A 68,407-nucleotide genomic window follows, 5' to 3' on the forward strand; every position below is an offset into this window, starting at 1 on the left:
GAGTTCAATGAAGCATCTGTTGCAACTCTCAGAGTTTACAATTTAGGAGAGGAGATGAGACAGAGTCTGCTTATATGAGGCAGGGTGGGATTGGGGCCATCTGAGATGTTGATAGAAGGAATAGGTGTGGTTGGAGAAGATAAGAAGACATTGTAGGACCGGGGAGAGGGCCACCCGGAGACCTGTGCTGGTGAGGCCCTGGTCCTTTTGTCTGCACCCCCTATGGAACTAAAACTCCCTTTTCTAGAGAATATTTGGAATTTGGTCATTTCACTTTTGTATTACTTAAAAAACAGGTACTGACCGGCCTCCCTGTCCCAGAAAGAAACTCCTAATGATACTGTTGGTTTCTAGGGCGAGAGCAAGGATCTGCTCTTTATCCTGACGGCCAAGTATAATGCCTGCATCCTTGAGTACAAGCAGAGTGGCGAGAGCATTGACATCATCACCCGAGCTCATGGCAACGTCCAGGTGAGAGGAAGAAGCCACAGGAGGCTGGGTGTGTGCGTAGAATCGTGCTCTTTATCTGTTCATGAAGAACTTACACTGGGTCATTAAAACTGAACTAGAGGGAGTTGATTGGACTTTGAAAGAAAAGTAAAAAATTATTATTATTATTATCATAAATATATATACTAGGTATATAATAGGCAATAGAGAGAGTTCCTCTGTACTAAAGACCTACACTTGTTTTTTTTTTTTTAAGCCCTTACCTTCCGTCTTGGAGTCAATACTGTGTATTGGCTCCAAGGCAGAAGAGTGGTAAGGGCTAGGCAATGGGGGTCAAGTGACTTGCCCAGGGTCACACAGCTGGGAAGTGTCTGAGGCCAGATTTGAACCTGGGACCTCCCATCTCTAGGGCTGGCTCTCAATCCACTGAGCTACCCAGCTGCCCCCTAGACCTACACTTGTTACAGAAAAGATTCTGCCTTCCTTCATTTCCTTCCTGGGTCCTTGGGAGTCTGAAGAATGGGGAACGCATTTCAGCAAACTTAAGTTCTTGTGCTGAAGAGTTGAGTGGTTGCTAGAACCAGACCTAGGTAATAGCTCATTCAGCCTCCGGACCTATTCTGATCAGTAGATAGCCTCAATTTCTCATTTTCCTGCCCAGAGTTTTGGATCTCGAGATGCCGTAGAAACTAGAAAATGGTGCCCAGTGCCCTCTGCTGAGACCCTTCACTCATTCTTCCTTTTAGGATCGGATCGGTCGTCCTTCTGAGACTGGGATTATTGGCATCATTGACCCTGAGTGCCGGATGATTGGCTTGCGCCTTTATGACGGTCTCTTTAAGGTCATCCCTTTGGACAGGGATAATAAAGAATTGAAAGCCTTCAACATTCGCCTGGAGGAGCTCCAAGTCATTGATGTCAAGTTCCTGTATGGTTGTCAAGCCCCTACCATCTGCTTTGTGTACCAGGTAATGACTGGGGAGAGCAACTCGGTCCTGCTCTGTGAGGGGTTGCTTATGAATAGGCCGCTGTCTGGCTTTCATAGAGAGATTCTGTGTCTAGAACATTGGTGCCTCCCTGGAAAGCTGATCGTGGCAGAGACGAGAAGGGCTCTGGGGGAGTGCTTCCTTGGTCCTGCTGCTGCACTCTGGTAGTAGCTCTTTGGAAAGGACATATGAGGTGGCCTGGTCCTGGCTTTATTCCCCGAAGGTCTTCACTGCAGTATGTTTGCAGCTCATTAAGGCTTGACGATAGCCAGTTGATCTGGAGATTCCTCTGCAGCTGGCATCGGCTGGGAAGAACCCATCCACCTCATTACTCGCCTTCTGTGAGATGTCACTGACAGATCCTGGTCCATATCTCAGCTCTGTCCTGTGGGTTGTGCCAGGTGGGGGTAGGGAATGGCAGCCGCAGGTGGCCATCGGGGGGGCCAGCAAACCACTCTGAGTTCTGTGAAGCACAGGGGAGCACAGTGTGGAGTCATTTCGGGAGAACATAGTGAACCTTCTGGCCCTGGTGGCTGCTTGGGTGGATCATCCGTGGCTCTCGGGATGATGGTGGTGTGCGCTGAGAGCCCTTCTCTCATTTTATTGCCAGCAGAGTCAGGGTCTCTGTGGACTTGGTATCTGGCTGTGAAATAAAGTCGAAACGGGGCAGGAAAACTTGTCTGTACATTCTGGATATGTAGAAGCTCAGGGCAGCCACCCTTCTTCCTCCACCGTTATGAGAGGCAGCTTTGGATATTCTTGGGAGGTACTTATTAGCCCTCCCTAGAACTGGACCTCGAAGTCCCAGACACACACATCCAGGACAAGCATGAGCCTTTGGAAAGAGCCCTGCTTGCTGTGTCCTGTGTCGGTCATAGATGATCTCCACGATCGAGCCCCCTTCTTGTTGAAGTACAAGGGGAGTTTGTCCTCAAATTCATAGGATTAGGGAGACCTCAGACCCAGGCCATCTCGCCCCTTTTTAAAAGCTGCCGCATCTCGTATTGGCCTCGGAGGGGGAGCTCGCCTCGGTCCACATTGGCAGCTGCCTTAAGGACCCGGAGGTCAGAGACGTGGTCCCATTCAGCCACTTCTTGGAGTCCCTGCTCCTCCCAAGGCTGGCTGGCTGAGTAAGCCAGAGGTGGGCTGGGCTTGACGCGGCATGATGGGCTTTGGGATTCAGTTCTGTTTGCTGTGAGCTCCAACTTTGCTGTAGTCTTTGCCTTGGGGTGGATGCTAGCTTTATCCCTCAAACGTCCCAATAAAGAGGGGAATGAGCCAAATTTTTAAAAAAGGCACCAACAGAACGTTCTCTAGAAATTGTCACGTTCCTGCCATCACTGTGGTGTTATTCTTGAGGACAGGCTGGGAGTTTATACTCAGAGTCACTTCCAGCGGGCCTCTGTGTGAAAGCTCTGGGTGAGGGTTAGAGGCGCTGGGGTGCCGGGGACAGAGCCTGAGGCAGAAGGGCCGTCCTTGATTCGCCCGGCTGCCTCTCCCTGTGACCCTGATGGCCTGGCTGGCTTTGAATGACCCTCACTCTAGTCTTTGGCTGCTGCTGGTGCTCCATTTCGTACTGCTGACCAGCCCTGAGGCCCCTCCTTTCCGGTGCTTAACAATTCCACCTTTTCCCGAGACCAGGACCCCCAGGGACGGCACGTCAAGACCTACGAAGTGTCTCTTCGGGAGAAGGAATTCAATAAAGGCCCCTGGAAGCAGGAAAATGTGGAGGCAGAAGCTTCAATGGTGATCGCAGGTGGGTTCATTTTGGGGTTGTAAGGAAATCCACCTTCTCCCGTCCTTTCCGTCATTTTGCTGGCTCTTCTCCTTTGTCTGTCTTTGCCCTTTACACAATTAGAAGGGGCAGATGTGTGTTATAGCACTGCCGTTCCCCACCTGTTGTCAGTCCTCCTTGCCAGGTGTAGAGGAAAGCTGTGTGACCCAAGGCAAATCACTGAGCCTCTCTGATCAATAAAGCCCCGGCCTCCCTGGGTTTTGTGGGTAAAGTATTCTCGAAGCTTTGGGTTATTGTAGAGGCACCGTGGCAGAGGGAACAGAAGACACTCGTGCTGACCCACTGCCTCAGAGACTGGCAAGCCATTGAATGTCACACCAGTCAGTGTGACTTACGGTGGGGGAGAGGGCCCCCCCCCCCGGGCTCCCCACTCGGATGAAGCCGTGGGGCTGGGCAGGCCCCCCAAATGACGGTCTTTTATTTGTAGATACTTTCTTAGAGTCTCGTCTTCCCATCTTCCTCTCTGGTGTGGGGGGCTGGTTTTCCAGGAAATTACTGGAAAAGTGAGGTGCCGCCAGCTTTGAGAACTAGCAGGGAGCTGCCGTCTCCCATTCTTGGGCCAGAGAGGTGCAGGTGGTCTGGATCCTGGCCGGACCAAGGGCAGCTTTGGCATTCTCCCGTGGCCTTGCCACATTTTGCCCCGGCATCGTAATAACTACACGCAAGCCTGGTAAAGCCCGGGAGTCCCGCTGTAACAGTGTTTGCAGGCTGCACTTAGGTGGTTTGTATGTAACCCTCTCGTGTAACTTTGTTTCACCGGCTACCTTGCTGTGCTAGAAACATTCCTCTGTGGGGCGAGCTGTTTGCCTGCTCCAGGCCCTGCCGCCTCCCGTGGAGTTCAGAGCTGGAAGGAGCCTCGGCGTCCCCCTAGTGGCACCCCCTGGGCCGCTGCCCTCATTTCACGGCACATTAGACCTGCCATGTGTTGGCTCTGATTCTGGATAAGGAAAAACTGAGCCACGATTGAAGGAAGATGAGGAGAATCCTGGAGAAAGGCAGAACTAGAGACAAGGGGTTAAGGAGTCATTGTTGGGGACAGAACAGTGGGAAGATGCAGATGGAGAGTGTCGAAGTGGAACTCACTCCTGAACGCCTCTGAAGCCAGGAGGGGGGCAGCTGGGTGGCTCCGTGGATAGAGAGCCAGGCCTGGAGACAGGAGGTCCTGGATTCAAATGTGGCTTCCTCCACACTGCCTAGCTGTACGACCCTGGGCACGTTGCTTAGCCCCAGTTGCCTAGTCCTTGCCCCTCTTCTGCCTTGGAAGGGATACTTTGTTTCAATTTTAAGATGGAAAGTGAGGGGGGGTTTGTGTTAAATAAAAATAAAAACCTGAAGAAGCAGGAGGGAAGAAAGATCTCCATGCTGAGGTGTTGTCGGGTCTGAGGACGTCACCTCCGGAAGACCCTCTCTGTTCTTTCCCTCTTAAATGGGGTGGGTGCGAATGCTCAAGTGTGAAAAGCCGGACTTCCTCTGACGCTGCTTCCTTGTCCTTTGGCAGTCCCCGAGCCTTTCGGAGGTGCGATCATTATTGGCCAGGAGTCCATCACCTACCACAACGGCGATAAGTACCTGGCCATTGCCCCTCCCATCATCAAGGTGAGCCGCCCCTGCCCGCTTCCTACCCCTCGCCTCCCTCCTGCTGCTGCGGCGGGTCGCCATTGCATGGGCACGGGGCCTTGCTTTCCTGGGGCTTAGGTTGAGAAACCGACCGAGACTTCTCTTTAGTTTTTCAAATCAAGAGCAATCCTCGTTCATTATGGAAGGGAAAATGGCCTGGTTGTCCTCCTTTTTGGTGGATGCAGATAGAGTATGAACGTTCTCTCATAGCATTCACCCTCCCATGACTACGCAGAGCTCCCTTCAGCTGTAGCCGGCCATTCTCCCCGTGTCCCCGAAGACACAGGGCTCTCCACACGTAACGCTTCTCATCTCTCGTTCCTTTATCTCGTGTGCATTCCAGGCACCCAGGCCTCTATGTTGTCAACCAATTGCGTCCTGGGGCTTTCTTGGTTCCTTCTGATAAAATGGTGAGGCCTACCTCATAAAGGCAGCAGCCTCCTGGGGCTTACTCCCTGGCGTGGACAGAGGCCTCTTCCCTAATTCCTTTTTCTTCTCTGGGGACAGCAAAGCACGATTGTGTGCCACAATCGAGTGGATCCAAATGGATCTCGATACCTGCTGGGAGACATGGAAGGCCGCCTCTTCATGCTTCTCCTAGAGAAAGAGGAGCAGATGGACGGCACCGTGACCCTCAAGGATCTCCGTGTGGAGCTTCTTGGAGAGGTGAGGCTTCTCCCCAGCTCTTTGGGCTACCCGAGATTGGATCGCTGTCTTCGTAGCCTCCCTGCCCACTAGCAACAACCCTTTGGTTCCAGTGAAAAGAGAATTTGGGCTTTTAGGAAACTCCCCATCAGGTGCATCAAAATAAGGGGTGAGCAAGTAATGGCATGTGTGTGGAAAACCCAAGGGAAGTCCCCAGGTCCTAGCACGGGGCCAAGGTTCCTGGAAGTGGGACATTCAAGAGAAGAGTGGTCTATCCCAGTGGGGAAGGGGACTGGGGAAGAGGGGGGCTCCTGTGGAGGGTCCTGGCTCTTGTAGATGGGGGATCAGAGCAGCTGGAAAGGAGTTTGCTGGTGGCCCCCAGAAGAGCGCTTGTAGACTAGGGGTGGATGCGTATGAGTGGGGTGTCAGAATTCAGAAATGTTGGTGCCCCGGCTTAGAGGCCCTAAAACCCAACAAAATGGGAAAAGCAAGTTTTGCTCTTGTTTACTTTGACTGGGACTTGTAGCCTGAGGCATCTCCCGCAAATTGTGTTTCCTTATAGACCTCCATTGCCGAATGCTTGACGTACCTCGACAACGGGGTTGTGTTCGTTGGCTCTCGCCTTGGCGACTCTCAGCTCGTAAAAGTAAGACGTCCCATCTTCCTTCTGCCTGGCCTCTTGTTCATCGTCCGCTTCCCTTCTCTGGGTCCTGGGCGGCAGAGTCTCCTTGCCTGCTTCCCATAAAGGGCAGCTGGGCCAGAGGACTACTGTGGCCTTGCTTAAGTTCTGAGTCATAGAGATGAATAACTAGGCAACAGAGTTTCCAGTTAGGTGATCCTCCTCTCGGTATTCCTGACACTAAACGTCTCGATGATGCCAGGCTGCAGGCAGAGTCGGCAGATGCCAAGGCTAGAAGAGCTTCTGAGGTTTGTTGATGGTTTTAAGTAATCAAGCCCTTCGTTTATTTTCAGCTCAATGTGGACAGCAATGAGCAAGGCTCCTATGTTGTGGCCATGGAGACCTTTACCAATCTAGGCCCCATCGTGGACATGTGTGTGGTGGACCTGGAGAGGCAGGGCCAAGGGCAGGTGAGGGTGACGACTCGGGCCGGGCCTGGCCACTCGGCCTGGCTGCTTTGGGTTTTGTTTGTTGGCTGGGAGGAGAGGGAGAGGAATGATAGGAATCTCTAGAATTGTTTTTTCTTCCAAAAAAGGAGGTTCTTGTTATCTTTTGTGGCTACATTGACTAGGTTCTTTCTGGCTCCTCTTAGGGAACCACCCCTTATAACAGACTTCAAATGGAGAAAAAGAAAAAACTGAGTGAAACCAAGCAGACTTTGTTTACCTACAGTGTGGCCTCCCTCTAGACCCCCATCTCTGCAGAGGACTAGGGGCAGGAGGAGGTGTCTTCTCATTTTTCTTTGAGGGCAAGCTTGCTCTTTATAATTTCTCAACATGCAGCTACAGGGGCAGCTAGGTAGTAGGATATAGGCAGATAGCAGAGGTAGAATAGAGCGCCAACCCTGGAGGTCCTCGGTTGAAATCTGGCCTCAGAGACATCCTAGCTGTGTGACCCTGGGCAAGTTACTGGCCCTGATTGCCTGGCCCTTGCTGCTCTTCTCTTTAGAACTGATACTGGAACAGAAGGTAAGGGCTTGAAAACAAAAACAAACCAGCTTCAGCTATGGTTCTTTTATTGTTCTTTCCTTGGATCCCATTAAAGTCATGGGGGGGGGGGGGGGGGAGGTTCCCGCCTCTGCTTGCTGCACTTTCCATCAGTTCATAGACATCTCTCTTCTTGCACTTTTCTGTTGTTTCTCACGGTCACTGTTTCTTATGGCCTAGCGATATTCCATGGCGACGATGTGCCAAGATTTGTTTAGCCATCCCCTCATCTCTCCTCTGCTTCCTGTTGTTTGCTATCCCATGAAGTATCACTTCTTTTGATCTATGGAAGCTTTCTTTTCTGCAAATCCCTTTCACAGTTGCTTTGAAGTCCTCACTTAACACCCGAAGGTCCTAAATATGCCTGTGACGTATCTATTTGCCTGTGTCTAGAGGCACTGCTGTTTCCTTGCTAGGGTATGACAGCGTTGCCTTTGGTGTCAGACCATCTCCAGGAAACTGAGTGTTTTCTGCCAGGCTCGAATTCTGGTTAAACAGGAGAGTCCCTCAGTTCAGGGGCAGCCGTCATCCTCTTTATATTTGGGTGTCAGTGAAATGGTCTCACTCAGGGCGGGGAGATCAGGACTTTGTCCCAGGACACCAGAATTTGGAAGGTGAAAAAAAAATTTAAGTGATTTTTAGATATTGCAGAATTTTTAAATGAGTTACATATGTGATTGATATCATTTTCATGACTTAAGCACCTCCGAGTTAGGGTGAGGGCTGGCTAAATAAGCAAGTGCTTCCCCTTTACCTTCTTCCACTTCTGGCCCTTGGCTACACAGCTGGTGCTATTAGCTCGTACAGGTTGTCTCAAAGCTTCTTCTAGAATAATCGGAGGGCACTTATCGCTGCTGGCTGTGACTTTGATCTTCCTTCTTGAGGGCATCAGCCACGATCTCTCTCTGTCTACAGCTGGTCACATGTTCAGGGGCTTTTAAGGAAGGCTCTTTGCGGATCATCCGGAACGGGATTGGGATCCACGAACATGCCAGCATTGACCTGCCAGGCATCAAAGGTACGGCATCCTGGGCCGCGGTGGAGGGAGAGCGTCCAGAGGAAGGCAGGCACTAGAGTAGTGAGGAGCCAGCATTGGAAGAGAGACTGTTCTGGTTTGCTTGATCCACAGTGGGTAGAACTAGGAGGAGGCCAATTTAGTCTGTGCATCTGGAGAACATCCTGCCAGTTGGAGCTATCCCCAAGTGGCAGAGAATGTCCCCAAAGATAGGCCTCCTCCTTGGAGGGACACCAGTGAGAGAGAGGCTGGGAGAGAAGGCCCTTTTCAGCTCTGACGCTGTTCTGAGGACAGCATGAAGCCTACTTGGTCTGCTTTCTGCCTGGGAGGGCTCTAAGACCATAATGGGGGGAGTCCGGGAGCTCCCTAGGGGGCAGCTTCCCGACGTCACCATCTTGGTCTTCATTCTAGGCTTATGGCCTCTGAGGTCCGACTCCGGCCGAGAAACGGATGACACGTTGGTGCTGTCCTTTGTGGGCCAGACGAGGTAAGGATGATGGAGGCCCGGGAGGCAGGGGGCCCAAGCCCTCAGGGAGCCTCCAGTTGATGTGGGCTCTCCCTGTGTTGGCAGAGTTCTGATGCTGAACGGAGAAGAAGTGGAGGAGACCGAGCTGACGGGCTTCGTGGATGATCAGCAGACTTTTTTCTGTGGGAATGTGGCTCACCAGCAGCTGATCCAGGTAACTAGACCAGAGCTCCTGCCCACCCATCCTTTCTGCTATTCTCCACCTTGGCCAGAACACAAAGTCAATGTGTCGTTCTTGGCTGTAACCCTTGACCACCTGGATAGCCATGCCTAGCCTCCAGCTCACTTCCAGTGGCTGGCTGTATAGGATTCATTAGAATTTACTTTAGAGGCAGCTGGGCCTCGAGTCAGGAAGATCTGAGTTCCTATCTTGTCTGAGACACTTCCTAACTGTGGGACAGGGCAAGTCACTTAAGCCCTGTCTGCCTCCGTTTCCTCAGTTATAAACTGAGAATAACAATAGCACTTCCCTTCCACAATTGTAAAGACAAACTCAGTAAGAACACCACGTTAAGCACTTTGTAGCTTGTTTTATTACTTATTTAACTGGAGCTGTGCTGCCTAGGAAGGCTGTGGAACCCAGCCTTGGTCGCCATCCGCCATGGGCCATCTTTCTGCCCTGTGGCCTGCTGCCATCGCCCTTCAGCACAGGCTGTGTCCTGGGTGGGTGCCACATGGAGCGATGGTCTGCCTTCCACTCTCCTTACTTCACTGTATTGAAGAACTAGCGCGTCTGTAGCTGGGCTCTGACCATTCCGAGGGGGACTCAGAAGTCACAGCTGGGGGAACGTGTTACTAGGTTGGAGAAGATGTGACAGGGATTCCTTAGACTTCGTTCCAAGTGCCTCCTGGGGAGGGCAGGCAGTCAGGCCCTGGAGTCCGCTGGAAAGCCTGCTGGCTCAGTCCCTGGGACCCTGGGAGGAGGAGATTGGAGTAAGGAGGCCACCGAGGCCTTTTCAGTGCCCAGGATTGCCTACCCCGTGAGCTACGGGAGGCATTACAAACATCACAAGTGAGATGGGCTGCTTCTTTGGTAATTGCTTGTCGCTGGGGCCCTTGTGGGGCCCTTGTTGTGCCCTAGAGCTGCCCAGCTCTTCAGACACTGTCCCATTCGCAGTGGGGCTAATTCGGTGGCCAGGGATTATTTCTGATGCTGTGGGGTAGGATGTGTCTCCCTCCCACACTCTTTCCGCTTCAGGAGATGGGCCCGTTCCCTTCTATTTAGCTATGGGGAAACCAGATTTGAATCGTTCTCCCCCCCAGTCTGCCATCATGGCCTCCCCAGGACTGCTGAGAAAGGCACAACCGAGCTGGTTGTCATGGAAGAGGACCCCTGGTCTGGGATTTTCAGGACTCGTTTATGGTGACTCTTGCCTCTGCCCCCAGCCAAGCCTGGGCTGCTTCTCAGGGGTCTCCCTGTGCTTCTGCGCAGATCACCTCGGCCTCTGTGCGCCTGGTTGGCCAGGACCCAAAAGCGTTAGTGAGTGAATGGAAGGAACCCCAGGGCAAGAACATCAGCGTGGCCTCGTGTAACAGCAGCCAGGTGGTGGTGGCTGTGGGCAGGGCCCTCTACTATCTGCAGATTCACCCTCAGGAGCTCCGGCAGATCAGGTACCCGCTTGGCTTTCTTCCCTCCCCTGGCCTGGGGCCTTGTCGGAGGCCTGGCCTCCTCATCCCCGGGCTTCCTCCTTGATTTAGCCACACGGAGATGGAGCATGAGGTGGCGTGCTTGGACATCACCCCTCTGGGGGACAGCAACGGGATGTCTCCTCTCTGTGCGATTGGCCTCTGGACCGACATCTCAGCCCGCATTTTGAAGCTTCCCTCTTTCGAGCTCCTGCACAAGGAGATGCTTGGGGGAGGTAGGTGGTAGTTGCTGCTGCTGCTCGGGGGCTTGGGCTTTGGTGGCTGCCCAGCGCCGAGTGACCCCCTGCTGTTGGCCCTTCTGTACGGCAGAGATCATCCCTCGATCCATCCTGATGACCACCTTCGAGAGCAGCCACTACCTGCTCTGCGCCTTGGGAGATGGCGCCCTCTTCTACTTCGGGCTCAGCATCGAGACGGGTGAGTGTGGGCCGTGGGCTTGGGTTTCTCCCTGCCACTGCTTAGTGTCTATTGAATGGGAGCCAGCCTTTGGGGGTCCCTTTGCTCGCCCGTCCTTCCTTCTCTCCCCTTTCTGTGGGGTTCTGGAGGGCCCCTTGGAGATCAGCTCTGAGGCCGCCCTTCCGCAGAGCCTGGGGCTGATGCTGTTCTGCCCTCCAGGCTTGTTGAGCGACCGCAAGAAGGTGACTCTGGGGACTCAGCCCACAGTCCTGAGAACGTTCCGCTCCCTCTCCACCACCAATGTCTTTGCTTGTTCTGACCGCCCCACTGTCATCTACAGCAGCAACCACAAGTTAGTCTTCTCCAATGTCAACCTCAAGGAGGTCAACTACATGTGTCCCCTCAACTCAGATGGCTATCCTGACAGGTGAGCCCGGCCGGCCCTCGACCTCGGGGCGAGGCCACGGCGTGGAGCCACAGCGAGCAGTGGGGGAGCTCGGGGGAGACGGCTTGTCTTGGGTGGGGGGCTCTCTTTGATGGCGACGCGGTCCCTCGAGCTGGGATCGTTTCCGTTGCCTTGAAGTGTTCGTACTAAGCCGAGCTCCTTCTCTCCAGCCTGGCCTTGGCCAACAATAGCACCCTCACCATCGGCACCATTGACGAGATCCAGAAGCTGCACATCCGTACGGTTCCTCTCTACGAGTCCCCCAGGTGAGCCCATAGTGGGAGGAGGGAGCTGCCTCCGGTGCCCGGAGCAGCCTCTCGCTTCCTCCTCCTTGCTGGCCATCTTTGCCAGGTGTTTGTTTTGTTCTCTCCTTTAAAAAACCTCCACACAGAAAGATTTGCTACCAGGAAATGTCGCAGTGCTTTGGGGTTCTCTCCAGTCGGATCGAGGTGCAGGACGCCAGCGGAGGGACGACAGCCCTGAGGCCCAGTGCCAGCACCCAGGTCAGTTCGTTGGGGCAAGGCCAGCCCCAGGCCTCCTCTGCCTCCCCCTGCTGGGGCCGTGGAACAGGCTGAGCTGCCTTAGCTCAGTTTCCGCCCTTACCTTGAATGAATTCTCCCCTTCACAGTGGCTCCCTGAAGCATTTCTCGCTTTCATGGCTTCTCTTCTGTGGCCTTGATTCTCCCCTTTGGTGGCTTCTTGACTGGGCTCCCCTCGCCCAGGGGCAGGGTGGGCACTGGGGGGAGGGCGAGGGGCCTAACGCCCGTGGCCTTGGCCCACAGGCCTTGTCCAGCAGCGTCAGTTCCAGCAAGCTGTTCTCCAGCAGCACAGCCCCTCACGAGACGTCCTTCGGAGAGGAGGTCGAGGTGCACAACCTTCTCATCATCGACCAGCACACCTTTGAAGGTGGGGCTGTGCATCAGGCTGGGTTGGGCATCCCCGGGTGGGTAGGGGATGCAGGGATGGAGCAGGCCCACCCATCCATCCGGGGTCAGACTGACGCAGAAACAAGGGAAGACGGGGCCGGGGAAGCTGGAGATCAAAGTCCCGGCTCCTTTGCACGGGGTCCATGCATGCATTCACTGCCCACCCTCGTCCTTTCCTTCCCTCGGCGGCTCCTGCTCTCTCCTGGTCCCGAGCCTCCTCCCAGGCCATCAAGCTGCTGCCTGATGAGGAGGCCCAGGAGGGAGAGGTGGGCGCAGCCCTTCCTCCCTATCAGCTCGGCCCCAGCACCAGGCCGTGGGCCTGTTGGCCACAGATAGGCTGGTGGTAAGAGGGATGACCTCTTTTTGCCTAGTGCTTCATGCCCACCAGTTCCTACAGAACGAATATGCCCTCAGCCTGGTCTCCTGCAAGCTTGGCAAAGATGCCAACACCTACTTCGTTGTGGGCACTGCCATGGTGTATCCTGAAGAGGCAGAGCCCAAACAGGGGCGAATCGTCGTTTTCCAGTACTCTGACGGTGAGTATCGTGGCTGCTCCTGGGAGAAGCGGGTCTGGAAATGTTGCTTTGGGTTTCAGAAAGGCAGGAGTGAGCCTGGATCTGGGCCTGAGGCCCAGGGGGCAGATCTCTGTGTCTCAGAGCCAGGGGCCTTCGGATGGGGTCAGGTAAGCGGGCAGAACAGGATGTGACCTCTCTCTTCCTTGCTCTAACTTTTGTTTCTAGTCTTTCCCTTTCAGAAGTTGGGGGTTTTATTGGGAGGAGCAGGGAGAGAGTGGGAGTCAGATGGAAAGGCAGAGGAAGGAAGAGACGTGGGAAAGACGTGGAAACTGGGGAACTTGGGCAGTTGTTCCCTGAGGATGGCGTTTCCCCAGTTTTGTTCCAAACATCCGTTTCCGTTTACCATCACTATCCCTCCGTTTTCACCAGATATAAAATGGGGACAGAGTTTGTCCCTGGTGGCAAAGATTGCTCTAAAGATGAATTTTGAAACTGAGTGGTCCCTTAGAGGGCGAATAGTCCAGCTTGGAGCGGCCTCATCAGGTCGGGCAGGAGGTCCTGGGTGCTGTTCTTGTTTCCTCGTGCCTAGAGCACCCACCCTTTCTGCCGGGTCTCTCAGAGGGGCTGGAGAGAATCGTGAGGACGAGCCTTGCTCGGTCAGGCGGCTAGGCCTCGCCAAACGGCCGTGCCGCCCGCATAAAGAACTCGGGAGGAGGTGGATATGAGAGAACTGCTCTGGGGTTTGGTTCCTGTGCCGGGACGAGGCCGGCTTCGACCCTGGTGCTGATGCAGGCCTCGGGCTCCCCAGCCAGGATTCCTTTTGCATCCTGCATTGCAGCAAGCTGGGTGGTTGATTCAGAGAGGACCCATGCACTAGTCAGCAACGAGCCCTCGTAGCTCCCCGGCATTTGCCCTCCTGGTTGGTGGTCTGGTTGGGTGTGCGGTGTGTCCCGTGCCGGATGGGAAGCGCCGGGAGGGCAGCGACTGCCTCCTCTAGTCTTTAGATCTCCCACCGTGCCCAGCGGGGAGCCTCGTCCCTCATGTTTCTCCCAAATGGCTCTGTGAATGAATGGAGAGGCCTCCTACCCCGGGGACCTCCTCGCTGCTGGGAGTTGTGGCGTGGGCTAGGCTGGAAGAGAGCGGGACAGTGTCCGGAGCCGAGGAGTGGGCTTAGGGGGACGGGACATGAAGACATGGGTCTGTGGGGACAGAAGGATTTCTCTCTTGCCCAGGCAAACTGCAGACTGTAGCGGAGAAGGAAGTCAAAGGTGCTGTGTATTCCATGGTGGAATTCAATGGGAAGCTCCTGGCCAGCATCAACAGCACGGTAAGAGCTTGCCTGGCGGGAGGGGTGTGGCTTACTCTCTAATAAGTAAAATTCCTGGGCTTGTGAGTCTGGGCCTCTATTGAAGGGCCACCTTTGCAGTTAGAGCATGAATTCTGAAAGCCAGGCTTCTCGGAGCAGGGCGAAGGCACTGGGGAAGAAGATGGTGTGGGCTCCCGTCAGAATCGTGGCAGGGCAGAATTCATTCAGGTTTCTCCGGCCGTTATTGTCAGCCGAGCTTTGTGTGTTAGCCCCGTCTCCAGGCTCCTAGGCCAGGAGAGGGCATTTTTAAGAGAAGGCAGTTGACACAGGACAGTGATGCCTCTCCAGGGAGACTTCCTGGGATGGCTCGTGAGGAGAGTCTTCTTTCTGCCTCAGGCCCACAGACATACGTTTGTCTTTCCCAGGTGCGACTCTACGAGTGGACCGCAGAGAAAGAACTTCGCACAGAGTGCAATCACTACAACAACATCATGGCCTTGTACCTGAAGACAAAGGGGGATTTCATTCTGGTTGGCGACTTGATGCGTTCAGTGCTGCTTCTCGCCTACAAGCCCATGGAGGGCAACTTTGAGGAGGTGGGGCAATGGTTCCTGACAAGTCATTATTGCGATGGGAGACTGTGGCAAGGAAGTCATCCAAAACCCCTGGAAGTTGGGGGGAAGTGGTGGCTGTGCAGAGCCACTCTTTCTGGGGTTTTAGACCCGGACTGAATTCATCTAAAAGCCCCTGGATCTTAGGTACTACAACTTGAGTATAGGGGAAGTGGGGGCTGCTTTGTGTAATTTCTAGCCTCCTGCATTTTGTAGAGTCCCCTTAGCGGAGTCAGCTTGTAGTCTTGGGATAGACGGTCTTGGGGTGACAATGCTTTAGGAGGACAATTCAGCTCCGGGCTTAACTTCCTTTTTCAGGATACAAATTGGGGGTTGGAATGGGGTTATTATCGGAGCCACCTTTGTATAGGATGCTTCGCCTTCTGGCCAAGACTAAGGCAGTCACTGGATTGCATTCAATGGAACTTGCTGATTCTTCTCATTTTCCTCTTTTTTCAAGATTGCTCGGGACTTTAACCCCAACTGGATGAGTGCTGTAGAAATCTTGGATGATGACAATTTTCTGGGGGCTGAGAATGCTTTTAACTTGTTTGTGTGTCAGAAGGATAGGTGAGTAACCTTTGATTGAGAATGGTGGAGAAGGAGAGCTTAGACATGGCATTCTTAGCCCCTCTGTGACAGCAGAAAGGAATTGGTTTAGGCAGTCGAGGTGACCTCTCTAGCTGTCCAAACAGCGATTGGCTTTAGAGGTTTGCCGGGGCTCAGGTCACGTTAGGCTTCACTGTCAGATGGGAATCCTGACTGATAGAATTCAGCAATCACACATTCTTGCCCCATCGGGGTCACTTTCTTGTCACCTTGTCCAGTGGTCTCTGCAGGTCACATCTGAGGTCAGACTCTGCCGGCCAGACCTCTGTTTTGGAGGGTTAGGCCTTCTGGTCTCTCAATGCCCTGAGCAGCCCTTGCATTTTCCATTCTACTGGCCAGCCCAGCCTCATGGAGGACAAACAGTGCTGTGCCCGCTTGGTGTCGCTGCCAAGCCCCCGCCCCTTCCCTGGCCAGGGCTGAGATCTCAGAAATGGGGGGCACGTGGGAGTTAAGGGGTAGTGAGTGCCAGGACCCTTGTACCTTTCAGTGCTGCCACCACTGATGAGGAGCGACAGCATCTGCAGGAGGTGGGGCTCTTCCACTTGGGGGAATTTATCAACGTATTCTGCCACGGCTCACTGGTGATGCAGAACCTGGGGGAGACGTCCACCCCGACGCAAGGCTCTGTGCTCTTTGGCACTGTCAACGGCATGATCGGTAAGGCCGGCTTTCCGGGGGGCGTCCTCCCCACCCACATCTTTGCCTTCATTCACTCTCACCTTTCGGATTCAGGGACTCCAGTTCTGAGAGCCCAAAGAGAGCGAAAACACATTAATCCCAGAAGTCCTGGGGCTCCTGGCACTGCTGATCTGAGGCTTTGAGCTGCCCTTCCAGGGCTACCCTAGGGCGAGGGGCAGTACCCTGGGGGGTTCTGGGCCTCTGCCAGGGACTTCCTGTTACTGCTCTTTTGCCAGGCTTGGTGACTTCCCTGTCAGAAAGCTGGTACAACCTCCTTTTGGACATGCAGAACCGACTCAACAAAGTCATCAAAAGCGTCGGCAAGATCGAGCACTCCTTATATCCTTGTCAGAGTTCTGGTTACCCTCAAGTCCTCTTGAACCCATTGGTCGCCTGCTCTGCCCCAGTTCTCCAGGAGGGTGATGCTGGGCCAGTTGGACAAAGTTGTCTTCCCTTGGACGAAGGGGAAGCTCTCAACGGGCATCGATTGTCCTGGGGATGGGGAGACTGTCCCAGGCATGTGGTGGAGGCAGAGCAGAGCCCGGCTGCTGCGCTTTCTTGGGGCTTCGTGGTGCTGTCAGCCAGGCAGCACAAAGGTTTGGGTTGGGATGTAGGAGCTGGTCTTTGAAGGGGTTTAGAGGATTTGAGGAAACCTGGAGTTTTCCAGGAGAATGGGGATTGCCAGGGCCTGAGACAGAGCACCAGCTTCTGTGGGGAGAGTGTCCCAAGGGGATCCCGGCGCCATGCTAGTGTAGAGTCAGACGGTAGAGAACGCCCCCGTTTCTCCTCAGGCTCCTCCTGTCTGCTCATGGGAGCTAGAAAACCTTCCAGGCAGAGATGGAGAGGACGTGGCCTGGCCCAGTGCTGGGAAAGACGCCAATGGGGGCGGCTCTGATTGTGGCCTTGGGCAGGTCCTCTCTAGCTGAGGCCGGGGTTTGAAGTTCCCCTGGAGCTGGGCTCCCGGGTCTGGGGGCCCGTAAGTGTGGGGGAGGTCATTGCCAAGTGATCCCACAGTCCTTGACTCACCCTCGTACCTGGAGATCGTTCCATACCGAGCGCAAGACGGAGCCAGCCACAGGTTTCATTGACGGGGACCTGATCGAAAGTTTCCTGGATATCAGCCGCCCCAAGATGCAAGAAGTTGTGGCCAACTTACAGGTGAGCCTTGGGGTTCCCCGACGGTGTGGGGGCACCTTCCTCTCTGTGCTGACTTTGGGGAGCTCGGGGCCTTGGTGAGCTGCTCCCTTCGCATCCTTCCATCCCCCCAGCTTAGCTGTAAGGGAAGGCAGAAACTCTGCCCCAGCCTGTGGCCTGCTGAGCAGCCTTCACCCTCTCCTCGTCCCTGCACCGTAGGCTTCTGTGAGGCCGCTTCTCGGCCTCTTTGACTCTGGCACCCGGCACTGTGTTCTCTCTCCCGGGGAGAAGGTGGTGCCTCGTTCCTCTTGGACTGACCTTGTTCCCCAACCCGGCTTCCTTGTTACAGTATGATGACGGCAGCGGTATGAAGCGAGAGGCCACCGCAGATGACCTCATCAAAGTTGTGGAGGAGCTGACTCGGATCCATTAGCCCCATGGCCGGGATCCAACCTTCCTAGAACCTCCCTCCATGTTTTGAGCCTGGAGTCTTCCCCCACCCCCTTCTTTCTTTAGTAGAGGGGGGGGAACCCTTTCCCCAAGCCAGCTGTCCAACGGCCCCAAAAGCCACAGTTTGCCCTGTGTGGAAATGGGGTCATTCTTGGAGCTGAAGCCAGCTCACTAGGGAGATTGGAAATGGGCTGGGGGTGACAATACTTTCACGCCTGGGTTTTCACCTGTCCCACAGTTCAACTGTCACCGGGGACCACCAAGCCTTGGTCTTGGCCAATTCTCCTCTTTCCAGGGAGGGAATTCCTAGCTCTTCGGCTGAGGGGAAGAACCGTGACTCTCGCTCATTCACTGTTCTCTAGGATCTTTTGGGGGGGTGGGCGGGGTTCATTGTCTTTGAAGCCAGGGCCTCCTTTTGCCTTCCCACTGCTGCCTCTGAGAGCTTCACTTGTTCAGCCCTTGACCGGTAGGCAGGGGGGTGACCGAGATCTTGGGTTATCCCAAGCTGAAGACAGGGCTCCCTTGGGGAGCTGCTGCCTTCAGGGACAAAGGAGAGTGGGGGAAGCAAATGGGTTGTTGGCTTCTGAGTTTTACCAAATAAAGTAGAATCCAAGAGGAAAGAGCCCGTTGTTTCTGCTTCTCTTCCCCCTCGGCCTGGCCTGGCCTGGCTGGATTCAGCTGGCTGGGCCCAGTGGTGAAAGGGCTCTCGGCTCTCCTCCCCACCTTCCTGTGTGGGGCAGCATCTCCTCCTCTGTCTTTGTGTTGGTCGATATTGTCCCGTGGCTCTCGGGCCGCACCCCTCCTCTCCTGCTATTGCCCCAGCCAGGGAGACGTGTGGGGATTGGAAGAACTGGCCTTCCTTTGCCTCTGCCGCCCCGTCTTCCTGGGCTCTCGTGACTTGGGTGTTTGTGAGAATCTCTGGGTTTCCTCTGGGAGGTCACCGTCGCCTCCATTTCTCCTGGACTCCACCTTCCTTCCACGTCTCTGGCCAGCGGTCAGGCTGTGGAGAGGCTCGATTTCCCCGACGTTCCTCCCCAGCCAGGCTCACGGGCCACAAAAGGAAGGAGATGGACTCCGCGGGCTGGGTGGCCAGCCTCCCGATGCCTCAGTTATTCTCCTCGGGGTGGCCTGGCCAGCTCAAGTAAGCACGCGATGTGGGTCTGTCTGGTAGTTCGCTGTGACCCAGTTCAGAGAACGCGGAGTCGGAAGCGTGTCTCGGCGTGGAGGGGAGGCGCAGTGGCCCACCTCTTCCCCCGGCAGCGGGCCTTCGGGCCGTGGTGAGAGCAGGGGTTAGGGGTGGGAGCCGGCAGACTGAGCACGCCTCAAGGCTGGCCCGGAGTCACTGCTTTGGAGAGGATCCAAGCGTCACCTGAGAGCACTGGGGCGGGAGGGGGTAGCCGGAGGCAGCAGGGATCCAGGCAGTCCCCCCCCAGGCCTCCTCTCAGCGAGGCATCGATTGTCTCGGGGACGGGAAGTCTGTCCTAGGCTTGTTGTGGAGGTCGAGCAGAGCAGAGCAGACGTGGCCAGGCGAATGGCGCGGCCAGCGTGTGGAGGGTTGTGAAGTCGGGCTGAGAAGGCGAGGTTGGAGCCAGGTGGCGCCAAGAATCTAGACCCCGAGTCCTACAGGCAGGCCAGAGCTCTGGGGCCTGCAGGTGCCTGGCAGGATGTGGAGATGGTCCTCCCACTGGTCAGGGGCCTCCATCGAAAAAGGTTGGGCCAGCGGGGCTTCCTTCCCTGCGGTTTTCCTCCCTGGCTTCTGGAGAGGAGCCAAGTGATTTCTCTGAGACCTCCTGAGGTCCTCTCCTGAAGACACGCTTTGGTTTTGAGAGCTGAGAGGCAGCACTGGATTGTTGGCACGTGGGGTTCAGATTGGATGAGGCTTGCTGCCCTTTGCGGGGCCCCCGCGGGCTTGGCTGAGTTGTCTTGAGGGACTGCGTGTTGGGGGCAGGATGGCTGGCACGTGGGCTCCGAACGGGTCTGGAGACGAGATCGGAAACGGTCCCCTTCCGCAGCCGAAATTGAGGCACCAAAGAGCAAAGCCCAGAGCCAGATCGAGGTTCGTAAGTGATCGCGGATGAAATCGAGGTTTCATCCCAAAAGCGCTTGAGAAGATGGTCTTTTTGCCAGATTATTATGTGGATAGAACCTTGTGTGTGAAAGGAACTGAGTTCAAGTAGAGGCACTTGCAGGAGCTGTGGGCCCGTGGACGAGAGCCTCTTTCTGGGCCTCCATTTTTCACCCCTGAAATAGAGAGGTTGGACGACATGCCCTCCATGACCCTGTGACCTCTGGGGGAAACATTCGATTGGCAACAAGTCGGTCATCCAAAAAGTGGCCCACGTGAGAAGCTCCCAAGATCTGGCACCATTAATCCCGTCCCATCCAACGAAGACACTCGTGTCTTCGGGGTACCCCCTTGGCTAGAAGACACTCTTGTCTACGGGGTACCCCCTTGGCTAGAAGACACTCGTGTCTTCGGGGTACCCCCTTGGCTAGAAGACACTCTTGTCTTCAGGGTACCCCCTTGGCTAGAAGACACTTGTATCTACGGGGTACCCCCTTGGCTAGAAGACACTCGTGTCTTCGGGGTACCCCCTTGGCTAGAAGACACTCTTGTCTTCAGGGTACCCCCTTGGCTAGAAGACACTCGTGTCTACGGGGTACCCCCTTGGCTAGAAGACACTCGTGTCTACGGGGTACCCCCTTGGCTAGGGGGCCTGCCCCCCACTAGAGCCGGGGTAGTTGTCCAGGTTCTAGCACCGCCTGAACAGAACATTCCTCAGCGCCATCTACCGCCCTCGGCTCCATGCCTCGCTCTTGAGGTGGCCTCCTCATGACTAGGCTTTGTTTTCTCCCCTCAAGTCTTGAGAAAGGGGGGTTCTGGGTCCCGGACTTGAATCTCTTGATCACTGGGAAGATCTATCCCTTATTCCCCTCCCCCAACCCCACTGTAAATTAATAAACTGGTTTTCAAGTGGACGCATCGGTCTCTTGTGCGCTTGGTGTTCTTCCGTGGTGCAGAGCCTCTGGGTGAATGGGAAAAGTGGACTTCCTGAGCCTCCCCCGCTGAGGAGCCCGGGGCCCGGAGGTAGGACTCCGCGGAGCTCCTGCTCTCCCGGGCGGCCTCGGCTGCGGCCGTGCTGTCCCAGGAACACCGGGCCGCGGCCAGGAGACCCATGTTCTAGCCCTGGCCCAGCCGCTGCAGGGCAGGAGGGGCAGCCTCAGGGTCCCTGACAGGCGACGGGCCCTATTCCCGCTCCGGCACGGCTTGAGCCTGCCCTGGGCCTCCGTGGCCTCCTCCTCAGCTGGGGGCCCAGAACGTGGCCCTTTTGTTCCTTGGGGGCCGCGCTGGGGGGCTCCGTGAGTCATCCCTGAGGCGAGGGGCCGGCGGAAGACCCGACTCCAGCCAGCTGGAGGGGCCCCTCTCCACGAAGCGTCCGATGAGCTAACCTCCCGGCAGGCCTCCGCACGAGCTGACCTTCGGGAAAATCAGAGGCGGCCTGACTCATCCCTGCGTCGGCAGCCAGCGCTCCGTAGAGATGGGGCAAGAAAAGAACGGGCCGTCTGGGGGAGGGGCGCAAGGGGGGAGGCTCCTGTGCCGGGGCGCCTCCTAAGCATCCAGGACAAAACCTAACGAGCACAAGAGCCGGTGTGTCAGCTCGGGCCGGCCCCTGGGCGACGTACTGAAGCTTCCCGGACAGAATGATCCCGGCCGGGGAGCTCATCGGCCACAAGGACAGACTGAAAAACAACCGAAAAGTCGCCTTCCAACCTAGAATCCATAGTGTGTCTCGCTTCTGAGGCAGACGTGCAGAAGGGCTGGGCCCAGTCACACAGCTAGGAAGTGTCTGAGGCCAGACTTGAACTCAGGACCTCCCGTCCCTCGGCCTGGCTCTCCATCCAGGGAGCCCTCAATCCATTGCCTGAGGGACAACATTTAAACGGTAAATCTAAGGAAGAGAGGAGGCGAGGTGGGCTCGAGCTGAAGAAAGGAAGGCTTCCCAGGGGGTTGGGCACCCAAACTGGGTCAAGGGATGGCGGGTTGCCACAGTCTGTCTGCAGAGAGTTTACGTCTGACATCATTTGTGGTCCTTGTGGCCCACTAGGTACAAAGGAAAAGGCAAAGAGCCTGGATTTGTGCCAGGTTCTTGCCAGAGAAAAGGAGGGGCTTCCATTGCATGGAGCAGACCCAGGCCCCAGGCTCATCTTCTATTCCAAACCCCTCCCCAGGTTAGATGGCTCGAGGTCGGGCTAGAGCACTTAGAGCTGAAAGTGGCCACGACGGACCCCGTGGATCCAGTGCCTGACTCGGACGCCCCTGTTAGGGCTAAGGAACAAGAAGGTGCAGGGTGGAGTGGAGAGAGCAGGGCCGGAGGCAGCGGGGGAGGGAAAGGGCCACCAATACAGGGAAGGTCCAGGAACGGGTTCAGGGAATCTGGAAGAGAGAGCATCGCTCAGAGTGCCTCCGACCAAGGCTGGTGGGGTCGAAGGCAGACCGTCAGAGCTTGGGACAAGCCACTTCCTGGGTCTGAGCCTCAGATTCCTCACCTGTCAATGGAAGGAAGTCATCGGACGATCCATTCAAGTGTCTTCATTTCTCCTTCGCTTCCACCTCCGCATCAGGCCTGGGCATGGCTTCCCGGGCAGAAATGCAGTAAGGGTTCGGCAGGCCCAGCCTTAAGGAGCTGCCCAGCTGCCCCTGGCTGGGGCCTCTTCTAGCCAAATCCTTTCATTCTAAACCCAATCTGAGCCTCCCCCGGCACACTAGTCAGACAGCATTTGGAATATTGGACTTCGTTTGGAGGTGGTCCATTGAAAACTTTTCTCTAATGGGGTCCTGGGTTCAAATGTGACCTCAGACGCTTTCCAGCTGTGTGACCCTGGGCAAGTCACTTCACCCCCATTGCCTAGCCCTTACCACTCTTCTACCTTGAAGCCAATACACAGTATTGGGGTTAAAAAATAAAATCACCAAAAGATTTTCAACTGAACTGGAGAGTGTTACGCTAGGCAAGGCGGAATGCCTTCTGGAGGGAAGGGACTCTTGAGTCAGTAAAGACTTTCCTTGCATCTGCTTGCAAAGGACAATATTTGCAGTCGAGTCTGAGGGAATTAAAGGGAAGAAAGAGGCTTCTACTTCTAAGCTAAGGGTGGTGGTTCTAGCTGGAAGGACAATGTAGCATTTCTCCTAAAGAGTGCTGCCAAGCCAGTAGCAGCTTTGTGAGGAACACATGTTGCTGTGACTTGCCCAGTGTGTAATTAGCAATCTTGAACCCTTGAACTACATTACCCAGGACAACACTCTCGTGTCATTACATACTGACGTAGGCAGGATATAAATTCTCCCTTTTTCTGCCTAGCTTCCTCTTATCTTCCCTGTTGCAGCTTTGGTGGAGCAGGCCTTTTGAGCAGGTAGATTATCTTAGCCGTGTGGTTTTATTTTGTTAGAAAATTACCTTTTTATTCCTTTACTTCTAGTGATTATTAATAAATCTTTTTTTTTTTAACCCTTACCTTCCATCTTGGACTCAATACTGTGTATTGGCTCCAAGGCAGAAGAGTGGTAAGGGCTAGGCAATGGGGGTCAAGTGACTTGCCCAGGGTCACCCAGCTGGGAAGTGTCTGAGGCCAGATTTGAACCTAGGACCTCCCGTCTCTAGGGCTAACTCTCAATCCACTGAGCTACCCAGCTGCCCCCTTAATAAATCTTTTAAAATATATTATTATATATCCATTTTATATATAATAATTATAATAATATATAATAACATTAATTTTAATTTTTACACTGATACTATGAGGACACTCTTCTCCCAAGTTGGGAGAAATGTTTTTAACCAGAATTCTTACTCACCATTTGAGTAAACAAATGCATTTGTCAAAGAACTAATTGGATTGATGGTTGGTTTTTAAGGGGGGGAAGTACACTGGAGGGGGTTCCTGAAGAGACCAGCCACCATGAGGGTTACATTTTGAGCCCTGAAAGTAGTAGTGATCAGCTTTGAGGAGTGGTGTTACACAGGAGTAGAGATGATCATCTCCTGGTACCTAAAGCATTGGCTTTGCTTCTGGGCACCCTCATTTCAAAAGGACAGTGGTGAACTGGAGAGGGTGCAGAGGAGGACGATCAGAATGGTGAAGGTTCTGGAGTCTATGGCCTAGGAGGAGGAGTAACAAGAGCTGAGCGGATCTAACCTGGAGAAGCCTGAGGGAAGAGGACAGCCAACTTCAAGTTTTGACAGACTTTCCTTTGGAATTGGAATCAGCCGTCTGTCCTGTTTGGTCTGAAAGGACACAACTAGGAGCTCTGGATGTAAGTTGCACGGAAACAACTGGAGGCTGGATGTCAGGAAAAACGTCAGACTGATTAGAGCGACCCAAAAAGGACGGGGGTTGATTCTCTGCAACTTGTGCTGATTTTGACCTGATGACACCGAGAAAACGGAGGTTCTCCATCACAGATGTGGATCCATCCCCTGCAGTAGATGGAGAAATTCCCAATGCTTGTTGGTGGAGTTGTGAACTGATCTAACCATTCTGGGAGGCAATTTGAAGCTATGCCCAAAGGGCTTTAAAACGATTCATAATCTGATCCAGCCATGCCGCTTCTGGGGCTGTTTCCCCAGAGATTAAGGAAAGGGCCAAGGGAAAGGACCCCGTTGTACCCAACTATTTCTTGCAGCTCCTTGTGTGATGACAAAGAACTGGAAATGGAGGGGTGTCTATCCATCGGGGAATGGCCGAACAAATTGTGGCACATGATGGTGATGGAATACTGTTGTGCTGTAAGAAACGATAAGCAGGCTGATTTCAGAAAGAGCTCCATGAACGGATGCAGAGCGAAATAAGCAGAACCAGGAGAGCCTGTGCACAGGAACAGCCATATTGCATGATGATCCACTGTGAAAACTTGGCTCCTCGCAGCAATCCGGAACGACGTGATGGGGAATGCTCTCCCCCTCCAGAGAAAGAACCGTGGGAGTGGATGGAGGCGGATTAAAATTACTGTTTTAATTGGCGGTCTGGGCTTTGTATGAGCGTGCTCTTACAGCAATGACCGGAATGGAAGTGTGTTTTGCCTGATGATACATCTATGGCCCACGTCAAATTGTCTACCACCTGGGTGGCAAGAGAGAAAAGGAGGAGGGAGATGGTTTAGACCTACAATTCTGGACTGTCTGTGTTGGAAATCGTTATTACATATAATTGGGGAAACAGAATCTCTGGAAAAACAAGTGTTTTTTAAAAAGGAATTTTGGCAGTTCACCTTCCAGGGATGTCTACGCAGGTGCGTACCATGCATCAAGGGCTGAGGGAGAAGAGGTATTGGGCTGCCTACCAGACCGAAGGTCTACAAAGCCATTTTCCAGCCCTCCCCGTGTGCCTGCCAAACCTGGACGCTCTACCCATAGCACCAAGCCAGGAAGCTCAATCGCTTCCACTTCAATTGTCTTGGGAAGATTCTAGGGATCCCCTAGGAAGTAGGAGAGCAGACACGGAGGTCCTCTCTCAAGCGGCACTGCCAGGCATTCCAACTCTAGTGCCAAGAGCGCAACTGGTGGGCTGGCCATGTTGTTTGAACTCCAAGCCTACATTTACCTAGAAGACTTTTATGGAGAACTCACCGGAGGCAAATGCTCAGCGGCAGGTCAGAAGAAGCCACCCCCGGACACGGCGAAGGTCTCTCTGAAGACCTTTGGCATCGAGCTCAAGACTTGGCAGACCCGGGTTCAGGCCAAGCTCAGCCTGGTCTCAGCAGCCAGCAGCGGACACACAGACTCCCACGTAACGGACCGTTTGCTCCTCTGAGTAGGAAGGACAACAAGCAGCCAACCAGCACCCAACAGAGGAAGGAAAGTGCTGCCATGAGAGGCGGGTTCTCCCTGCTTAGCTGCCTTTGAGCCTCCTTGCTTGGAGTGGGTGCCAGGACTAGGGGCCCCTCCATTGCTGTGACTCTGGGCCTCCATGATCTCGGGGGTTTTCTCCAGCTTTAGCTAGTGGTCCTCGGTTTACCTGGGAAAGAGCAAAGACCCTACTGGGAGGGTAGGCATGTGGAAGAAGGGGTTCGAGGTTCCTTCGTTCCTTCAGTGAACAGAGAAGCAATATAGGGTCCCCTTAAGCAGTGCGTTGGGCCTGGAGTCAAAGGACCCGGTTTCAAATTGCAGCTCTCCTACTTCCTTTCTTTGGGACCTTGGTCCGGCTCGTCCCAGGCACCCAGTCAGTCGTGTCCAACTCTTTGGGACCCCATTTGGGGGTTTCTTGGTTTACTGGAGTGGTTTGTGGTTTCCTTCTCCAGCTCATTTTACAGATGGAGACACTGAGGCGAATAGGGTGAAGTGACTTGCCCAGGGTCACATAACTAGTACAGATTTGCACCCGGGAAGGTAGCCGGGGTACCTCGGAGCTGCCCATAGGGAAAGCACCAGGGAAAGCACCTTGGACATCGTCTAGTTCAACTTCCTTGTTTATCAGACGCTCCAAGAGACTGAATAAAAGTCGCATAGAAACAATCATCAGCAGGGTCAGCATTTGAACCCAGGTCCCACCTCCAATCCTGGGCTCCTTCCACTCCATCAACAGCTGAGCCTCCGTTTCTTCCTCTCTACAAGGAAATTCAACTAAAATGCCCCCCTGACGTCCCTCCGGCCTTATTCCATGAAGTCCGCAGCGCTGTTAAAGCAGAACTTTGTTATCAGTCGGTGCTTGTGCAGTTGGCGCGACAGTGAGCTCCCCGTCAGCGGGAGGGTCCAAACATTGAATTCGGGCTCTTAGGCCGGGCAGACGGGCACTGGATAACCTGCTGCACGGCCCTGCGGGCATCGCTTCTACCCTCCGCCCCCGTCTCTCGGCCGGCGCCCTGGCGGGGGGGCACCTGGCCTCTGCGGCTCCCCTGTGGCCCGGGAGCTTCCGCCCAACCGCCCGCCTGCCTCTCCGAGCTCTCCCCCTCCCCGCTGGTTTCACCTTAAGGGACAAAAGAACTAGCGGCCCGAGAGGGGGAGGGCGGGGTTTGGGCCCACGAGGGCGGGGATGGCAAAGGGCAGCCCCGCTCCCTCTCGGGGGCCCCGGATTCCCCAGGGCCGGCCCCCTGCCCGTGCCCCTGGCCCGGGGGAAGCCGGAGGTCAGCCTTGCCCGGGGCGTAGCCCGCCGCCCTTCCGCCGGCGGGGGCCGAGGGGTCGCCGCTCTGCCCCTGTCCTCCGGCCCCCTCGCCGCCAGCCAGCGCGCCCTGTTTGGCTCGGGCCGCCTCATCCCCTCGCCTTCGCTGTCGCCCGGCAGCGAGCGGCCGCCCTTTGTGCTCGGTGGCGCCCTGCGGGGGCCCGAGAGGCGCCCCCTCCCTGGCTGGATCCTCCCCCTGGGCCTGCGCCAGCCCCCCGCGCCCCCGGGCCCCCAGCACGCGGCCCCCGGGCCCCGAGGCGCGCGGGGCGGGCAGGAGGAGGGGCCAGGGGCTGGCCGGCCAGGCAGCGCCCCCCCGCTGGCTGCCGGCTCCCCCCTGCAGCGGAGCGAGGAAGGGGCGAAGGGAGGGAGCGGCAGGCTGTCCAGCCCCGAGCCCAGGCGAGCCATGTGGGCTGGGCTGCTCCTGCGAGCCGCCGCCGCCGCCGCCGCCGCCTGCCTCGCGCTCTCCCTCCCCGCCCGAGGCTACCCGGGGGGCCGAAAGAAGCCCGCTCCCTTCGCGGCCGAGAGGTAAGCGCAGCCCTCGGCCGGGCCAGGGAGGGAGGAGGGCACTGAGATCGCCCGGCACGGAGGGGCGACGCGGAGCGGGTGGCCGCCTGACCGCTCCGGCACACCTCGCGGGCGCTGTCCGCCCAGGCCGGGGGGCGGGGGGGGGGGCGGCCCGAGGCAGCCCGGAGTCCTCTTTCCCCACCTGGCCGGGCCGGACGCGCCTGTGCCCGAGCCCTGCCTTCCCGGTGCGCGCGCTCCCCCTCCAAGAGCAGCCTTGACCCGGCCAGCCGGCCAGCCGTCCGGGAGGACGAACTGCTGGGAGCCAACCTCGGGGCCTGGGTGGGTCTAGCCCGGTCTCTGTCCCTGCCTGGGCCACGTTGCACTGCTGGCTCAGGTATGCCCTTCCCCGCCACTCGTCCTTGGTGACCCGATCCTCTCGTGCCGGCACAGCCCGGGGAGCGCCAGGTAGCAGAGGGAGGAGAAATGGATTCGCAGTCCCAGGTCCTGGGTTCCAAACCCGCCTTTGCCACTTACTGTTGTGGTGACCCTGGACAAGTCACTTCCCTCACCCAATCTGCAAGCATTTATCAGTTGCCTCCTTTGGGGCAAGGCACTGTACCAGGCCCTGGGAAAAGAAAGGCAAAGGGCAAAGCCTTGTGGGAGTTTATCAGGGTGGGTATGTGGGTGAGTGTGTATAGAGGCAGGAAACAACCTTCTGAAAACCTACTGAGTGTCCGGGAACTATTAGCTCAACCAGCGGAGCCACATAACCCCAGGAGGGAGGTACTCTTCTGCTCTCCATTTTACAGCTGAGGAAACTGAGGCAAACAGGTTAAGTGACTTGCAGAGGGGCACAGCTAGTGAATGTCTGAGCCCCTGCACTCCACACACTTGATGTAGACTGAGATCTTTGGGAGTGAAAAGGCTCAGGCAGCTTGGGGCAGGGCCAGACCAGGAAAGGCAGCCCAGCTCTCCTCTCTGCCCTGGCCCAGCCTGGAATTCATTTGGGCTTCACCTCAGCCTCTTAGAACCCAGCCTTTCCTCCAGGCTCATCTCTAGGGCACACAGCAGGAGCCCCGGGAGGGTGGATGGAGTGGCAGCTGGCAGTGCCCTTTGCTGAAGTCCTGGGAGCAAGTCCTCACTTGGGTCACTCACTGGGTGGACTGCAGACAAGTTCTTTAACAGCTTTGGACCTCAGTGTCTGCCTCTGTCAAAAGGGACAGTTCGAGAGGTTAGAGAGAGTGTCCTTCTGTCCCCTCCAATCCTCCACAGGGAAGGAACGATTTCGTTCTTTGCCTTCCCCTCCCCTCCCCTCCCCACCCCCCACTCAGTGCCCAGCACAGTGCCAGGCACTTAATGGGGCTATTTTAATAGATGTTAATAACGGAGTACTTTTCTTTCTTTCTTTCTTTCTTTCTTTCTTTCTTTCTTTCTTTCTTTCTTTCTTTCTTTCTTTCTTTCTTCCTTCCTTCCTTCCTTCCTTCCTTCCTTCCTTCCTTCCTTCCTTCCTTCCTTCCTTCCTTTCTTTCTTTCTTTCTTTCTTTCTTTCTTTCTTTCTTTCTTTCTTTCTTTCTTTCTTTCTTTCTTTCTTTCTTTCTTTCTTTCTTTCTTTCCTTTCTCTCTGTCTTTCTTTTCTCTTTCTTTCTTTCCTCTCTCTCTCTTTCTTTCCTTTCTCTCTTTTCTCTCTCATTCTTTCTCCCTTCCTCTCTTTTTCTTTCCTTTCTCTTGCTTTCTCTCTTTTCTCTCTCTTTCTTTCCTCTTTCTCTCTTTTCCTTTCTCTCTCTCTTTTTTCTCTCTTGTTCTTTCTCCCTTACTCTCTTTTCTCTCCCCCTTACTCTCTCTCTCTCTTTCTTTTCCTTTCTCTCTTTTTCTTTCTCTATCTCTCTCTCATTCTTTCTCCCGCTCTTTCTCTCTTCCTTTCTCCCTTCCTCTTTCTTTCTCTCTTTCTCTCTCTCTCTCTCTCTCTCTCTCTCTCTCTCTCTCTCTCTCTCTCTTTCTTTCTTTCTTTCTTTCCTTTCTGTCTTTCTCTTTCTTTCTCTTTCTTTCTCTCTCTTTTTCCCTTCCTCTTTCTTTCTTTCTTTCCTTTCTGTCTGTCTGTCTGTCTCTCTCTCTCTCTCTCTCTGGATCAATCTATGCATTGATTCCAAGGCAAAAGAGCAATAATGACTAGGAAATGGGAGCGTGACTTATGTGTGGGGGGGGTGCACAGCTAGGAAGTGTTGGAGGCCTGATTTGAACCCAGGACCTCTCATCTCTAGGCCTGGCTCTATCCACTAAGCCACCCAGCTGCCTCTTTGGACTTAATCCTGCAGAGAAATGGGGGTCCATTTTTTATGAGCAAAGCCCTCCAGTGTGATAAATCATGATTCCTTTGGGGAAAGTCCTCTTGAAGGCGTCCTGGCCCATTGAGGCCTGGCTTGGGGTTGGCTTCCTGGGGATTTCTTTTTCTTTTTGTCTTCTCTTCTTTATCTCTTGGGCGGAAGGTTGCCTCTTCCGTTGGCCTTGTCTTAACTTGCCCCGCTGTGAAGGGCGGCTCCTGCTGCTCCCTGTGTGCGTGTGTGTGCTGCTTGCTGTGTGAGAACACTGTGTCAAGCTGGGGTTTCTGGCGGGGGGCCAGGCTCCCTCTCCTGGCGCATCTGGGGGTCCTTGCCCCCTCCCCGCTGCCTCGGGCTCCCTTGGCCTCAGTTCAGGGCCTGCCGTCCACCTGTCAGCTCCTCTCCCTGGGGATTTTCCACTCCATGGTGCCCACCTGCCCGCCAGGACTCGATGGGACAGATGTTTGCTGGAGCTTCACCTCCTCCTCCTCAGGGCGTCTATCAGCTCTTCTGGCTGGTGGGCCACACTCAGATGAGTCCTGAGTCTCTGGCTGGAAGCGCTTGCTCCCTGGCTTCCTGATTAGGTGCCCCCTCCTCTCCACATCACCTTGGCACTTGGTATTGGGGAGAAAAGTGTTGCCGAGATCCCCTTGGGAAATGTGGGAACTTCTGTTCTCTGCCCAGTGGGAGAGAGGAGAATCATCTGAATCCCCAGGGATGCTTGTCCCCAGGCCCCATAGAGAAAAGGGTGCTGGGTTTGGGGTCTTAGGACTCGGGTTCAGGTCTTGCTATTGAATTACCTGAATGACCTTAGACAAGTCACTTCACAGACAATCCTAGACTGGGATCAGGAAGAGACTTCTGATTTCTTCCCCTCCCTTCTCTCCTCCTTACTTTGTCCTCTTCCTCCTCAGTCAGGGCCTCCCCTCCCTTAGCAACCCAGCTTAGCCTGTCCTGAGTAACCACTTCCAAGTCTGTTAGAACCCGAAACTGAGGAGAGAAAGTATTCTGGACAGGAATGGTGAGAGCAGCCAGCTGGGTGGCTTAGTGGATTGAGAGCCAGACCTGGAGAGAGGGAGGTCCTGGGTTCAAATTTGACCTCAGATACTTCCTGACTGTGTGATCCTGGGCAAGTCACTTAACCCCCTTTGCTGCTCTTCTGCCTTGGAATCTATACACAATACTGATTCCAAGATGGAAGATAAGGTGTTGTTTGTTTTTTAAAGGCATGGCGGCTCAGTGGATTGAGAGCCAAGCTTAGAAACAGGAGGTCCTGGGTTCAAATCTGGATTCAGGCACTTTCTAGCTATGTGACCCTGGGCAAGTCACTTACTCCAATTGCCGCTCTTCTGCCTTGGAACCAATACACAGTTGATTCTAAGATGGAAGGGAAGGGTTTAAAAAACAAGAGTCATGGTGAGGGGGAGATGAAGGAACGGTCCCTGGATCAGACAGTTTATCGAAGGAAGAAAAAAGTAAGAAAACTGAGAAGGTAGGAAGGGGCCAGGTTGTAAAGGGCTTTAAATGCCAGAGGATGCTGCATTTGATCCTGGAGGTAATAGGGAGCCACTGTAGTTTATTGAGCAAAGGAATAACATGGATAATCACTTTGGCATCTGAGGGGAGGATAAATTGAAGTGAGGAGAGATCGGAGGCAATTAGGAGTGACCAGATGAGAAGTAATGAGAGCCTGAACTGAGGGCTTGGGGAGGGGTGGTTGGAGAGACAGGGATGTCTAGGGGAGATCTTCTCCGTCCCCAAATTACCTTGGAATTGCTTCGTATTGGTATGGCGTATCCCTTCTATGGAATGTAAAGTCCTTGAGGGCAGGGATGGCCTCTCTGTCTCTGAATCCTCTGCCCCTGGCACATAGTAGGAGCTTAAAGATGTTGAATTAAACTACGGATGTGACTTAGCTTGGCTCAAGGGGCTGCCAGCGGCCGCCTGGTCTGACTGATTTCCGTGGCCCAGCTGCCTCGTTCTCCCTCCGTGTGGGGAATCCAAAACAATCTCTCTCTTTTCAAGACGCCGCCTGGGACCCCATGTTTGCCTCTCGGGGTTTGGAAGCGGATGCTGCCCTGGCTGGGTGCCCTCCCTGGGCAGTGGACAGTGCACCCTCCGTAAGTCTCAGCAACCATTCAAGCTGGTCTCTGCTTAAGGGCACTCTCTGCCCTTGTGGGGTGTGGGGAAACGGAATTAGGAAAGATCCACTGGAGGGTGTTCCGTCCCAGAAGGGGCCGCCTCCTGCCTCATTCTCCCCTTTGTCTCTCCACCCAGCCCTGTGCACCTTTGGCTGTGGTAGTGGTTACTGCATTGCTCCTAACGTCTGCTCCTGTCGGGATGGAGAGCAAGGCATCACCTGTCCAGGTAACTGCAACCAGGGGCCCTGGGTTCGGATCCCGACTCTGCTGTGATCTAGCTCTAGGAGCCAGGCTGAATCCCTTCTCAGTGAAATGAAACCGTTAGATTCGATTATATTTTTTGGCTCTAATAGAGCAAACAGCACACTATGGCTGCGCTCCTTAAAAAGTTTTCTTTTGCGTAGAATTTTTTTTTAATTTTTCTCAATTCGTTTAGAAATATTTTTAATGCTCATTTTTTATTTTTCACTTTTCTGTTTTTGTTCTTTCTGTTTTGTTTATTATGTTTCTGTTTTATGTTATTGTTATGCTGTGTTCGTGTAACATTCGCTTTATGTTTTTGTTGTTGTTAAACCCTTTTGTTGTAGCATCGATACTAAGTTTCAGTTCCAAGGCAAAAAAAGCAGTAAGGGCTAGGCAGTTGAGGTTAAATGACTTGACCAGGGTCACGCAGCTAAGCATTCATTTTTTAAAATTTTGAGTTCCAAATTGTCTCCCCTCTTCTTCCCTTCCTTAAGAGGACATGCATTTCCTTTGTATGTGGAAGTGCTTGTTTTATTTGGTTTAGTGAAATTTGGAATGAAAAATTTGCTGTCAATTATACGTGTACAGTCATGAAAAACGTTTTCTGGGATGTGGTTGGGGACCAGGGATGGGAGGTGAGGCCAGGGGCCTGATGGCCTTCACTGAGGGGATGTGCACAGAAGGGATCAGAAGACCTGGGGCCATCACCTGAAGCGGGGAGAAGACTTGGGCAAGTCCAGCTATCCTTTTAACCCTCACCTTCCACCTTAGAATCAGTGCTATATATTCAAGTATTTCCAAGGCAGAAGAGGAGTAAGGGCAAGGCAATGGAGGTTAAGTGACTTATCCAGGGTCACCCAGCTAGGAAGTGTCTGAGGCCAGATTTGAACCCAGGACCTCCTGTCCCTAGGCCTGGAAGTCAAGCTACCTTTCTGAGCTTCGGTTTCCTCCTTTGTAGAATGGAATAATAATTTTTGCATTCCCAGGAGTGCTACGAGAAAGGTACTCAGCTAAAAGTCAAGCATTACTTAAATATGAGCTATTGCCATAGTTGTAATGAAGGCTGGTCCATCTGGGCTTTGCCCCATGGCAGGAAATTCAGAGAGGCTACCCAGGGGTGTGCTGCCTTTCCTGCCTAGCCTCACCTTCTGAATCAGCCTCCTTTAGCAATACAATTATTTCCCCTTCAGGTACATAGAAACTTGAGGGTGTCCCGGAGCTCGCCTTCTCGCATAGCATCCCCAGCCCTTTTCTTATCCTCTGGGAGTGTCCAGTCTTTTAGCATCCTAGAAACTCATGGTCCTCTGGGCTGGATTTCCTCTGGGTCACGGCTACGTGGCAGGCCCTGGCATCTGAGGGGCTTGGCATGGAGCAAAGACTGCCCCACGGCTATCGTTACCGTGCTCACGTTACCGTTGTTTTCATTTCAGAAGCCCCTGGACCCTGTGGGGAATATGGCTGTGACTTGGCTTGTAACCATGGCGGCTGCCAAGAGGTAGCCCGAGTCTGCCCTGTGGGGTTCTCCATGATAGAAACAGCCATTGGCATCAAGTGTACAGGTGAGAGCCCCGGGGCAGTGCCCTTCCAGGAGGCACGGGCATCTCTGTCTGGGGGACAAGAGTATTGGGTCTCCAGGCAGAGGCTCTGGGTTCTAATCCTAGCAGAATTCCTCACTGTCTGCATGATTTGGGGCAAATACTTCTGTTTTATGGGACAAGGTTGGAGGAGCTCAATCCTATGGTCTGTCTGAGCTCTTTGTCCTAGGACCCATGACTCCCTATCACCAGCGGCCCAGAAGAGACTTCGAAGAGGATGTGAAGAAGGGACAGGGTTGTGGGTTCAGTCCCCTCCTGGATGCCTTTCCTCTCTTAGTTATCAGAGACTTAGAGCTCTGGCTCTGGCAGACGTCTTAGAGGTCCTCTAGTGTAACTGCTTCATTTTACAGACAAGTAAACTGAGAGCTGGAAAGGCAATGTGTCTCAGTCTCTGAGAATCATAGTTCTGGAGCTGGGAGGAATCTTAGAGGCCGTCTAGGTCAAGCTCCTCATTTTGTACCTGTGGAAAGAGTCCCAGAGAGGTGGAGGGACTCACTCAGCTTCCCTGAACTCTGACTCTCGGTGCTTTTTTCGATGGACCCTGCTAGTCATCACACCTCATCAGCAATGCGATCGCAGACCTGCATTTTGATTGGCTCCAATCTTATGAGTGGAAGGAACATAATAATGGAAGCAGTTTTTCACACATCCATTTATTTATCTAAAGAGCTTGTCTTTCTGTGCTAGGCAGCTAGCAGTCCTCCCACACCGAGCCAGGCACTCGATGGCTCTCAGCTAGCTGGCTACCTCTTTCCTCTTGTCCCACTTCTTTCATGGGTAAGAACATTAAAGCTCATCTTGTTAGTCTAGGGGCTTCCCCGTCTGGATTTTATCTACTTAATATATTGGCTCAGCCCACACCCACCTGGAAAATGTCACTGTCTTCTGTTGCAGCTTTATATTAAGAAGTCAAAGGGACAGCTGGGTGGCTCAGTGGATAGAGAGCCAGGTTTAGATACAGGAGGTCTTGGGATCATATCTGGCCTCAGACACTTCCTAGCTGCGTGACCCTGGACGAGTCACTTAATCCCCATTGCTTAGCCCTTACCTCTCTTCTGCCTTGGAACTCTTGCTTAGTTTTGATTCCAAAATGGAAGGTAAGTGTAAAAAAAAAGTCATAGGGGCAACTAGGTGGCTTAGTTTATAGAGAGCTAGGTCTAGAGACAAGAAATCTTGGGTTCAAATCTGGCCTCAGATATTTCCTAGCTATATGAGTCTGGGCAAGTCACAACTCCAGTTGCCTAGCCCTTACCTCTCTCTTATCTTGGAACTGATGCTTAGTTTCAATTCCAAGATGGAAGGTAAGGGCTAAAAAAAAAAGAGATAGAGAAGTCATGCTAGTATAACATAATAGTTAATCACACAGGTATGGTTTAAATGTCAACCATTCTCTACTCATAGAAGGGGAAGGGAAATCTTAACATCAAAACCAACAGTGTCATGAGCTTTGGGGGAAATCTGGGCCTCAGTTTCCTTTTCTGTAAAGGGAAGGGGGTAGAGGAGATGATCTCTGAGCTCCCCCACAGCTCCGACATTTCATGACCAAAGTTAATCCTCCCTTAAAACTCCATTTCTGTGGATCAGTTCTCTTGTGTCTTGACTTGGTTACACGATTCCTGTAGTTTTATGAGAAGCAAGTGTGTGACTTTCCATTTGAGTCTGTCCCTGACCTTGCATGAGCTTATTTTATTGGTGGGTGGGTGTTTTTCTTCGACTGCCTGCCGTGTGGCTGGCTGTGTGGGCGGAGGAATGTCTGGGGGTTTGTTTCCGTGATGTAGTGGAAAGAGTTATTGGATTGGCAGCCAGAGGGATTGTGGTCAAATCCCAGCCCTGCCACATATTACCTGGGTGACCCTGGCGCAGTGACTTCACCTCCTCTTGCAGATGAAGAGGTAGAGAGGGCTTTCATAGAGCTGCAGAGATCCAGACTTGGAGGGGACCCCCAGGGGCCATCTGGGCCACCCCGACCTGCTCAACGAGGGGCCACCAGCCTTTGATGGAGACCTCCAAGAGAAGGACCTCCTGCCTCTCCCTAGGGGCGGCGCTATGGGTTCAGAAGCTGCCTTTTGGCACCTTCCAGATCTTTTTTGTTCTGTAGGACAGCCCTTCAGCTACTTAGAAACAGTTATCCTGTTCCCCTTCCATGCCCCCGAGTCTTCTTCTCCAGCCTTGGTATTTATCAGGTCCTTCAAGCGATCTTTAGGTGTATTTCTTTTTCTAAACCCTCACCTTCTGTCTTGGAATCAGTACTCTGTATTGGTTGTAAGGCAGAAGAGCGGTAAGGGCTAGGCCATGGGGGTCAAGTGACTTGCCCAGGGTCACACAGCTAGGAAGAAGTATCTGAGGCCAGATTTGAACCCAGGACCTCCCATCTTTAGGCCTGGTCTCAAACCCCCAAGCCACCCCGTTGCCCCTTATGTCATTGTTCTCCCTGGTCGGAATATTTTCCCAATGGCCACACGCTGCCCGTGTTGTTTCTCCTTCCCAGACATCGATGAGTGCTTGAGCTCCTCCTGTGAGGGCCTCTGCGTGAACACGGAAGGAGGCTTTGTGTGTGAGTGTGGGCCAGGGATGCAGCTTTCTGCTGACCGTCACAGCTGCCAAGGTAAGTGCCCCCAAGAAGAGGCTCGGCCACTGAGTCACTGCCCGAGACAGAGCAGAGGCTGGGAGGAGAGTCAGCCTGAAAGGGGAGGGGAAGAGGGCTGGGGGACCTCTGGGAAGGGAGACGGGGGCTTGAAAGAGCACCTGGAGGTGAAAGGAGCCCACAGCTTACCTTCCGTTTTAGAATCAATACTGTGTATTTGTTCTAAGGCAGACCAGCGGTAAGGGCAAGGCTATGGGGGTTAAGGGACTTGCCCAGGGTCACACAGCTAGGAAATGTTTGATGCCCGATTTGAACTCAAGACCTTCCATCTCTAGGCCTGGCTCTCCATCCACTGAGCCTCCTACCTGCCCCAAGAAAGGACATTTTAGGCCAGAGAAACAGCCCTAGGGAATGCCTAGAGCCAAGAGATGGAGGGTCTTGTTCATGGAATAGCTAGGAGGTCAATGACACCGAACTGAAGAGTCCATGTTGGGGAGTGAAGGTACAAGATGGCGTTGGAGCCACTGGAGTTTGTTGAGTAGGGGCTGGCGTGATCAGAGCTGCGCTTTAGGAGAGTGGCTGAATGGAGGGTGGGTTGGGGCCAGGAGAGGCCCGAGGCAGGCATGCCCACTGTGGCTATGGCAATAGTCCAGGTGCGAGGTGATGAGGGCCTGCCCCAGAGCGAGAGAAGGAGGTGTACTCAAGAGCTGGCGCCATGATGGAGGGACAGGCTTTGGCAGCAGAGTAGACCTTGGGGGAGAGAGGGAGGGTCCGGGATGACTCCTGCAGGCCTGGGGGACGAGGAGATGCTGTTGCCCTGACAGTAACAGGGAAACTCATTTGGGGGATGATCACGCATTCTGTTTGGGCATGCTGAGCTCAAGATGTCTGTTGGACGTCCAGTTGGAGATGGGAGCCTGGAAGGCAGCAGAGAAACTGAGGCAGGAAAGGTAGACTTTGGACATAAAGAGAATTAAATTAAATTCACGGGGGCGGATGAGATCGCCAGAGAAGTCGCAGAGAGGGAGAAAGGAAGAGGGTCCCTGTGGTTAGAGGAGGATCCGGCAAAGGAGGTCCAAAAGCCCCAATCAGAGAGGTAGGAGGAGAACCAGGAGAGCCCAGAAGTGTCCTGAAACTAGAGAGGAGGCTTTAAAGGGGGCGACAGTGACCACAGGGGCAGAGGCTGGAAAGAAGGGAGAGAACGATGAGGTCGGGAGCCAGATTGTAAGGGGCGAATTCCCAGAACAACGCTCCCAAGAAATGGTCCAGGCGCCTTTCCTGGAAGATCTCTGGTAAGGGGAAACTCATTCCTTCTGAAGGAGCCTCTGTCGCTCCGGGACAAAAAGGGGAGCGATGGAGAATGGGGCTGGAGAGACAGGTTGGGGCTAAGTTGAGAAGAATTTTTGGTTTTTAAATCCTTCCCTTTCTTCTTAGAATCCATACTGTGCATCAGTTCCAAAGCAGAACAGTAAGGGCTAGGCAGGGGGGGTTAAGTGACTCATCCAGGGTCACTCAGCTAGGAAGTGTCTGAGGCCAGATTTGAGCCCAGGACCTCCTGTCTCCCGGCCTGATGCTCTGTCCACTGACCACCCAATGGCCCTGAGAAGAGTTTTAAAGACCAACCAAGGGAATGTTTATTGGATGCTGACGCTGCAGGGAGCCACTGAGATTTACGAGTGGGAGAATAACATGGCCGATCCTGTGTTTAAGGAGAATTTCTTTAGCATCTCTGTGGAGGCTAGACCAGAGTGTGGAGTGGTGAGGATGGCCTGAATTGGTGTGGGCTTTGGGAGGAAGATGAGAAATAGAATGTAAGCACCTCAAGGACAGGGACTGGGGTCCATTTTTGTCTTCCCATCTCCCAAGGCAGAGGGGTAGCCAGGAATTTTTTAACCTTGGACAAAAATAGTAGCAGGGGGAATAGGTGGAGGGGGGGCACTGCTGGCTTCTGTTCTTTCTCCTTGAACCTCTGTAAAGCCCGGTTGCCCTCCCAGGACACCTTCCTCGTCCCTGCATGGGCTGGCAAAGGATGGAAAAGTTGGAAGCCCAGGCGCATGGGTGCCCTCAGAGGAAGGCTGCCCCCTTTGGATATCTGCACCTTGGACAGAGCCTTGGCTGCCCTCCCTGGTCCTTTCTCTGCAGATAGGCAACCAGAGGATCACCAAGTGCCTTTGCCTTTCAGACACTGATGAGTGCTTGGGGATCCCTTGTCAGCAGAGCTGCAAAAACAGCATCGGCAGCTACAGGTGCTCCTGCCGAGCGGGCTTCTACCTCCACGGTAACCGGCACTCCTGTGTAGGTGAGGCTTGGCGGGGCTGGGGACCGAGGCTGGTCAGATCGCTCTTCAGGAGGGCGAAAGGGCTGAGTCCTGGGGACAGGCAAGAATCAGCTCTCGCGATGGGCTGGGCACCCTACTAATAACCAGCCTCTCTCTGGGGATACAGAGAAAGGCAAAGCACCCTCCCTGCTCTTACGGTGCTCCCATTCTGATGCAGGAGACCTATGCAAACCACTGAGCATAAAAGAGTGCTGGTGGAAAGGGGGGAGTCCTCTGTCCCCCTTGATAAGAAAAGAACAGAAGATTAGAAGGAATCACAGATAGCAGGACACCATTTAAGATTAAGGGGATAACTAGGAGGCTCAGTAGATTGAGAGCCAGGCTTAGACACAGGAGATCCTGGGTTCAAATATGACCTTAGCCACTTCTTTAGCTCTGTGACCCTGGGCAAGTCACCTAACTGCTGTCTGCCTCAGTTTCTGTATCTGTAAAATGAAGGTAATAATAGCTCCCTCCTCACAGAATAATTTTAAGAATCCAGTAAGTGCTTTGCAAATCTTAAAGTGCTCTGTAAATGTTATTGTTATTATTATTTTGTGACTTGCCCGTCACACCAACAATAAGGGTCAGAGCTGGAATTTCCCCTCAGGTTCTAGCTCCCCAGGCTCAGTGACCTTTCTGGAGAACTCTGCTGCCTTTTCTAATGTACATCTCATCATGTTAGGAGAAAAGTATCATTTCGAGGGTCCTGGTTTGGTGCCCCAAGCAGGCCTGCGAATCACTACTTAGGGTCCTCAGGGCCTCAGTTTTCCCCTTTGTAAAATGATGGGCTTGGATCTGATGGCCTGGATGAGTCTGTCCAGCTCTAAATCTTTGAGCCCAGGTGAAATCTCAGAAATGCAGGAGACTGTGGGCAAATTTGGGGAGGAGGTGGCTTTGGTAGCCTTTCTTTTTGTTTCACGCCTTATGTATACTAGATACTTAAAAGCTAATAATGATAGTCACATTGATTCTTAGTCTTCTTAAAGAATATTTTCTTTTTTCCCCAATTACATAATAGGTAACATTTATATAGGATTTCCCATGTGCCAGGCACTGAGATAAGTGCTTTATAATTCTCTCCTTTGATTCTCATAACTTGAGGAGGTAGGTATTATCATTGTTCCCATTTTACAGAGAAGGAAACTGAGGCAAACAGGTGCAATGTCTTGCTTAGGGTTATATAGTAAGTGTCGGAAGCTGAATTTGAACTCAGGTCTTTCTGACTCCAGGCCCTCCCTTCCTTCCTTCCTTCTTTCCTTCCTTCCTTCCTTCCTTCTTTCCTTCCTTCCTTCCTTCCTTCCTTCCTTCCTTCCTTCCTTCCTTCCTTCCTTCCTTCCTTCCTTCCTTCCTTCCTTTCCTCCTTCTTTCCTTCCTTCCTTCTTGTCTTCCTTCCTTTCCTTCCTTCCTTCTTGTCTTCCTTCCTTTCTTCCTCCTTCCTTCCTTCTTATCTTCCTTCTTCCTTCCTTCCTTCCTTCTTATCTTCCTTCCTTCCTTCCTTCCTTCCTTCCTTCCTTCCTTCCTTCCTTCCTTCCTTCCTTCCTTCTTATCTTCCTTCCTTCCTTCCTTCCTTCCTTCCTTCCTTCCTTCCTTCCTTCCTTCCTTCCTTCCTTCCTTCCTTCCTTCCTTCCTTCCTTCCTTCCTTCCTTCCTTCCTTCCTTCTTTCCTTCCTTCCTTCCTTCCTTCCTTCCTTCCTTCCTTCCTTCCTTCCTTCCTTCCTTCCTTCCTTCCTTCCTTCCTTCTTTCCTTCCTTCCTTCCTTCCTTCCTTCCTTCCTTCCCTCCTCTATCCATTGCACCATTCTCTTCTCCTTTAGGGATGTGGTCACTGATATAGGAGTGGTAACATAGCAACACTGGTGTAGCTTGATGAGCACCATTGAGGGCCAGCCCAGCACCAGCCATGTGAGACAGAGAAGGCCGCTAGCACCAGGGCCCTCTATCTCTCCTGTTCCATGTTGGGAGAGGACGAAAGGTCCCTGAGTGGTGGGGAGCAGAGTGTGTGGTGCTGTTGGAGAGGGCCAAACTTGAAGGGTCTGGGCAAGGGGCCCAGGAGCATGTGTGTGTGGGTCTTCCACAGATGTGAATGAGTGTCGCCGCCCCCCAGAGAGGCGTGTCTGCCATCACTCCTGCCACAATACCATGGGGAGCTTCCGGTGTGCCTGCCGGGCAGGCTTCCGCCTCAGTGCGGACAGGGCATCCTGTGAAGGTGAGCATCCTTGAGCCTTGCTTCCCTCTTTGTCCTTTCTCTCCAGGCTTACTGGGTGGAAGGGAGATTAGCCTAGTTCTGCCTGGTCCCAGAGAGCAGCACTGGGCGCCACGACTAGAAGTTGTCCAGATTGAGGCAGATTGAAGCTGGATGTCAGGAAGAACAATGGCGCCTCCTCGATAGCTAGGGGACTTTCATCTTTCTTTTCATGTTGCCTGGTATACAGGAGGCATTTAATAGATGCTTAGGAATTATTGACTGATTTAGAAGATCCAGAATAATAATTAGCTTGGGAGATCTCCAAAGCTGGGCTAGCCCAATCAATCAATCCACAAACATTTTTTAAGCACCTACTATGTGCCTACCATACTAGGTGCTCGATGACCATTTGTCAGGTATTTTGTAGAAGAAGTAGGAGTTCTTGACCTCTGATCTGTCAATGTTTTTTTATTTTTATTTTTTAAAAAACCTGACCTTCCATCTTAGAATCAACACCGTGTATTGGTTCCAAGGCAGAAGAGAGGGGGAAGGGCTAGGCAATGGGGTGGTAAGCTGACTTGCCCAGGGTCACCCAGCTAGGAAGTGTCTGAGACTATTTTTGAATTTAGGACCTCTTCTCCAGGCCTGGCTCTCAATCCACGGAGCCACCTAGCCAGCCCCCCCCCCCAATGTTTAAAAATATATATTTTGATAACTTCTATTTCAACATAATCATTTCCTGTTGTAATCCTGTGCATCTAAAAGCATTCTGAGAAGCGGTTCATAATCTTCACTGGCCGGCCAGAGGAATCTGGGAAAAGGGTGAAGAACTCTTGATCTCGGGGGACTGTTGTTCACACACTGGTTGGACTCACTGTCCTCCCAGGGGATGCTGAGCTTTGGTGATTTAGAAAGTTCTAGGAATTCCGAGAACTTGTCTTTTCTGATCTCTTGTTCATTCATCTTCTCCCTCCTTTCCTCCATCTTTTGTCTCCTTTTCCCTAGTTTAAAAATGATTTCTATTAAATGCCTTCTCTCCCTGCCCATGTCTCCACCTTTTCATTTCTCTTTCTTCCTTCCTCCCCTCTTTTATTTCTTAAAAAGCTCTGACCTTCCATCTTAGCGTCAATACTGTGTATTGGTTCCAAGACAAAAGAGCTGTAAGGGCTTGGCAATGGGGGTGAAGTGACTTGTCCAGGGTCATCCAGCTAGGAAGTGTCTGAGGCCAGATTTGAACCTGGAACTTCCGTCTCTGGACCTGGCTCTCAGTCCATTGAGCCACCCAGCTGCCCCCAATAATCTTTTCCTGGAGAGCTTAGCACAGAGCCTGAAATAGACTAAATTCTTAACAAATGCTTATTGACTCAACTTTTTAAAAATTGCATCTTTCTGGGGGCAGCTGGGTGGCTCAGTGGATAGAGAGCCAGCTCTAGAGATGGGAGGTCCTGGCTTCAAATGTGGCCTCAGCCACTTCCTAGCTGTGTGACCCTGGGCAAGTCACTTAACCCCCATTGCCTACACAGTATTGATTCCAAGACCGAAGGTAAGGGGTTAAAAAAAAAACTTGCATCTTTCTTCTGCTCATCAACTCAGCCTCTTGCTTTCTCCATCCCTTCTTTCTTCTCTTTAAGGGATCTCTGGAGCTCTTCTTCCCCTACTTTCTGCCTTACCTCTTCCTTCCTTCTCTCTCTTCCCAGAAGGCAGTGAGGCTTTAGCCCAGTGACCTACCTTTAAGGTAAACACCCTTTGCATCACCCTAAACTGGAAGAAGGTGGCTCAGTGGTTGGTGGGAAGCCCTGGAAAGTGGCTGGCCTGCCTTCTCTCTCCTCCTGGGGTCCTGGCTCTTGGTGAGTCTTCTACAGACATGAAGCTCCAGGAGCTGAGGGAGGGGAATGCTTTTGAGGAGGTGAAGAGGACTGCCTAGAGGAGGCAGGGGGAGAGGAAGAACCGGGGAAATCCAGAAGATGTGTTACTCGTTCCAGACCCTGAACTGACCTTCCTTTTATTGGGAAAATTCACTGGGAGACTGAACGGGATAGCAAAGGGCTTAGACTAGACCATTCCATCTTTGGATTGGCTGGAAGAAGTGGCGAGATTTTTATATTAGATGTAGAGGGGAAAGGGACCCAAGAGACAAGCCAGTCAAAAATCCCACCCCGCCATTTTACAGATGAATAAACTGCCAAAGAAGCTAAATAATTTACCTTGGGATACACCATTGGTAAGTGGCGCCATATTGCCAGTCTCTAAAGCCTTCTGTTTTTGGTGTCATTGACCCCCTTTGTGGTGAGGCCTTTGTATTCCTTCTCAGAATCACATCTTAAATACAGAAAAGAAAATAAAGGAAACCAAATATACAAAAAAATATGAAAAAGACAAAGTGGGGGCAGTTAGATGGCATGGTGCATTATGAGTCAGGCCTGGAAACGGGAGGTCCTGGGTTCAAATCTGGCCTCAGATACTTCCTAACTGGGTGACCCTGGGCAAGTCACTTGACCCCCATTGCCTAGCCCTTACCCCTCTTCTGCCTTGGAACCCATACACACTATTGAGTCTAAGATGGAAGGTGAAAGTTAAAAAGAAAAGACAAATCGGTAGGTGCCGGCTTGAGAATTCCTGCCGTAAGGCTCTACGAAGGCTTTTCCTAGAGAGTTGAAAGGTCAGAGGACAAGGATAACTTACTGCCTTCATGTATCTGAAGGGCTCTCATGCAGAAGTCGGATGAGGTTGGCTCCAGTGGACCCAGGAGGCATGGGGGGGGGTAGAAAAGGGCAGATTTGGCCTTGATGCCTGGAAAATCTTCCAGCTCTCTCCAACTGGCCTGGGCAGCCTGTCTCCTCGGAGACCTTCAGGGAGTCAGAGACGTGGGTTACACCAGCCACTGCGGTCCCTTTTCCCTGATCTCCCCGCTCTGCCCGCGATGGGAGCTGACTCCTTGCCGCTCTGTTTTTCAGCATTTCCGAAGGCCGTGCTTGCCCCATCTGCCATTCTCCAGTCACTGCAGCACCCCCCGAAGATGCTGTTACTCTTTCCGGAGTCTGGCCCCCCCGCCCTCCCCCCTGGCCATGGCCCCCCATCCCGGGCACCTGGCCCCCACCCAGTAACCAAAACCACACCTCTCGTGCCGCTGACCTCAGCACTGCCCACCTCCTCCACCTCTGCCTGGTCCCCGACCCCCTCAGCAACAGTGGCCACCCCGTCTCCCAGTTCTTCCTCCTTGGGAAGAATGGTGAAACCGTCTATACTGGCAGGTCTGCTGCCCCCTTCACTCTTGCATGGCGAGGCAGTGAGGACCCCTTCCCCTCCCAGGGGCCCTTCGACCTCTCAGCCTTTGCCAGCACCTTCTCCTTGCTGGCACCAAGGAGGCACCCATGAGCATGGGAGCCGCTGGACCGAGCCTGGATGCTTGAACTGTGGGTGCCAGGTAGGTGGGCACAGCCAGGACCCTGGCTCATTCAGCCCTGGCATCTTTCTGTGCCAACGGCTCCGTGGTAACTGGTGTTCTTTGTTGTAGGATGGCGAGGTGACCTGCGACAAAGTGACGTGTAAAGCTGCCTGTTCTCACCCGCTCCCCTCCCCTGATGGGTGCTGCCCTGATTGTTCAGGTGAGGACCAGCTCGAGAGGATGTCGCCTTTTGTGGGTTCAATCTTCCCCTTCACCCCTGGCCAATCCTGCCTCTCAGTAGTGCCACTTGTGGACTCAGGAAACAAAACCTGGCTCCAACCCATCCTCAGACACTTCCTAGCTGTGGGACCCTGGGCAAGTCCTTTAACCTGCGTGGACCTTGTGCTCTTCATCTTTAAAATGGACATCATAATAGCTCCTTCCCTACCAAGTTGTTTTGAAGATCAAGTGAGAAAACGCATTCAAAACACTTTGTAAGTCTTTAGACTAATGTGGACACTAATTATTATTGGTTTCTTTTGCTACCTTCTGAGATCAGAGGATCATGGGGATTGAGCCACCTGGGAGCTCAGAGGATGTCTACACCATCCCCCTAGGCTCATTTTAGAGCTGAGGACTCAGGCTGAAAGAAATGTCTTGTCCAGGGTCATAGAACTAAGTAGCAGGCTGAAGAAGTAGATGGTGAACTAGGTCTCTTGTCAGGAAGACTTGAGTTCAAATCCAGCCCCAGACATTTCCTAGCTGTGTGACTGGACAAGTCACTGAACCTCTGTTTGCCTCAGTTTCCTCATCTGGAAAATGAGAGTTGGACTAGACAGCCACCAAAGTCCCTTGCTACTTAAAATCTATGATCTTTATCATTTGAACCCAGGTGCTAGGACCCCAGTTCCAGGCTCTTTCCATTATATCACACTACCTCTCATCTTACAAATCCAGTCTCCATTGAGTCTCACAACTCATTCCTGCTGTACTGGCAGGCATTATTCTGTCCATTTTATAGATGGAGAAAGCGAGGTTCCCAGAGGATGGTGGTGGGATTTGAGCCCAGATCTCCCTGACCCCAAGGCCAGCTATCTCTGGGCTGCAACTCAGAAGGCTGAGCAATAAGCTGAGGATATAAGAGAGGAGAAGTGGAGGGTGCCGTGGCTAGGACGTCAGCCTCGGCTTTGCTGCTGGTGTCTTTCGGCACCAGTGTGGCTTCACCTTCTTCGCCCTCATCCTCCTCCTCTTCACTCATGTTCCTCATTAGCTCAATATGGAAGCACGTCCCCTCTTCCCTGCCTTGTGGGAGGAAGGCAGTATGGGAGAATCCTCTCCAACATCTGAACAAGGTCCCTTTTGGTGCCAGCATGGCTAACCCTTGGGGGATGTGCCCTAATGAGTTCCATATTGGTTGGGGGATGAAGCCATCCAAGTTTCTGAGTCTCCTTTTGCCTTGGTCCAAGTCTTAGTCACTGGAGGGGCTCCCTCTTCCCTGGGGCAGGGAGAGGAGGAGAAATCTGGCAGGTTTTCCTCGTTTCTCTGGATCCCAGCCTTTCCCCTCTCCCCACCGTGGGGCAGACTAGCCCTGGGTGGCTCCATTTCCTCCTTGTCTCTCCAAGGTTGTTTTTATGGTGGCTTCCCCAGAGCCGAAGGGGACGTGTTCTCCCCTCCCAACGAGAACTGCACGGTCTGCATCTGCCTTGTAAGTGTGTCTTCCTCCATCGTTCAGCCCCCCAAGGGCTCGTCTCCTTAGCGCTCAGGGGAATTGCTAGGAGGCACAGAACTCTGAAGTGGGGTAGGCAGGAGTGGGCTCACCACAGGGTGAGCTCTCCGTCTTGTTGTGGACGTGGGCTGAGGCTCAGTACGGAAACCTGCTGGGGAAGGGCTAGGCCAGCCGGGAGGGGAGTGTCTTCTTCTAGGCATCCTCAGAGGCAGGGATGCCCTCAGCAGGCAGAAAAGGGTTAAGCAGCAAACATAATCCATCTGGTTAGGAAGGGAGGAGGAGAAGACTCCTGAGGAAACCTCCAGCCAATGAGGCTGATCTCTCTCCAGGCAAAATATTTGCCAATGTGGAGTCAGTGTGTAAACATTGGGGAGTATGGCGGACCTGCAACCCCAACCGAGTCTCCTGGGAAGATTTCCTATTAAGTACCGGCCAGTTGGGTCGGCCCAAATGCATTGCCTCGGTGGGTCAGGGGCAGCTGGCACACTGCAATTTTCCAATAAATGGAATTGGGGGAACTCCATCAATGGGCACATTGCCTCCATATTTTGAAGATTCTGTTTCGTCAAGGCATCATTATGCAAGAGCAGGAGGCTGGGCAGGGCATGGAGAGGAGAGGAAAGCAGGGGGCAGGGGGCTTGGAAATTCCTGGGCCCAAAGGGCAGCTGGGTCACTCTGTGAATTGAGAACCAGGCCTGGAGATGGGAGGACTTGGGTGCAAATTTGACCTCGTACTTCCTAGCAAGTCCCCCCATTCTCCCCCCATTGCCTAGCCCTTACCACTCTTCTACCTTGGAACCAAGACACAGTCTTGATTCAAAGATGGGAGGGAAGGGTTTTAGTTAGGAAAAGGAAGAAAGAAAGTTCCTGAGCCCATTCCTCATCTGAACGTTCCCCCTGAATTTTGTGGCCTCTCTCAGGCTGGGAACGTATCATGTATCGCCCCCGAGTGTCCTCCTGGTCCTTGCCTGACCCCGCCGCAGTCGGACTGCTGCCCCTGCGTCCCAGGTAAGTCTCACTTCCTTATTCGGTCGGTCATCCAGGCCACACATATTTTCCGATCTGAAGATAGGATTCTTGACATGGCAGACAAGAATGATTTGGTGTGGACTGAGAATGGGACAGACAGCTGCTCGGGAGCGTTAGAGGCAGTGGCACTGGCGTGGCGTGGCCCATCCTTGACCCCACCGATAGGGCTTTCAAAACATTTTTTTTAAACTTGGTTTTCCTTTCCATGATGCGATAAACAGCTGGTGTGACCTTGGCAGCTTGACAGGATATATTTACCACTTGGTAGATGCCCTGATCTCACGCCTAAGGCGGCCCCTAGTTCTCGGTTGGTGTCTTAGCTCCTAAAGAGCTCCGTGACCTTGGACGGATCACTTCCTCTGCTGAGAGGCCCCATAATACAGTGGAAACCAGATGCTCAGATTTGACTCCTTGTTTCCTTTGTGACTTCATGCAGCTCTATAGGCTTCAGTTTTCTCATCTGTGAAACCCGAGTCTCTTCCACACTAAAGCCATCATCCTGTGATGTTTTTCTGACCCTCAGTTTGCTCATCTGTAAAATGGGGATACTTCTCTTTCTGCTCCTTCCCCCTCAAGGTGATTGTTGGGAAAGCATTTTGTAAAGCTTAAAGCACTCTAAATGTGAGCTACTGGTATTCTTATCATCCTGATGATGCTTCTGGGTTGTTCTCCCTTACATCTAGCCATCTGAGAATCTCCCCATGTTTTCCATCAAAGACTGGCATCTGCACACAGTTCATTTCCTGCCAATTTCTATGGCCAAACTTAAAAACAAAATTCTTTATGTGGAAAGTGGTGTGGTTCAGGGGCATCGGCATCTTCCCCTAAACTCGAGCTCTTGGCTGGCAATGGGCCCTCGCCCTCGCACGGTGCCCCTTCTTTCTTCTTCCATTCTTCCAAGCTGCTAGCGTGCAGAAGACGTGACCCATTTCTCTTTGCAGTGAGGTGCTATTTTCATGGCCGATTCTACCCAGACGGGGCTGAATTCAGTGGGGATGGGGATGAATGCACCACCTGTGTTTGCCAGGTAGGAAGGCAGCTGGCCCTGTGTGCCCTGCTCCCTAACACTCCCCTGGGGGAAGGTGGGTGACCAAAGCCATGGAAACGGAGAGGTGATGATGGAGCACCATCCCATCTTGCTTTCTCTCCCCACAAGCCCCTGTCATTTGCCTGAAGGAGGTGGGAGAGGGGATTCTGTCTCCATGGCCAAGGCAAAGGGTGAGGAACAGAAGAGGGATGGAGGTTTCAGAGTCTGGCTCTCAGGACTCACCTGGAGAATGGGCTGCAGCAGACAGAGCTGCCACAGTGACCAGCAGGCACTTTGCTGTGGCTTTGTAACTTCCTTTCAGAAGGGGGAAGTTCAGTGTTCCTTCACGCCCTGCCCGGAGCTGGACTGTCCAAGAGAGGAGTGGCAGTTGGGGCCAGGCCAGTGCTGCTTCACCTGCAGAGAGCCCACCCCAGTATCAGGTGAGAATGGCCCATTGGCAATCATTCAGAGACCCTTCTTTCCCCTGCCCCCACCCTATCAAAGGCTGGCTCTGGGCTGAATCCTAGAATCCCAAGAGGGGGCAGGGACTGCCCTCTTTGAGCCTCTTTGAAATGAGAGCCCAGATTCAAACAGATCTGGGCAGGCTAGAGCATTGGTCCAAATGTGAGAAGGTGGAATTCAGTAGGGATCAATGTAAAGTCCTTTACTGGGGATCAAACAATCAACCTCACATGTGTAAGATGGAGAAGGTGTGGCTAGACAGTAGGTCATCTGACAAAGACCTGGAGTGTTTAGTGGCCCCCTACAGCCTAGAGGGTTAAGGTCTTTGGGCAAAGACCATGTGACCACTTGCAGAGAGGATACTTGGTCTCTGAAGTCCTTTCCTACTCAGAAATACTATGGTTCTGGGATTTAATCTGGTGCCCTGTCCTGACACATGGATCAGCAAAGAGTCATCCAGGTTCTTCTGGAAGACCGCTGGGGATGGGGAACTCACTACCCATTCCACTAGGTGGTGCATTGGATAGAGTAGGATAGACCAGGAGTCAGGAAGACCTGAAATCCAGTCTGAGACACTTACTATTTGTGTGACTCCAAGGAAGTCACTTAACATCTGTTTGCCTCAGTTTCCCTATTTGTTAAATGAGGATAACAATAGCACCCACCTCCTTCAGTTGTTGTGAGGATCAAATGAGATTATATAATTGTAAAGTGCTTAATAGAGTACCTGGTACATAGTAAATGCTCCCCAGAATTAGCTATTATTATTAATGATTAGGAAATGTTTTCCTTATATTGACTTGAAATCTATCTCTTTGTGACTTCTACTCACTGCTCTTAGTTTTCCTTGTGAGGCCAAGCAGAGCAAATCTAGTCACTCTCCCATCCAGGAGTCTTTCAGCTACAGGAAAACAGTTCATGTGTCCCCTTGAGACGTTTCTTCTCCAGGTTAAATATCCCTGCTTCCTTGAGCCATCAGGTGGCGGGGCCGGCAGGCCCCTCATCCTGCATGTGAATAAATAAGATGACCATTGGTTGAAGGAGCAGCGGGGAGGAACATGCTGTCTTCAAGGATTGAAAGGGTTGTCATATGGAGGAGTTCTGCTCTCTGTTGGGCCCCAGAACTAGAAGTAGTGAGTAGAGTGACAGAGTTTAGCTTAGTGGAAGGAAACACTTATCAACAATGAGAGCTGTCCAGCAGCAGAATGGGCCACTTTGAAAGTGGTGCCCTCTTTCTCTCACTAGAAGTCTTCAAGCAAAGCTTGGATGACCACTAATGAGAGATGGTGGCCTCGCTCTCTCTCTCTCTCTCCCTCTCTCTCTCTCTCTCTCTCTCTCTCTCTCTCTCTCTCTCTCTCTCTCTCTCTCTCTCTCTCTCTCTCTCCCTCTTTCTCCCTCCCTCCCTCTCTCTCCTCACTCCTTCTCTCTCTCTTTCTCTTTCCCCATCTCTCCTTTCTCTTCCTCTCTCTCCTTCTCTCTCTCTCCCTTTCCTTCCCTCTCCATCTCTCTCTCTCTCCCTCCCTCCCTCTTTCTCCCTCCCCCCCTCTCTCCTCATTCCTTCTCTCTCCCTCCCTCTCACCCTCTCTCTCTCTCCTCATTCCTTCTCTCTCTTTCTCTCTCCCCCTCTCTTCCTCTCTCTCTCCCTTTCTTCCTCTCTTCCTCCCTCCCTCTCTCCCTCTCTCTCTCCTCACTCCTTCTCTCTCTCTTTCTCTCTCCCCCCTCTCCTTTCTCTTCCTCTCTCTCCCCCTCCCTCCTCTCTCTCTCTCTCCCTCTCCTCCCCTCTCCATCTCTCTCATTCTCTCTCTCTTCTCTCTCTCTCTCTCTCTCTCTCTCTCCCTCCCTCTCACCCTCTCTCCTCATTCCTTCTCTCTCTCTCCCTCTTTCTCTCTCCCCCTCTCTTCCTCTCTCTCTCCCTTTTTCCCTCTCCCTCCCTCCCTCTCTCCCTCCCTCTCTCCTCACTCCTTCTCTCTCTCTTTCTCTCTCCCCATCTCTCCTTTCTCTTCCTTTCTCTCCTTCTCTCTCTCTCTCCCTTTCCTTCCCTCTCCATCTCTCTCTCTCCCTCTCTCCCTCCCTCTTTCTCCCTCCCCCCTCTCTCTTCTTATTCCTTTTCTCTCCCTCCCTCTCACCCTCTCTCTCCTCATTCCTTCTCTCTCTTTCTCTCTCCCCTCTCTTCCTCTCTTCCTCCCTCCCTCTCTCCCTCTCTCTCTCCTCACTCCTTCTCTCTCTCTCTTTCTCTCTCCCCCCTCTCCTTTCTCTTCCTCTCTCTCTCCTTCTCTCCTCTCTCTCCCTCTCTCCCTCTCCTCCCCTCTCCATCTCTCTCTCCCTCTCTCTCATTCTCTCTCTCTCTCTCTCTCTCTCTCTCTCTCTCTCTCTCTCTCTCTTCTTTCTCTCTCTCTCTCTCTCTCTCTCTCTCTCTTTCTCTCTCGAGGTCTTCAGGCAAGAATTGAGGACCCCTTTTGGGATGGGCCATCTAGAGATTGCCCATGACCTTCCATGACTCTAGGCATTGCCCAGTCTCTCCCCCGTGTCCTTTCCTTCCATCCCCTTCTCCCTCACTCAGGCCCTCACCCTTGGTGCCTTTTGCTTCTTTCCTTGTGGACAGGCTGCTCTCTGGATGACAATGGCATTCAATTTCCCATTGGACAGATCTGGTCCCCTGGTGATCCCTGTGAGTTATGCATTTGCCAGGTGAATGACAACCTGCTCTACCTCACTCAGCTTTACGTGTTCTCCCGGGCTTGGGCCAGAGCTAGGAAGTCTCCTGATCCTGTCTGATCCCCAGCTATCTCCGGGCTCTTGTCCTTGTTGTCTAAGGCTAAGCTGCTTCAGACCGCCATCTTGTTCGCTTGTGTATGCCTACCCAATGCCATTGTTGCACTATAGATCAGGGCTCAGGGCCTTCTGAAAAATGGAATCTTCTGGGGAAATGGAGGTTGCCAATACTTCTCACACACACTCACATTCAACATGAGAGGCCGTGTGGTGTAGTGGTAGAGGACTGGCCTGGCCTTGGGTTCCAGTTCTGCCTCTTAACACCTTCTGACTTTATGACCTTCCTGAGGCTCAGCTCCTCATCGATAAAGTGAGGGTCTCTGGGGCCCCCTTGAGCTTTGATCCTGTGAGTTCTAAGAAGAGGGAGCCCCATCGCTGGGTGCTTTCCAAGCCATTATCTGTGCCGCAGTGCCAGGGTGCCCAAAGCATGGGGAAGCGCTCTTTTGATCCTCTCCAGTGGGCAAAGCTGGCATTCTGGTTGAAAACAACATTCCTGCATGTAAAAGAGGGTCTTCTGGTGCGCTGTAGGCTTGGAATGCACCGGCATTCTAGGGAAACCCGAGGACCAATGTGGGGGTTGAATCGGGTTGGCCTCGGCTTCTGGTCCCATTTGGAAACAAGATGCCTGCAGTAGGGGGTCTTGGATTTTTGCTTTGTTTTTAATTATGATTATTATTATTTTATGAGACCCTCACTTTCCATCTTAGACCCAGTACCATGTGTTGGTTCTAAAGCAGAAGCGTGGTCAGGGCTAGGCAAAGTGACTTGCCCAGGGTCTCCCAGCTAGGAAGTATCTGAGGCCAGATTAGAAACCCAGGACCTCCCATCTCTGGCCTGGCGCTCTATCCACCTAGCTGCTCCCTGGATTTTGCTTCATTGAGGGGCTGGGAGACCCCCATACACACACACACACTCCTTGGGTTGTTTTCTCCTTCTCTGGAATGAGTGGGCCAGCCTGGATCAGTGATCTCCTGCTTTCTCTTTTGTTTGGGATTGGGGGCTACCTCCTGCTGGAGCACTGCTGGCCCCCTGGGTGGCTGCCCTCGACCTGAAAGAGGGCGCTTAGTGGGTCCAACTGGAGGGAAAGCCAGGTCCGGCTCCAGGGAGGGCCTCAGGGGTTTCTGTCAAGGGCCTCCTTCTTTCAGGCAGATGGATCTGTGAGCTGTGAGAGGACTGACTGCGTGGAGACCTGTCCTCACCCCATTCGGATCCCAGGGCAGTGCTGCCCCGACTGCTCGGCAGGTAAGGAAGAAGGGACTTCCTCTGCTTCCTCAGTGCTTGGGATTACCACAGAGCTGCCATCCAGGCAGGCAGATAGCCAGCTGCTGGGCATTGTGTCCTAGAGGTCATCCCTTTACAGATGAGGAGACTGAAGCCCCAGAGTGCAGTGACTTATCCAAGGTCATACAGTAAGGTAGGAGGGTTTGGAATCAGATCTTCCCTCTTCAAATTCAGTAGTCATACCAGGCCACTCCTGCCATCTCTGCTCTGCTGCTATCTGCATCAGTGGAGAGAGTGCCTACCTCACCGAGGTGGTCCTGGGCTGTACCTTCTGCAGGAAACCTCTCCCTCCAAGGCTTCCTTCCATCTAACCCAATTGTGTCCGTCCTGGATATGCTAATTATTTACGTGTTGTCTTCTGAATGTGACTGGGTCTTTCTTTGTATTCCTAGCCCTTGACACAGTGCCCGGCACATAGTAGGCAGCTTAACAAGGGCTTTATTTGATTGAAGGATTGATTGATTTAAGATCCATTAAAACATCTTCTCAAGGACCAGAGTTTGAAAGCAAGGCTGGGCCAGTCCCTCCCCCCTCTGTGGGCCTCATTTCCTCATCTGCAGTAGGAGGGGGTGGGACTGAGGGATCTCCAAGGTCCCATCAACATCCCATGTTACATGATGCTGGTGTTCCATTCAATTCGACCTGAAATGCTTGAGTCCCAACCAGATCTCTATGGCCTCTGCTCCTCCCCTGGGAACCTTGAGGCCCCTTTGGATGGACAGAGTGCCCCCACCCCCCCACCCCCGGGTGCTCAGAACCTTGGCAGGAATCAGCCATGGGAAATACCACTTAAAGAAAAGCCAGTTGCAGATAATAAAGCTAGTGGGTGATCGGCAGTGGGAGAGTCTGGAATCCTTGAGGAAAGCTACAGAGAAGAGGGAGGACTTGAGCTGAGCCTTGAAGAGTGACTAGAGGACTTTAAGAGAGTGGGACTGACTTCTCAAAACAACTGAGAGAAAAAAAAGAGAGAGAGAGAGAGAGAGAGAGAGAGAGAGAGAGAGAGAGAGAGAGAGAGAGAGTGAGAGAGAGAGAGAGAGGAGGGAGGGAGGGAGAGAGGAGGGAGAAAGGGAGAAAAAGAGAGGAGGGAGAGGGGGAGAGAGAGGAAGAGAAGACAAGAGAAAGAGAGGGGGGAGTTAGAGAGGGAGGGAGAGAAAGAGAAGGAGGAAGGAGGGAGAGAGACAAAGAGAAAGAGGGAGGAAGAGAGAGGGAGTTAGGGAGGGAGGGAGAGGGGGAGAGAGACAGGGAGGGACAGGGAGGAAGAGATGGAGAGGGAGATAGAGAGGGAGGGAGGGAGAGAAAGGGAGGGAGGAAGGAGGAAAAGAGAGAAAGAGAGGGGAGGGGAGAGAGAGATGGAGAAAGAGAGACAGAGACAGAAACAGAGAGAGAGGCAGGCATACACAGAGAGAGAGAGACAGAGAGAGACAGAGAGAGAGAGAGACAGAGAGAGAGAGAGAGAGAGAGAGAGAGAGAGAGAGAGAGAGAGAGAGAGAGAGAGAGAGAGAGAGAGAAAGTGAGTCTAGGTTGCCTTGTGAAGAATGGTGCCACCTCCTTAGAAAGATCTTTGACTTGTGGTATCCATGTAGGGGAAAGAAGAGGATTATTCCATTGGATTCTAGATTATACTCCTAGAGCCCCCAGCTTCTTTTAAAGCATCCTCAGTATCTCCTCCGGGAAGCCACTTCTTTCCTCAAGTAATTCACTTTGTCCCTCTTGAATTTCCTCTGTCGCTTCAGATATACTTTGTATCTAGATGTATCCATGACATTTTCCTTCCACAGACTGGAAGCTCCTTGTGGCCAGGGAGGGTTTCATTTGTGTCTTTGTATCTCCTGTCAGACCCATCGCAGGCACTTGACAAACGTTTGTGAAATTGAACTGATGTTAATTGACTTGACAAGCCAAGTGAAAAAGAGAGCCGGGACAAAACCCAGCCTTAATGGGGAGATGGGTTCTGAGAGGCCAGGAGGCAGGATGGCATGCCGTGGGGCCAGATCTGTAATGATGGACCCTGTCAGGACTGCCTTTTTGTCCTCCTCCTCCCCACAGGGTGCACCTACACAGGAAGAATATTCTACAACAATGAAACCTTCCCTTCTGTGCTGGACCCTTGTCTCAGCTGCATCTGCTTGGTATGGTGTACCCTGAGCTGTAGGAAACCACCTGTGGGCCAGCATTAGCCCTGACCCAGCAGGTGCACATTCCGAGCCTCCACTCTCCCAGGGGAGCAGCCTATGGTCCCCTCTGCCTCCTGTTCCTCTGTGGGCACCAGCAGCCACTCTTGGGAAAGGGCGAAGGGGGCAGCCTTCTGGAGCACATAGCTCTGATGGGGTTTTGGCCTCTGGACCTCGGACCCAAGGCCTGGCAGAGCTTTGGAGGCTGTTCAGCAGTTGCTGGCCTCCTTCCCACAGAGTGCGGCCTCAGTGCTTGTGTCTTCTCTCCAGAAGGTGTGGGGCGTAACCTTCTCCCTTCCCATCTCCACCTCTCACCTCCCGTCCCATACCCTGTAGCTCTTAGCAGAATGAGAGCTCAATTTCTCTGGGATCACCACTGCCTCCTAGACCGTCCCAAAGCCTTGGGTTCAAATCCTGGCTCTCCTACTTGATTCGCTGGACCATCTTGGGCATTAGCTCTTGACCTTAGCTTCCAGGGCTGTAAAATGGGTGGAAAGAAGGGTGCTGTTGAACTAGGTGGTCCCCAAGGTCCTTTGTGGCTCTCACCCCATGGCCCCTCCCTAGAAAGCCCTTGTGTGTTTTTGTGTCCTGTAGCTGGGCTCCGTGGCCTGCTCCCCCGTGGACTGTCTCATTTCCTGCACCTACCCATTCCATCCCGAGGGAGAATGCTGCCCCATCTGCCACGGTGAGTAAGCAGCTCCCCTTCCCCCCGCCACCTCTGTGCTGATTTATTCATCAAACACCTACTGGGCGCCAGAAATGATGTGGCGTACTGAGGATACAGACACAAAGGAAACCCTCCAGGAGTTCTCTTCTCTTCTACTGGGATGTATCCCGGGAGGGAAGCGGGCTCAGGGCCTGGCACATAGTAGGCACCTACCAGAGGCTGATGGAGTGAATGAACACACACATGCCCCCCTTTTCCCCTCACCCCCCATAATGTGCCCCCCATTGCTCTGGATCCCTGCTTTCAAGTGTGTAGAGAACTTCTGGATGAGGAAACTCCCTCCTCCGAGGCAGGCAGGTCAGCACCAATTCTCCAACTTGGAGGAAGAGGGTTGCCGGTGACCCTGAGAGGTCTGGGGTTCAGGGTCATGTGGTCAGCAAATGCCAGAAGCGAGACCTGAACCTAGGGCTTCGGACACCCAGACTGACTCTGTTATACCACCGGACCTTTTAGAATCCATAAAAACGGAAGACGGTCATTTCCGGGGGGACGTTAGACACTGGGGGAGCAGGATGAAGGGGGGCCTGTTCTGGGAGGTGGCATTGGAGGAAGTTCAACATTCTAAGAAGCAGAGGAGGAGGAGTGCATTCTAGACACAGGACACAGCCCGGGCAAAGGCACGGAAGTGGGACATAGCATGTATGAGCAGGAATTCTACATGTGCCGGACAGGTAGGTTGAAAGGATTTAAATGCACCGCGATTCTGGGCTGAGCAACTCAAGCCAGTGTTGTTTCTTCTGTCCATCTGCAGACTGTAACTATGAAGGCAGGAAGGTGGGCAACGGGCAGGTGTTCTGGCTGGAGAATGAGCCCTGCACACGCTGTGTCTGCCAGGTGATTGATGTCTGCCAAGGGAACAGGACCCTTCCTGACCCCCCCCCCACTCAGACCTCCATGTCTCTCCGTCCCCCCAGACTGGGCCGACAGATAGATTTTGGGCCCCGGCTCTCTCGTTCCTTTCTATTTGGAACTCAGAGTGACAAGAAATGAATGGATTCAAAAGCATCATTTTAGAGGTCATATCGACCAACCCCTTCATTTTACAGATGGGGAAGTTGAGGTCCCTTGAGAGGAGGTGACTTGTCTGAGATCATCTGGGTAGTGGATGCCTGGTGGCTTGATGGCTAAAGGTTGGACTTGCAGGAAGGAAGACTTGCCTTAGATCTTTAATAGCTGTGTGGACAAGTCCCTTAGCCACCTCGGGCCTCAGTTTCCTCGTCTGTAAAATGAGAGGGTTCTGAGCTCTATTGTCAGATTTGAACCCAGGTCCTCTGACTTGAGAGCCCATGTACTATGCATTGGATGACCCTGTCCTGATGCTGCTCTCCACTGGCCGTCCTGTCTTGGACACAGGCTGGGAGGCTTCTGGCTTTCTTGTTTGGAGGCCGGAGGGCAGAGGTCTGGAGGGCAGTCAAGGCAGGGGAGCTCACTGGTTCTTTCCTGCTCTCTCAGCTTGGGGAGGTGAGCTGTGAAAAGGTCACCTGCCAGCCAGCCTGCGCTGACCCTGGTCCAGCTTCCCGGGATTGCTGCTCCTCCTGCCAAGGTGAGACTCTTCCTGGACATCATCAAAGGCTGTCACAGCAGGCAGGGACCTCAGAGGCTACTGAGTACAGCCCCTTTGTTTTACATATGGAGAAACTGAGGCACAAGTCAGTGAAGTGACTTAGAATAATAAGATCAAAGATCTAGGATGGGCAGGCAGGGGTCTTAGAGGCCATTGAGTCCAAACCAACCCCCCATTTTCTAGTTGAAGAAACTGAGGCCCCAGGGAAGGGAAGAGACTTGTCCAAAGTCATCCCAGCTAGAAATGACAGAGTTAGAATTCAAATCCAAGTCCTTTGACTCCAAAGCCAACCCTCTTTCATATTTAGTCAGGCAACAGCAATCAATAAGAATTTATTAAGCAGGGGAAGCTAGGAAGCTCAGTGGATATAGCACCAAACCTTGAGATAGGAGATCCTGGGTTCAAATCTGGCCTCAGACATTTCCAAGCTGTGTGACCCTGGGAAAATCACTTAATCATGTTTGCCTAGTCCTTACCTTTCTGTATGCTGACTCTTTCAAGTAAGGAAACTGAGGATGACAGAGGTTAGGTGAGTTACTGGTGTTCAAATACCTGATAAGAGGCAGGATTGGAACTCAGGTCTTCCTGACTACAAGAGCAGTGCTTACTCCTCTTTGTTGTCAATGGCCTTGAAAAATCGCCCCTGATCTCAAGGAGTGAATGTTCTCAGGTTGAGGCCCATTCAAACAACAGGATGTGCCCGGGGTGGGTGGGGGCACAGTAAGGTTTGCATCAACCTCTTTTCCCTTTTGCCCCCCAAATCTGTAGGGGTTTTGCTTCCTGTGGAAGGGATGTTGGAGCTCTCTCCACCTAAAGCTGCCCGGAGCCCTGGAGAAGCAGCCGTGACTCCCCAGAACTGTAGCATCTGTCCTGGCGCGCCCATGGCTGATGCTCAGAGTCTCCAGGTTCTGTTGAGAAAGAACACATCTACTGTGGGGACTTTTCCCATGGAGCCCCTGGGGCCAGGGCCCTCTCGGTCACCCCAGCAGCAGCCAAGGGCTGTTTTGGCCCCTTGTTCCTTGTCAGGGGCCTCGTGCCTTGATCACTCTACCCCAGGAGCCTCTCATCTACCTCCTACCTCCCCAGAGGTTCCTTCATCTCTGCCTGCTATGGCAGCGACTTCCCTCCCACCATCTAGGGTTCCAGGAACCCTCCATGCCCATTCGGCATCTGAAGGGCTTTTGCTGCCCATCATCCAAATGACAAAGTCTTCTGGGCCTGCTGAGACCAGGCAGGAGCCTTCAGAGCCCCCCACAGTCAGTTCTATGCTTCCTGGGTCTTCTTCCAACACTGCTCGACTCTCTTCCTCCCCTACGGTTTCTCCCAGATCTCCCTTGCAGAAGCCAACAGAGAAACCCTCCTATGAAGGAGAGTGGAATGAGTAATGGGGTCTCATTTGGAGGGCTGTGCCAGGAAGCCCTTGGGTGGGTGGGTGGGGGGAGAATGGGAGAATGAGAGTGACAGAAAATGAGAGCGGGAGAAAGAAGGAAAGAGAGAACAAGAAAGAGTGAGAGTGACAATGAAAGAGAAGGGGAGAGAATGAGAGAACAAGAGAATGAAAAAGAATATGAGTGAGAATGACAAAATGAGAGGGAAAAGAATGAAAGAACGAGAGTGACAAGAGAAAATGAAAGAGGGAGAAAATGAGAGTAAGAGTGACAATGAAAGAAAGGGAGAGGGGGAGAGAGAATGAGAGAACAAAAGAATGAAAAAATATGAGTGTGAATGACAGAAAATGAGAGGAAAGAGAATGAAAAAATGAGAGTGACAATGAAAGAGAAGGGGAGAAGAGAGAGAATGAGAAAATGAGAGAATGAAAAAGAATATGAGTGAAAATGAGAGGAAAGAATGAGAAAGAGTGACAAAGGAAGGGTGAGAAAGGGAGAGGGAGAGAATGAGAAAACAAGAGAGAATGAAAAAGAATATGAGTGAGAATGACAGAAAATGAGAGGAAAGAGAATGAAAAAATGAGAGTGACAATGAAAGAGAAGGGGAGAAGGGAGAGAATGAGAAAATGAGAGAATGAAAAAGAATGAGTGAGAATGACAGAAAATGAGAGGAAAGAATGAGAAAGAGTGACAAAGAAAGGGTGAGAAAGGGAGAGGGAGAGAATGAGAAAACAAGAGAATGAAAAAGAATATGAGTGAGAATGACAGAAAATGAGATGAAAGAATGAAAGAAAGAATGAGAAAGAGTGACAAAGGAAGGGTGAGAAAGGGAGAGGGAGAGAATGAGAAAACAAGAGAGAATGAAAAAGAATATGAGTGAGAATGACAGAAAATGAGAGGAAAGAGAATGAAAAAATGAGAGTGACAATGAAAGAGAAGGAGAAGGGAGAGAATGAGAAAATGAGAGAATGAAAAAGAATGAGTGAGAATGACAGAAAATGAGAGGAAAGAATGAGAAAGAGTGACAAAGAAAGGGTGAGAAAGGGAGAGGGAGAGAATGAGAAAACAAGAGAATGAAAAAGAATATGAGTGAGAATGACAGAAAATGAGATGAAAGAATGAAAGAAAGAATGAGAAAGAGTGACAAAGGAAGGGTGAGAAAGGGAGAGGGAGAGAGAATGAGAAAACAAGAGAGAATGAAAAATAATATGAGTGAGTGACAGAAAATGAGAGGAAAGAATGAAAAAATGAGAGTGATAAGAGAAAATGAAAGAGGGAGAAAATGAGAGTAAGAGTGACAATGAAAGAGAAAGGGAGAAGGAGAGAATGAGAGAACAAAAGAATGAAAAAGAATATGAGTGAGAATGACAGAAAATGAGATGAAAGAATGAAAGAAAGAATGAGAAAGAGTGACAAAGGAAGGGTGAGAAAGGGAGAGGGAGAGAGAATGAGAAAACAAGAGAGAATGAAAAATAATATGAGTGAGTGACAGAAAATGAGAGGAAAGAATGAAAAAATGAGAGTGACAAGAGAAAGTGAAAGGGAGAAAATGAGAGTAAGAGTGACAATGAAAGAGAAAGGGAGAAGGAGAGAGAATGAGAGAACAAAAGAATGAAAAAGAATATGAGTGAGAATGACAGAAAATGAGAGGAAGGAATGAAAGAAAGAATGAGAAAGTGACAAAGAAAGAGAGAAGGAGAGAATGAGAAAACAAGAGAGAATGAAAAAGAATATGAGTGAGAATGACAGAAAATGAGAGGAAAAATGAAAGAGAATAAAAAATGAGTGATAAGAGAAAATGAAAGAGGGAGAAAGAATGAGAGTGAGTGACAATGAAAGAGAAAAGGAGAGGGTGAGAGACAGAGTGGAGTGACAAAAGAAAATGAAAGAGGGAGAGGGAGAGAATGAAAGAGGGGGAAAGAATGAGAGAAGGAAAGAGAATGAGAAAGTGAGAGTGACAATGAAAGAAAGGGAGGGGGGAGAGAATGAGAGAACAAGACATAATGAGAAAGAATGAGAGTGATGAGAGAGAGAATGAAAAAGTGAGAGTGACAAGAGAATAGGAGAGGAGGGGAGAGAATGAAAGGATAGGGAGAAAGAATGAGAGTGACAGAGAAAATGAAAAGGACAGAAGAGGGGAGAGAGCTTTCTGGTCCAGGGAGCACTCGGGACTGCCCTTTGACATGTCCCCAGTGAAAAGGATGGGGGAAGGCCTGCCTCCCACTGGGTTTCCACCAAAGTGGCACCAGGCACATGCTTGACAAGAATGGAAAACTGGACAAGCTCTAAAGATCCTGCTTTCTCCCTAGACAACTTAGAGGCTGGCCGATGATGGGAGGAAGCAGATCCCAGCCTCCTCCATCTTGTCAGGTCACCTTCCCTGCCTCCTTTCTGACTTCCTGGGGAAGGTGAGGGACTTGGGAAGGGTTAGAGAAGGTGAGCCAGACGGCTGTGGAGTGGCTTCAGAGATTTGCCTGTGGTGGCTGTGTGACACCAGGATCCTCCTCTTCTTAGCCTGAGGTTTCCCAATTAAAGGCTTTCTCAGTTATCCCAAGCTCACCCTGGCTCTTTCATGCCCCCTCTGCCCCCATAATTGGCAAAGAGAATAGCCAGAGGCCAGGGAGAGTTTAGATGGGAATCAATAGCTCAATTCTAATGCTTAGGAATAAAAACAGAACCTTAGGTTTGCTTGGCCTAAGGAACTCCCCTATAAGGACACACCCTTCACCAGTGCAGGTTGGCATCATTTCTATATCTTATATTCTTTTTTTTTTAATCCTTATTTTCTGTCCCAGTAACAACTCTAAGACAGGAGGCCAAGGGCTAGGAAAACAGGGTTAAGTGACTTGCCTAAGGTCTCACAGCTAGGAAGGGTCTGAGGTTAGGTTTGAACCCAGGTCTTCCCAACTCCAGACCTGGCATTCTCTCCCCTGAACCACCTGGCTACCCCAATGGATATTCTTAAAAGAGTTGGCTAGAACATTGAGATCAGTAATTTTCCAGCGTCACACTGTCCCAGAGGAAAAACCATTGCTTCACCTCAGCATTCCAGTCCGGGAGATCTGAGGGAGACCTCCCAGCCCAACATCCTCACCCTTGTGTGCCCTGAAAGCAGGGCATGCCTTACAGCCAACCAGGAGCTCTTTGAGAGGAGAGATCACTTCATTCCATTACATGACATCTTCACTCATACAATAAGTGTTTAATAAATGCTTGTGGACTGATTACTGTGTCCTGAAAAGATGTAACTATTGGATTCCTTTCAGTCCAATCCAACGAGCATTTATTAAGCAACTGCTCTGTGCCAGGAGCTACGTCAGCTGCCAATAAACAAAGACCAAAATGAAACAGTTCTTGCCCTCAAGAGGCTTCCATTCTATAGAAAGGAAACAGTTTGTACACGTATAAATATATATACAAGTAGATGTAAAGTGATTTGATGGGCCGAGGAGGCACTACCAGCCCAGAGGACCAGGGAAGGTCTCAGGCTGATCCTTGAAGGGACTGGAGATCCCTAGAGATGAAAGGAAAGAAGTCCAGGCTTGGGAGACCAGGAGTGAGTGAAGCCCCGAACATAGGAAGACTTTAAGCAAGTGGATTGATGTTCCTAGGTGTTGAACATCTTGGGAGATTTCATTTCAGGGATGAGAAATAGGAAAGTTGGGAAGGAATGATGGGGAAGCGGGACAGAGGTTGGCCATTAGCCAAAGACCCTAAATGCTTTTACTCCCAGGAGGCTTTGAAGTCTCTACAAATCTGGGAACAAACTCTTAGAAACTCGAAGCTTCATGCCATCCCCTCCCACAAAATGTTGGCACACCCATCGGTTCCTTCTAAGCAACTGGAGCTGACTCTGAACATATTGTGGCGTCCCAGATGCGGGCAGAGAGCTTGGGTCTTTGCCTTGACAAGCCTTCCTTTTAGCCTTTGGTGCTTGGGACCTGGCAAGAATTCAGACAAGGAAAGCACATTAGTAGAGGGCTGGTGCCACTATCACCTATCCCACTTCTACCTCTTCTGAAGCATGGTTTCAATTCTGGGTGCCACAGTGACAAGCTAGGGAGCATCTGGAGAAGGGCAGTCAGGCTGGGGAAGAATTCTGAGACTTGGAGAGGAGAAGTGGAAATATGTACATCAAAGGAGAGCTGGACTAATTGGAGTCAAGGATCTGAAGGACAGACACGTGGAAAAGAAGTTCAGCTTGCTCTGTGCTGCTCCAGAGGGTGAGTGGGCATTTCAAGGAGGCAAATTTGGACTAGTGTAAGGAAGAACTTCCTATCATTTGTTCAGTCATTTTCAATCGTGCCTGACACTTTAGGACCCCATTTGGGGTTTTCTTGGCAGAGATACTGGAGCAGTTTGCCATTGCCTTCTCCAGCTCATTTTCCAGATGAGGAAACTGGGGCAAACAGGGTGTAGTGACTTGGCCAGGGTCACATAGCTAGTAAGTGCCAGAGGCCAGATTTGAACTCAGGAAGATGAGTCTTCCTGACTTCAGACTTGGTGCTTTATCCACTGAGCAACCTAGCTAGTCCTACCAATTGTGAGGGGGGAAAGGGGTTATTTATTAAAAAGGTTGGACTGGATTCTATTTAAAATAGGATCTCCAGGAACTTAATTTATCCCAAAGAGATTTATTTACAAAATATAGAAAGAATCAAGTAGGAAATCAGAGAGAGGTTAGGGTAAGATATCTAGCCTAAGCACTAAATAATTTACTCCAGCTCCTGGCTCAAACTGGGCAGGGAGAGTTAGTCAGTCCTTAGCTGGCCTTGGCACTTGTAGCCAAGGACCTGGGGATACAGGGACCCTCTCTCAAGAGGATAGGTCTCTCCTGAGGCCGGTCTCATCAGAAAAATCCAGCAGTTAAGAGTCAGCTTTTCACTCAGCACGTGTCAGTCCAAAGGAAGAGACTTAAGGACAGTCTCACCAGGAACAGGGTCTCAGGTCCAGTCAACACATTCATCTTCAGCCTCCACTCCAAGTTGAACTGACTCAGGAAGTTGTAACTCCCTTTTAAAGACACTTTCTTTTGCATCACTTCCTGTGCCTTCCCCTAATTTTACATCTACCAATCACAGTTGAAACTTTGCAGTTGAAATTTACAGTTGAAGGGGCAGTCAGCTTAATTCTGATTCATCACCCACTACTGCACACATGGGTCACAGACCTCCCCCACTCAAGTGTGAATGGGTGTTTGCACCTTTGGTGATTAAATCTAAAAATGGGCAGTGGAGTTCATTTAATTTTCACAGTCAGGGGAGAGTTAAAATTAATCTTCACACAATCAAAGATGGTCAAAAGGGGACTGGGCTGCTTTGGGAGATAGTGAGAGATCCCCCTCACTGGAGGCTCTTGGGTAGAGGCTGAATACTCACACAGTATGACAGAAAAAGAATTTTCTCCACTTCAGTTAAACTAGATAGTCTCTGAGGTCCCTTTTAGCACTGAGATTCTTGGGATTGTAAACTAGGATTTCCCAAATGCATTTAGCTAAATATTAATAATATTTCTATAGCACTTTAAAGTACTTAGAAAGTGCCTTTCATCTATTATCTCATTTGATCTTCCCCAGAATTCTGTGAAGTTGGTGCTATTATTATACCATTTTATAGATGAGAAAACTGAGGCTAAGAAAGATAAATAACTTGTTCAGGGTCAACTACTAGGTACTGAAGCAAGATTGGAACTGATGTCTTTCTGACTCTTAATCCCAGTGTTCTATCCACTATATGATGTTGAGGCATTTGGCTCTGAAACATTTTGGGGTAAGACATGTATTGACAAGCTGTGAATGCTCCTCCAGGGAAGATGGAACACTCTTGGGATAAAGAAAGGCTAGGGACATTTTGGAGCCAACTAGCAGCAAATAAGGCTATTTCCTATTTATATCATTCCTTTTCTGGGGGTCCCATTTGTAGTGGAATCACAAGATAGACATATGGATGGTTAGATAGATGGATGGGTGACTGGATAGATAGGTAGGTAGATATACCAAGATCTATCATTGACTATGCAGGTGGAAAAAGGATTATAGGACCATTGAGCCTAGAAGGGACCTCAGAAGTCATCTAATCCAAACTTCTCATTGTTAAAACAAAAAACTGAAACCAGAAGAGAGGCAGTGACTTGACCAAGGTCACACAGATAAGAGGCAGAACTGAGATGTAAACCATGGTTCTCTTGACTCCAAATCCAGGATTATTTATCCCTGGTCTCCTTTTTCCCCATGATCTCAGTGTTTTAACCCAGTAATGTGGTCTAGAAGGGAGGATGAAAGAGAAGCAACTCCAAGGAATAGTTTTCCATGTTTTATTGACATTCAGGGCTTCACATTCAACCCACCATCCCAGCACAGGAGAGAGAACTATAAATATCTGGAATTAGAAGGGGACTGAGAGTGAACTTCCCAGGGAGATCCTGCCAAAACCTTCAGGATGCCAACATTTTGGGGCCAGGGCTGCCAGGCCGACCTGGTTATTTCCTGTTGAAGATGATAAAATAATGGCACAAAGGATCCACTGACTCATCTTCTGAGGGGAGAAGCCACTGACGCAGCCTTCATTGTCCTGGGGAGGAGAGGAAGAGAAAAAAGCTGGGCCAGAGTCAGGATGCATGATGGGCAGGTGAAGGGAGGACAATCCAGCTTTCCAAGGATCAGAGGACAAGTCAAGAGTTTCAAAGGAATTTTGAATGCTTCTAATCCTTCTCTGAGCTTTGCTGAAGCCAATATAATGCTGCCTAATGGCTGGTGGACTCAAAGGGCTCCTAGGTTCATTGATCTAGAACTGGGAGGGATTCTAGAGGCCACTGAGGCTGACCCCAGTATTGTACACATGAAGAAGTAGGGACCCCAAGGAAGGAACTTGTCCATGGTCACATGGCTAATAAATATCCAAGATAAACTTTGAAGCCAGGTCTTCCTGCTGCACTACTTCATGCTATGCCTTGAAACAGGTTCTACTGGGAGAGGTGGCCCAAAATGTACAAAGGTAAGTATCTACAGAGTTGGGGGATGGAATAAGGAGCACCCAGGAGAACAATCCCAAGCCAGGGCAAGTGCCCAGGTTGATTTGCCTTTGGCTTCCTTACCTGCCTGATGTAGCCATTAGCAGGCACCAGGTACTCTGCGCCATTGATGTTGAACACGATTGGTGGCAGACTATTGATGGAAGAGCAGCTTATTCCCATCTACCAAAGAGGCATGGGAGGATTAGACACATTTCACTGTTCTGCTGAGGGTCAGTCTAGAATGGGGCACTGAGGACCTAGTCTAGAAGGGATCATCCCTCTTTAACCTCACCATCAGCATTCTGGCTGACTCCAGTGGCACACTGGATCTTGGGGATCTGCCTGAGGGCCAATTACCGCGTGATCCCAGGGTCCATGAGAGCCTGGCAGCCCCCAGCACAAGCAATGACATTTCCATTCATGATGATGCTGGGAGACACACACACACACACATACACACACACACACACACACACACACACGGTTAGGATGGCTGAAAAGCTTCAGAAATTGCTTCTGGTCCCTACTTTGGACTGGCCTTAAGCATGGGCCACGCTGGGTCTGCCGGTTGTGATTTCAAGCCCATGGGAATAGGCCCTTAATAATCCTCTCTCCTAACTGATCAATGCTTGAGATGGCTCAGAAACACAGCTACAGAGCAGCCATCTAGGCCCTAGTAACTGGGCAAGAATTCCTTCTACAGCAGACCTCACTCAACCTTTCCTTCAAGACCTCTAGTGAGGAAGAACCTAGTCCCCACTGAGGCAACCCATTCTATTGCTGGACAGCTCCGATGGTGGTTAGCCTGATTTCTCCTTATGTCCACTCTAAATCTTTCCATTTGCAAACTCTATCCATATCTCCTAGTTCTTATTGCTGGGACCAAGAACAGGCTCCCTTCTCCTCAATGTGAGAGCCCTTCAGATTCTCAGAAGAAGCGACTGCATTCCCTTAAGGTACTTCCAAATGAAACACCTCCATTGACTTTAGTCAGTCCTCAGAGAGCAGTGATAAGGAAACTTTTAGAGGCTAAGGGGATTGAGAAATGTTCTTAGGCGAGGGAAAAGGGAGCAGCCCACCCCACATCCCTCTGGCTTTCTATTAATGAACTCTGGTGGATTCTATGCCTGGGCGGATAGTACACATGCCCATAAAGAGGGCTCTGAGTGCCTCCTTTGGCATGCATACCATAGGTTCACCACCATGGTCACAGAGCATCAACTTAAGACCTTCCAACCATCTCCAGTATCTTCTTCTGGATATTCTAGCTCATCAGTGTTCTTCCTAAAATGGGGCTCCTAGACCTAGGCATTGGTTTTGTTTCTCTAGTTTCAGACATTGATCCCTAACTATCATTTGATCCTTTTTCAAGGCATTCTTTTAGGGTTTCTTGAGAAGGGCCTTGGGAGCTGGGGAAAGTGATGGACTTATAAGATCTAGCATGGAAGACCTCAAAGTCCAATTAGACCAACCTCTTCATTTTATAAAGGAAGAAACTGAGTCCCCAGGGAGGAAGTGATTTGCCCAAGGTCACTTGTAGGATCCTAGGTCTGAAAGGGACTTCAAAAGCCAAAGAGCAAGCATTTCATTTTGTAAGAGAAGAACCTGAGGTTAGGGAAGTAAAGCTACTAGGCTGGTACAACACAATTAATTGCAAGTCAAAGGTGGGTTTTTGTTTTTTTTTTTTTTTTGAAAATTTAATTTAGTCAATTTAGAACGTTATTCCTTGGTTACAAGAATCATATTCTTTAAAGGCGGGATTTTGAACTGTGTCTTTATCATAGAATTTGTCCTCTTTGGCCAAGAGGACAAAGACAGTGAGCACTTCCTATAAATTCTACACATTCCCCAGCTCCCAGTATAAAGTTCTGCCCATAGCATAGCTCCAGAGCTCCAGAGCTGGAGGGGGCCTAAGGCCATTTTACAAAGGAGGAAACTGAGGCTCAAGGAGACTAAATGATTTGTCTAAAATCATAGGATTTTGTAAGTGTGCGGAGGCTGGATTTGAACCCAGGCCCTCTGACTTTAGAACCAGTGATATAGGAGATGGGACAAAGCAAGGAAGGACCTGTGGAAGGGTATAAAAACAGGGTAACCAATTTCACAGTTTTGCATAGATTGTCAATTAAATACAATTAAATAAAACAATTTCACCGGCCAGCAGGGCTGGCAGGGGGCAATAAATGATTCTGCCCCAATCTTCTGTAGAATCCCAACTCCCTCACCAAATGGCTCTCAGATTTTGGAGAAACTGAGTTCTCCAATCCACCATTCCCCAGAAGACTTGGTTTTTCCGTTGTGTTGATTCTTCTTTGGGTTTTCTTGGCAGAGAGATTGGAATGGTTTTGCCATTTGTTGTTATTGTTCAGTCATTTTTCAGTTGTGTCCACCTTTCTGTAAACACCATTTGGGGTTCTTGACAGAGATCCTAGAGTGGTTTGCCATTTCCTTTTACAGCTCATTTTACAGATGAGGAAACTGAGGCAAACAGCTAAGTGACTTATCCAGGGTCACATTGCTAGTAAGTGTCTGAGGCTGTATTTGAATTCAGGAAGGTGAATCTTCCTAACTGGGTATGGTACTTCATCCCTCATGCCACCTAGCTGCCCTGGGGCTTACAATTCAAATACAAATGGGATCCAGATACAAAACACCAGCTCCACAGATGAAGTATCTTAGGAATGAAGGGAATTAGAGGCGTTTTGGCACAATTAAAAACAATCCAGCCTAGGATCAGAGATTTAGAGCAAATGGAGTTTTAAATGTTCAACCTCTCACTTTTTTTAAACTTTTACTTTCTGTCTTAGTAACAACTCTAAGCCTGAATGACAAGGGCTAGGTAAAAAGATGAAGTGACTCCCCCAAAGTTATACAGCTGCAAAGTGTCTGAGATCAAATTCGAACCCAGATCCCTCCAACTCCAGACCTGGCACTCTATCCACTGAGCCAGCTAGCTGCCCCCTCATTTAAAAATACCAACTGAGAACTGAGACTCAGAGAGGGTGAGATGCCCAGCATAGCTTGTAACTGGTAGAGGTCATGATTTGAACTTGGGTTCTCCCTTACTCTGCATCATGATGCTTCTCAAACTTATTTTTATACAGAAAAATTGCCTCAGTGTATGCTTGTGACATTGTGTATTTATTGTTTTAGAGGGAAGCCGCCCCCAACTCTGACTTTCTCCCCCTGAATGCTCCCTGGACCAGGAATTTCTTTCTCTTCCCCTTCTCTCTTTATCTTTCATTCTTTCTCTCCCTTTCTCGGATTCTCTGTCATTCTCTTTCTCATTCTTTCTTTCATTCTCTTTTATTCTGTCTCTTTGAGGGCAGAGACAAAGTTTATTTTTTTTCTTTTGTATTCCCAGTGTTGGTGGTGGAATGGATAGAGAACTGACTTGAAATGGAGGCGGG

General features: G+C 51.6%; 2 protein-coding genes across 3 annotated transcripts in view; both read left to right on the top strand.

Annotated features, from left to right (window-relative positions):
- DDB1 (damage specific DNA binding protein 1) overlaps positions 1-18,036 on the top strand; it is a 25,510-nt gene extending 7,474 nt beyond the window's left edge. Inside the window, exons 3-27 of the mRNA XM_056801619.1 lie at positions 355-471; positions 1,197-1,418; positions 3,078-3,192; positions 4,730-4,827; positions 5,356-5,514; positions 6,056-6,139; positions 6,466-6,582; positions 8,074-8,176; positions 8,585-8,660; positions 8,745-8,853; positions 10,132-10,310; positions 10,398-10,561; positions 10,656-10,763; positions 10,962-11,169; positions 11,358-11,453; positions 11,579-11,690; positions 11,970-12,093; positions 12,485-12,649; positions 13,861-13,955; positions 14,360-14,530; positions 15,006-15,115; positions 15,642-15,811; positions 16,069-16,171; positions 16,867-16,990; positions 17,316-18,036. Of these exons, the coding sequence (XP_056657597.1) occupies positions 355-471; positions 1,197-1,418; positions 3,078-3,192; positions 4,730-4,827; positions 5,356-5,514; positions 6,056-6,139; positions 6,466-6,582; positions 8,074-8,176; positions 8,585-8,660; positions 8,745-8,853; positions 10,132-10,310; positions 10,398-10,561; positions 10,656-10,763; positions 10,962-11,169; positions 11,358-11,453; positions 11,579-11,690; positions 11,970-12,093; positions 12,485-12,649; positions 13,861-13,955; positions 14,360-14,530; positions 15,006-15,115; positions 15,642-15,811; positions 16,069-16,171; positions 16,867-16,990; positions 17,316-17,399 (3,213 nt within the window). The 3' untranslated portion in view covers positions 17,400-18,036. The remainder of the gene's footprint in view (positions 1-354; positions 472-1,196; positions 1,419-3,077; positions 3,193-4,729; positions 4,828-5,355; positions 5,515-6,055; positions 6,140-6,465; positions 6,583-8,073; positions 8,177-8,584; positions 8,661-8,744; positions 8,854-10,131; positions 10,311-10,397; positions 10,562-10,655; positions 10,764-10,961; positions 11,170-11,357; positions 11,454-11,578; positions 11,691-11,969; positions 12,094-12,484; positions 12,650-13,860; positions 13,956-14,359; positions 14,531-15,005; positions 15,116-15,641; positions 15,812-16,068; positions 16,172-16,866; positions 16,991-17,315) is intronic.
- Positions 18,037-26,681: 8,645 nt separating this feature from the next.
- On the top strand, positions 26,682-58,543 carry VWCE (von Willebrand factor C and EGF domains). 2 transcript variants are annotated; one of them, XM_056801639.1, is made up of 20 exons: positions 26,682-27,094; positions 31,414-31,508; positions 31,666-31,755; positions 33,203-33,331; positions 35,856-35,972; positions 38,134-38,250; positions 40,347-40,475; positions 43,409-43,878; positions 43,969-44,059; positions 45,462-45,544; positions 46,486-46,573; positions 47,536-47,621; positions 47,944-48,061; positions 50,686-50,771; positions 52,001-52,097; positions 54,183-54,265; positions 54,902-54,992; positions 55,786-55,868; positions 56,487-56,577; positions 57,367-58,543. In XM_056801639.1, exons 1-20 carry the CDS (start codon positions 26,973-26,975, stop codon positions 57,981-57,983), a joined length of 2,883 nt encoding a protein of 960 aa, XP_056657617.1. In that variant the 5' UTR covers positions 26,682-26,972; the 3' UTR covers positions 57,984-58,543. The 2 variants fall into 2 exon arrangements, with proteins under 2 accessions (XP_056657617.1, XP_056657618.1); XM_056801640.1 differs by having other exon boundaries at positions 50,686-50,751; positions 52,005-52,097.
- Positions 58,544-68,407: the final 9,864 nt, after the last annotated feature.

This window comes from Monodelphis domestica, chromosome 6, assembly GCF_027887165.1.
Source record: "Monodelphis domestica isolate mMonDom1 chromosome 6, mMonDom1.pri, whole genome shotgun sequence".
Taxonomy (NCBI): Eukaryota; Metazoa; Chordata; class Mammalia; order Didelphimorphia; family Didelphidae; genus Monodelphis; species Monodelphis domestica.

Bases quoted from the DNA above. Each gene is read 5' to 3' on its own strand.
- VWCE (XM_056801639.1), top strand. From the start codon at position 26,973: ATGTGGGCTGGGCTGCTCCTGCGAGCCGCCGCCGCCGCCGCCGCCGCC. The intron at 48,062-50,685 runs GTGAGAATGGCC...CCTTGTGGACAG, and splicing joins AGAGCCCACCCCAGTATCAG to GCTGCTCTCTGGATGACAAT. The intron at 54,993-55,785 runs GTGAGTAAGCAG...GTCCATCTGCAG, and splicing joins ATGCTGCCCCATCTGCCACG to ACTGTAACTATGAAGGCAGG.